This window comes from Lepisosteus platostomus, chromosome 17, assembly GCF_059453375.1.
Source record: "Lepisosteus platostomus isolate fLepPlt1 chromosome 17, fLepPlt1.hap1, whole genome shotgun sequence".
Lineage (NCBI taxonomy): Eukaryota > Metazoa > Chordata > Actinopteri > Semionotiformes > Lepisosteidae > Lepisosteus > Lepisosteus platostomus.
The window spans coordinates 259,057-331,145 of record NC_142627.1 but is presented as its reverse complement, the minus strand read 5'-3'; the positions used below and the strand labels follow the sequence as shown (position 1 = coordinate 331,145).

The 72,089-nt window shown below is 39.2% G+C and overlaps 2 protein-coding genes and 3 long non-coding RNA genes across 7 annotated transcripts; 3 read left to right on the top strand and 2 right to left on the bottom strand.

Moving 5' to 3' along the window:
- The first annotated feature begins 16,192 nt into the window (after positions 1–16,192).
- Positions 16,193–21,444, top strand: LOC148645913 (galactose-specific lectin nattectin-like). The gene is made up of 6 exons (XM_088609982.1): positions 16,193–16,332; positions 18,250–18,319; positions 18,940–19,040; positions 19,724–19,858; positions 20,428–20,536; positions 21,329–21,444. Exons 2-6 carry the CDS (start codon positions 18,262–18,264, stop codon positions 21,406–21,408), a joined length of 483 nt encoding a protein of 160 aa, XP_088466108.1. The 5' UTR covers positions 16,193–16,332; positions 18,250–18,261; the 3' UTR covers positions 21,409–21,444.
- A 6,219-nt stretch (positions 21,445–27,663) lies between these two features.
- Positions 27,664–34,473, bottom strand: LOC148645912 (uncharacterized). Its single transcript, XR_015927904.1, has 3 exons — positions 34,357–34,473; positions 33,337–33,380; positions 27,664–28,811 (listed from the first exon to the last, which is right to left on the bottom strand). It is a non-coding gene; the product is annotated as an uncharacterized LOC148645912 (long non-coding RNA).
- Positions 33,818–41,167, top strand: LOC148645911 (uncharacterized). Of its 2 annotated transcripts, none has more exons than XR_015927902.1 (4): positions 33,818–34,471; positions 36,050–36,223; positions 36,460–36,492; positions 37,523–41,167. It is a non-coding gene; the product is annotated as an uncharacterized LOC148645911 (long non-coding RNA). The 2 variants fall into 2 exon arrangements; XR_015927903.1 differs by having other exon boundaries at positions 36,050–36,308.
- Positions 41,168–41,293: 126 nt separating this feature from the next.
- Positions 41,294–59,740, bottom strand: LOC148645910 (tripartite motif-containing protein 5-like). Of its 2 annotated transcripts, XR_015927901.1 has the most exons (5): positions 59,294–59,740; positions 49,921–50,016; positions 49,590–49,727; positions 48,307–48,545; positions 41,294–42,032 (listed from the first exon to the last, which is right to left on the bottom strand). XR_015927901.1 is itself a non-coding variant. In XM_088609846.1 (4 exons), exons 1-4 carry the CDS (start codon positions 59,738–59,740, stop codon positions 41,958–41,960), a joined length of 756 nt encoding a protein of 251 aa, XP_088465972.1. In that variant the 3' UTR covers positions 41,294–41,957. The 2 variants fall into 2 exon arrangements, 1 of the variants encoding a protein (XP_088465972.1); XM_088609846.1 differs by lacking the exon at positions 48,307–48,545.
- On the top strand, positions 45,457–60,136 carry LOC148645909 (uncharacterized). Its single transcript, XR_015927905.1, has 2 exons — positions 45,457–47,225; positions 59,280–60,136. It is a non-coding gene; the product is annotated as an uncharacterized LOC148645909 (long non-coding RNA).
- The last annotated feature ends 11,953 nt before the right edge of the window (positions 60,137–72,089 follow it).

Here is a 72,089-nt window from a genome sequence, read left to right as displayed (position 1 = left end):
TGTAAATCCTCTCTAAAGTCTCTGAGAGGTATTTAGATCCGGAGGTAACAGACGCCCTTGGCTGAATGAGTGCAGGAATGCACAGGTTTTTCAAGTGAAAGCATCCCCTTACTGTATGAGCTGTTACCTCACACACGGCAAAAGTAAAAGAGACTGAACATGTGTGCTAACTGATGGTTTGAGAAAGTGGTGGAAGGGTCCGTTTATATATCGGAAAAGTGTAAGTTGACGGAAAAGAAGGAGAAAAATATGGAAAAAGCTGAGTTTGTCAGAGGGAATTTGGGGCGAAGACGCCTGTAAAGAAAGCATATGAGTATTGATTGGCAAAAGCACAAGCATGTAGCTCCCACCCTGGTGCACGGCCGGCACCAGTGGTGGCAGATACATGAGAAAAAAAAAAAAGAAATTGGGATGTGATTTAAAAGTGTGTTTACGGGGAAAACAAAAACCCGGAAGAAAAGATACTTTACTCGCTACGAAAGAGTATAGAAAAAAAAGCTAAAAGAGGCAGTACAGGAGAATGAGAAACTAAAGAAGGAATTAACTCCTGGTCACGCTGCACTGGTTAATGTGCTACAGCCGGCGACTAAGTTATATCCTGCTCTCCCACAGGGAACAAACAGGCAGGAAACGAAAATAAAGGGATCAATTCCCACAGTGGCCATATGGAGAAGGGGGGTCTGATTGGGATAACACTTGGTATGAGTGTGATAAAGACAGATCAGGGTCTCCCCTGTTAGAGGGAGGGCGCCCGCAGATCTGTACTCTCACTCGAAGTGGGAAAGGACTTGATGTAGCAGGGGCTGGTGCCGTTGATGACAGCGCCACTCTAACACTGTCTCGCACCCCGTCGAGGGGGTCTGCACTCGCACCTACCTTCCCTGATTCCCCCATACGATCAAATCCAAAACCGTAAGATATTGGCTAAAGTACCGCACCCGAAATTAGAAATGCAGCGAACCTGGAATGCGCTTCAGGAATTAAAAGGATTCATGTAGAAGTAAAACAAGAATACAGCACATTGTATTACGAAGAGAAAAATATATTCTCGATGTGTATGTGTGTTTTATGAATTTGTTTGCCGGCATGTATGTGTGTAACTGTGAGTTTTGGTATACTAAATGACGGTGTGAGTGTGTTTAGCCAGCGGGACTGGCTAGAGACATAACTAAAGAGACTTGACGAAAATCAATTTAAGGAGATTGGAAAATATAAGAGCGTCTGAAACGTATAAGTACAGTACAGGTGGACGTAAAAGTAGTTAAACAGTTTTTGTATTTTTATACAATTAGTTGCAATAATGGAAACAATTTGGTTTTATTCGAATGTCTCGAAACCAGACATGCTGAAACGCTGTAGGTTTAGAATCGAGACTGGGGAGAATAACGTCTTGTGAGAAAATCTGTTTACCTAACGATTAGATCCTGTAAATCCCTTGTAGCCTCCCTAAGTCCGTCCCAGTCCAGTGGTTAAAAATGTACTGTTAATGGAGTGTTGGTTTCTCTGTTAGGGGATACTGGAGCACTACTGTCATGCTTGTTTCACTCCTCTGTTCGACAGTGTGCTATAGATTAATGTATATGGGAAGACGGCAGGAGGCCACAGGAGTATTGGGACAGCAAGTTTTACTTACCGAGTACCAGATTTTAATGGGTGGTTTTATTCCAGATCTATTGGGTTGGAATATTATGCATTACAAAGAATGACTATCCAGAACAGGGTATCACGTGGCTTCAACTGGCTGTGATCACTCAGTATGTTGATGGTTTTCTGAGTGCTTCCCCTGACGAGGAAACCCACAAGTCTGAGTTGCTTCAGCTTTAGAGTGTCTAATAGAAGCAGTTATGATAAGGCCCTTTTGTGTCTAGCATTGTGAAATTTTAACAGGGCCTGGGTGCAATGTTTTTACAGGGTGAGCACAACTCTTAACAGATCTGCTTAAGGGGGGAGTGCAGTACAAGGACAAGATTGCCTTGGTTCCCGCAGCAAAAGCCGCCTGTAATAATTTGAAACAAGCTCTCTTACAGGTGCTGAGACTGGGGTTTCCTTAGATGGATCAACCATTCCTTTGTATTATTGCAAGTTGCTGACAGAGGCCACCCAAGGAGCCCGCGAGCAGGTCCTGGAGGCGTGGGGACCACCACCTGAAGGAGGGCACAACTTCATCCCAGGAGAGTGGGTGTGGATCAGGAAATTTCCTTCACAGGTTCTCCAGCCCAGGTGGGACGGACCCTACCAGATCCTGTTGACAACCAAGTCTGCGGTTCGAGTGGAAGGAAAAGATCGCTGGATCCACGCGCCACACTGCCGACGAGCCTCATCCCCATTTACAGACAGAATGAAATCATTTCTGTCAATAACGATAATTGTTGCTGTAGGACTATGTTCCGCAGGGATTAATGATCATCTCTCCCACAAAGGAGAACATGGAATTAATTCCTTTTTAGGCCTCTCCTATCTGACAGCTAAGAAAACCAACCAAAGTGCCTGCTGGGTGTGTGCCGCAAATATGTACAGGAAGGACTTCCTATGGGGGCCATTCCTTGGCGTCTCGAGGAAGTCATAGGCATGATCATTTGGAGGGATAATTTAGGAGATTTTAATATGACAAACTATGGGGGTTGCCATAACACGACTTTAATCTGCACAACATTACAATATCTACAGGAGCGAGGCTTAGAGCCCACGAGTTTCACAGGCTCTTACGCTCCTAAATATAACAGAAGCCATACACCACCATACCTGACTCTAAATAAGGAACGTGAGGGAAACATATGTTTTCAGCACACTAATGGTCTGCACTTGGTTGGATGGAGTCGTTGCAACCTTACCATCGATGCAAATATATCCACCTCTACCTTCCAAATTCCAGGATGGGATCGGCACACCCCACAATTCGGTATAAGCTTCCTATTTTCAGAGGCATGGGGAGCGCCAAACGGAACATATTTCATTTGTGGAAAACGAGCCTACCCATGGTTGCCAGCCCAGTGGTCTGGCTCATGTTATTTAGGATATGTGGTTCCTCATATCCGTGTTCAAATCCACAGCCCCTTCGGACCTAACCACAGACCACAAAGAAAATTGGCTGATTGAGAATATTATTTAGGTATAATATTTCCACAAGCCGGCATGAACTTTCTGAGTCGAGAGTTAATTCAAATGGCCTCGACTTTAGAAGAATTAGCAAATTCTACCTCATCTAGTCTGAAGGCTGTTAATGATGAGATGGTAGCCCTCAGAACAGTGGCCATGCAGAACCGACTAGCTTTAGATTATGTACTGGCGGCCCAAGGAGGAACTTGTGCAGTAATTGGCACTGAATGCTGCACATATATTCCTGATAATTCTGAGCACATCTCAGATCTGGCCCAACACATTTACAATGAGGGACAGAAATATCAGGACTATTATAATGAAAATTGGGGAACTGGGTCTTGGGTAAAGTCTGTGTTTGGGGCCTGGGGTGTAACCTTTTTATAGTGTTTATCTGTAGGAATAGTATTGTTTATATGTATAATTGTAATCATCACGTTCACGTTGCTATAACCGTGGAACGTACAATGTCATGGCAATACATACCTGTTTGCCAAGAAAGGAAATATCTGCCCTGACATTGTATGTATAAAAATAGGCTACACTGACGTATGCCATATTTTATAAGGGGGGAATGAAGAAAGATGTGAAGACGGGGTTTTGAATTTAATCCTTTCTGTAGGGGGTTTAGACTTCTAAGTCACAAGCTGGGGTTTATGGCAGGAAAGGGGGTTAACTGATAAGGATTGCAGATGCAAGCTAGGAACCCCCCTGGGTGTAATGTTAAACTGACCATTTGTCCAGAACATCGTAAACTGGCCAAATACCATGAACCCCCCTCTTTACCATCAGACCGAGTGACGTCAGAAACGGAGAAGAAAACACTATATAACCCAAAAGTTTGTAACAGTACGTTGAACAATACTTCGGTTTTGTTGTTTCTTGCGGGAAACAAGACTTCGGCTTTATTGTTCCTTGCATGCAATAAACTCATCTGTTTTACTTCATCTCAGGATCAAGAACCTTATTTCTTCTGTTACAACAATATGTTATAACAAAAGGCTTCTTACCAAAATGCCTGTGTCATGAGCCTCTGTACCATACCCTGCTTTACCCATTAGGATTAAGTTCTGCATCTGCAAAATCGCCTTTTGCAGAGACTTCAGGGTGATAACCCTCATGAAAACTAAGGTTTTACTGTACATTAGCTTGCATTTATGTGGCTTTTAAGAATTAACCTTTAATGAGCTGCCTTATCAGACACCTTCTGAAAATCAAAATGTCATGTGCTTTAGTGTTGTTTAATGTCTGTTGCTTCTTCAAAGTATTCTAGTTAGATAAGACCTTCCCTTTCAAAGTTATGTGTTCTTCTAACTTAGCTCTTTCATTTCCATGACTTTGCCAAAAATAGAAGAAAGAGTTACAGGTCTGTCGTTACCTGGTTAATTTCTTCCCTCCATTTGGTAGTTAAGTTTGTGATTTTCCAATCTGTATTGTAATGGTGTGCCTGCTTATCTCAAAGCCAGTTTTTGCACCTTTCTTTTGGTGGCCTGTGGCTGGGTTTCTTTCTATGGCCCTGTTGCTACACAGCTCTGGGGACTTTACATTGAGTCTGTAACCCTGTCCCAGAGCATGCATTTTCCAGGACAAGTTACCCAGCCTTCTGAAACCTTAGATTTAACCTTATCTTCGTTAGCTATTCACACATTTCCCAGTCTTTCTACGATAATCTGGCTTGAGTATAAACAGGACTAGGACTGTGGAAACACCCAGTGGTTTCTTTATAACAGTACTTGACCCTCTAAAGCCTTGGTATCAACCATCCTTTTTCTGAACTGCTTTATCTGCTACAGAGTTGCAAGGGAGCCTAATCCAGAAAGCAGCTGGCATGAGGGGGGATACACCCTGGAAGGGGTGCCAGTCATCCCCAGGTTACACAGGCTTACACAGGCTTACATGCAAAAGCAGGGAGAACATGCAAACTTCATGCAGTCAACGCCCCAGCACCGTGAAGTAGTAATGCCAACCACTGTGCCACCTCAGTATGAGTTATTTTCAAATTGATAAGAACTTGCCACTCTTCTTTAACAGCAGCTGTGGCATAGCCCTGGGTGTGCAAAGTTGATCGAGGCTTAACTAGAAAGACTCAAAGCTGTATTTGCAGTCAAAGGTGCTTGCACAAGCTACTGACTGAGGGGCAGAATACTTGTGCAATAATCATATTAGTTTTTAGTTTTTCTTTGAATATTATGTTTGTTATGACCCCAGTTGTCTAGGAGGAAAGGGATGTAACATTTAGGATGGGTTTGGATGCAGGTGGGATTCCGGTGAGGGACTTAGGAAGCGTGACAACAAGTTTGGTACAAAAGTGATTTATTTTAAAGAAAGTGAATAAGTGAATAAGTGACTGTTAGTTTGGCACCGCTCAAGTTCCTTTTCCCTGTGATACAGGACATAGTATCACATGGAAAAGGAACTTGAGCGGTGCCAAAGGAAAGAAAATAACAAACTCAAATGGATCTAGCTAATACAGTGAGGTCTATCCTAACTAACATAAACAAAAATCAAAAGGGTCTTCTGCGCCCTAACTTCCCTACACTGAACTAACCAGGACGAAAACATAAGAGTGGCACACTTCCCTAACCTAGTGTGTCTAGACAGAAAACAACCCTATGAGTGCACAGTGTAACCCAGCCACCTTACCTATACCTTTCCCCTGGTGTACAACAAGTTCATAGTTCACAATAACACGACACAAGTGAACCAATTGCACGATTATGGGAAAACAGGTAATACACAAGCAAGGAATAAGGTAACAAATGAGCACAAGCAAGGTAAAAAGGAAAGTAACAAGGCGAGTTAATAACAAAACATGGGTAATCAAAACCAACTGAAGAAAGATGTGAAGACGGGGGTTTGAATTTAATCTTTTCTGTAGGGGGTTTAGACTTCCAAGTCACAAGCAGGGGTTTATGGCAGGAAAGGGGGTTAACTGATAAGGATTGCAGATGCCAGCTAGGAACCCCCCTGGGTGTAATGTTAAACTGACCATTTGCCCAGAACATCATAAACTGGCCAAATACCATGAACCCCCCTCTTTACCATCAGACCGAGTGACGTCAGAAACGGAGAAGAAAACTGTATATAACCCAAAAGTTTGTAACAATACGGGGAACAATACTTCGGTTTTGTTGTTTCTTGCGGGAAACAAGACTTCGGCTTTATTGTTCCTTGCATGCAATAAACTCATCTGTTTCACTTCATCTCGGGATCAAGAACCTTATTTCTTCTGTTACAACAAATTTGGCGTAGTCGGCGGATGCTCCAGAAGGCGCTGAACTTCCCATCGGCAGGAGAGACGGTCAGCGCTCACATTACAAAGAGGTAAGGACTCCTCTTTTTAAAAAAAAAGTCCCGACTCTCTCTGACCGATTGGGAAATCTCTGCTCCCTGCGAGAATCGCCCGAGATGACGGAGTAAACGTGAGTTTCTGAATTCCTCTGGCCCGGGGAAGGCACCGGTGTATGTAATGGGTTGTTTGCTGTAAGCCCAGAATTTGGTCTGGCAGGGGTTCCGCGGTATTGTGTACAGGCGTTCGAAGCTGGTGTATGCCTTAATTGCGCGTGGAGTTTTGAACGGGTTTTGGACCCTTACCGTGAAGTCAGGACTGGTGTGGGTCTTAATTGCACCCGGAGTTCTGAAGGTCAGAACTGGTTTGGGTCTTAATTGCACCCGGAGTTCTGAGGCTCTGAATCGGTGTGGGCCTTAATTGCGCCCGGGGTTCTAGAGCAAGTGGTGCATTAAATGCACGTAGTTCAGGACTGGTGTGGGTCTTAGTTGCACCCGGAGTTCTGAAGGTCAGAACTGGTGTGGGTCTTAATTGCACCCGGAGTTCTGTGGCTCGGGATCGGTGTGGGCCTTAATTGCGCCCGGGGTTCTGGAGCTGAGTGGTGCATTAAATGCACGTATAATCCAGGATTGGTGTGGGCTTTAATTACGCCCGGGGTCCTGAGATTAGCTACGCCTTGATCGTGCACAGATTGGCGTGGCGTGGTTTTTTTTTGTTTTAAAGGAAGCAGGAGTGGTGGTTTCTCTGTTAGGGGATACTGGAGCACTACTGTCATGCTTGTTTCACTCCTCTGTTCAACAGTGTACTATATAGCAATGTATAGGGGAAGATGGCAGGAGGCCACAGGAGTATTGGGACAGCAAGTTTTACTTGCCGAGTACCAGATTTTAATGGGTGGTTTGATCCCAGATCTATTGGGTTGAAATATTATGCATTACAAAGAATGACTATGCAGAACAGGGTATCACGTGGCTTCAACTGGCTGTGATCACTCAGTATGTTGATGGTATTCTGAGTGCTTCCCCTGACGAGGAAACCCACAAGTCTGAGTTGCTTCAGCTTTAGAGTGTCTAATAGAAGCAGTTATGATAAGGCCCTTTTGTGTCTAGCATTGTGGAATTTTAACAGGGCCTGGGTAATATGTTTTTTGCAGGGTGAGCACAACTCTTAACAGATCTGCTTAAGGGGGGAGTGCAGTACAAGGACAAGATTGCCTTGGTTCCTGCAGCAAAAGCCGCCTTTAATAATTTGAAACAAGTTCTCTTACAGGTGCTGAGACTGGGGTTTCCTCAGAGGGATCAACCATTCCTTTGTATTAATGCAAGTAGCTGACAGAGGCCACCCAAGGAGCCCGCGAGCAGGTCCTGGAGGCGTGGGGACCACCACCTGAAGGAGGGCACGACCTCATCCCAGGAGAGTGGGTGTGGATCAGGAAATTTCCTTCACAGGTTCTCCAGCCCAGGTGGGACGGACCCTACCAGATCCTGTTGACAACCGAGTCTGCGGTTCGAGTGGAAGGAAAAGATCGCTGGATCCACGCGCCACACTGCCGACGAGCCTCATCCCCATTTACAGACCCAGAATGAAATCATTTCTGTCAATAATGATAATTGTTGCTGTAGAACTATGTTCCACAGGGATTAATGATCATCTCTCCCACAAAGGAGAACATGGAATTAATTCCTTTTTAGGCCTCTCCTATCTGACAGCTAAGAAAACCAACCAAAGTGCCTGCTGGGTGTGTGCCGCATTACCCAAATATGTACAGGGAGGACTTCCTATGGGGACCATTCCTTGGCGTCTCGAGGAAGTCATAGGCATGATCATTTGGAGGGATAATTTAGGAGATTTTAATATGACAAACTATGGGGGTTGCCATAACACGACTTTAACCTGCACAACATTACAATATCTACAGGAGCGAGGCTTAGAGCCCACGAGTTTCACAGGCTCTTACGCTCCTAAATATAACAGAAGCCATACACCACCATACCTGACTCTAAATAAGGAACGTGAGGGAAACATATGTTTTCAGCACACTAATGGTCTGCACTTGGTTGGATGGAGTCGTTGCAACCTTACCATCGCTGCAAATATATCCACCTCTACCTTCCAAATTCCAGGATGGGATCGGCACACCCCACAATTCGGTATAAGTTTCTTATTTTCAGAGGCATGGGGAGCGCCAAATGGAACATATTTCATTTGTGGAAAACGAGCCTACCCATGGTTGCCAGCCCAGTGGTCTGGCTCATGTTATTTAGGATATGTGGTTCCTCATATCCGTGTTCAAACCCACAGCCCCTTCGGACCTAACCACAGACCACAAAGAAAATTGGCTGATTGGGAATATTATTTAGGTATAATATTTCCACAAGCCGGCATGAACTTTCTGAGTCGAGAGTTAATTCAAATGGCTTCGACTTTAGAAGAATTAGCAAATTCTACCTCATCTAGTCTGAAGGCTGTTAATGATGAGATGGTAGCCCTCAGAACAGTGGCCATGCAGAACCGACTAGCTTTAGATTATGTACTGGCGGCCCAAGGAGGAACTTGTGCAGTAATTGGCACTGAATGCTGCACATATATCCCTGATAATTCTGAGCACATCTCAGATCTGGCCCAACACATTTACAATGAGGGACAGAAATATCAGGACTATTATACTGAAAATTGGGGAATTGGATCTTGGGTAAAGTCTGTGTTTGGGGCCTGGGGCGGAACTTTTTTACAGTGTTTATTTGTAGGAATAGTATTGTTTATATGTATAATTGTAATCATCACGTGCACAAAAACATGTATCACATCTTGCCATAACCGTGGAACGAACAATGTCATGGCAATACATACCTGTTCGCCAAGAAAGGAAAGATCTGCCCTGACATTGTATGTATAAAAATAGGCTACACTGACGTATGCCATATTTTATAAGGGGGGAATGAAGAAAGATGTGAAGACGGGGGTTTGAATTTAATCTTTTCTGTAGGGGGTTTAGACTTCCAAGTCACAAGCAGGGGTTTATGGCAGGAAAGGGGGTTAACTGATAAGGATTGCAGATGCCAGCTAGGAACCCCCCTGGGTGTAATGTTAAACTGACCATTTGCCCAGAACATCATAAACTGGCCAAATACCATGAACCCCCCTCTTTACCATCAGACCGAGTGACGTCAGAAACGGAGAAGAAAACTGTATATAACCCAAAAGTTTGTAACAATACGGGGAACAATACTTCGGTTTTGTTGTTTCTTGCGGGAAACAAGACTTCGGCTTTATTGTTCCTTGCATGCAATAAACTCATCTGTTTCACTTCATCTCGGGATCAAGAACCTTATTTCTTCTGTTACAACACAACCAACCAACCATCAAACAAGCTAAGCCGAAGCTAACAACGAACAAATACGAACACTAGCGAGCAAATGCGAACATGATCCAAAGCAAACCAAAGTTTAGCCGAAAGCTCTCGAGGTCAGAGCTTCTTTGGTATTAAACTGTAGATCTAGATGCTGATTGGTCAGGAGTTGACTGATGATGTCACAGCTGCAATGATAGTGTACTTACAGGTTACAGGAAGTACTTTGGATGGATCACTGCTAGGCAGGTGAATCCAGAAGAAGGCAAACCAGGGCTTCAGGGTTCCTGGCAGACTCCGTGGCAAGGGTTTGGAATTCTGCCACATAATCTTGCAGTGGTCTGTCGCCCTGGTGAAGCAAGGACAGCTGAAGGTGAGTCAGGTCCGGCTTGGTTTGAGAAAAACGCACCTGGAGTTGGTCCGCAAAAAGTTGAAAATAGGAGAACTGCGAATCTCCTCTAGCCAGCAACACTGCTGCCCAGTCCAGTGCTTTGCCTGTGAGCAAAGAAAAGGCAAGTCCGATCTGCTCCTGGGGAGTAGGAAAATGCTCAGGCTGCAGCTGGAAAGCATTGAGCAATAAAGCCCCTGCAGCCTGCAGGATAGACCCTGAAGCAGGTGTCCAATCCCAGACGTTCGTAGTTCATAGCGACGTTCGTAGTCAAAAGGCGAGAGGTAGTTCGAAAGCCGAGAGGCACTGAAACAGGCGTCCAATCCAAAATGTAAAGCAAGTCTGTGGTCGAAAGGCAAAAGGAAGTTTAAAAGCCAAAAGAGATATTGCTAGAGGGTTTCCTCTCTAAGAGAGGAAACAATACCAAGCAGCAAGAAGCAGGTTTTGATGGTTTAAATAGCGCTGCATCCTATTATTAACCCACTGCTGGCACTAGTTAGCTCTTTTGTGTGTTGATCTCAGTTGGCTGGCGGTCATGACAAGTTGTAGCCTCAAACCTTCCCTGCAAATCAACTCTTTTTCAGGAGGCTTGCTATTCGGTTTCTCCGTAACAGAGGCTCCCTTTTTTTTCTGACCATTGAGCTGTGCAGCAGCTTTTAACCTCAGGCCTGCACCCCCTCTATGCTCAGCAGTTTTCACCTTGAAGCCTTCCTTGCAAACTTGTTTGGTCCGCTTTCTCAGGAGGCTCACTTTATGGTTTCTCCCTTACCTGAGGCTGAGTTGCTGACTGTTTGGTTTACCGGCAGCAATTTTGGTTTCAAGACAGCACTTTGCTTTTTAGGAGGCTCCTCATTTGGTTTCTCTGTAACTAAGCCTCCCTTTTCTGACCCAAGGACTATGTGGAGCAGCCTCAACTTCTTGTCTGCACGCCACCCTGCACTCCAATTTGCATGCCGGTTACTGACTTCTTGCCTGGAACCCTGGACTCTTCCTGCTGGCCTCCTTTCTTGCAGTTCCATTCTGGTCCTGGAGGCAGCTTCTCTTGCATCAGGGCTTTTCCCTTTACGTTTTGGGCACCTTTCTCTTTTTCACTTTTTGCTTTTTGGTCTGTCTGGGTCAGTTATTCTTCACTGTTTTGTTCCTTTGTTTGGCACGTCAACCCTCCGGCTTCCCAACCTGCACCCCTGGCACTCCTCAGGGCTGCTCTTCTCTACCCATTTGCCATTATGTTTCTTTCTGTACCCAGGACTCTCCTTTTCTGACCAATATGCATCTTTTCACCAGGGATGCAGTTAGGATTCTAGGATCTTAGGATCCTAAGATTGACGTACTTCCTCATTTCTTTTCTACTGACTAGCCTGGGCTGTCTAAGGCCTGCCAGCTAGTAATCAATTATTTCATTATCACCTTCTTTCACTTTTCACTCTCCCCCTGTGCCAGAGCGTTTACATCCCTATCAGTCAGGCCTTTTTGGGCGATCCGCCACTCTCTGGTCTCTTGCACTTGGGTTCTGACAAATCTATAGCCGGGACATAACAACCATATAAAAAGAGGCATTGAAGCACATGTAGTGGGAAATGAAAATGGCTGACAACAAAACAATAGGGTTCCTTTGCATATTGACTGACTACCTATGGAATAGCTGACATAATAGCTAGAAGTAGTCACCGTTCGGTGAATTCTGACCATTCCAAGTCTTCGGGGAGGATCTTAGTTGTCCCTTTGTTTTTTTTATTTCTGCCCATCAATGAAGTGAAGATCATATAGCATCTTATTCCACTTCTGGTGTCCCTAAAAACACATTTTCTCCATAAACATCATAAAGAGCCTTTCTAGATCTGCCAGTAGTCAATGCAATATTAAAAATAATAAATTAATGTTTTCATTACTGATGGAGCCTGCTAGCAGAATCTGTGTGTTACTCTTTACCCATATAGTGGTAGCAGCTGTGAACTTCTGCTGAATTCACATGCTGAACTCTGACCATCACGCTTGTTTAAGCACAGATGCTTCCCCCCCCGTACTAAAGCCCAAATAGGGAATGTTTACACTAAACTCCTGATGAGAAAGGATGTTTAAGTGCTTTCCCAGAGTCCGGAGTGTCGTGAGAAAGTTACCTCAAAGACAGGAGGGGGAGGGTGTAGAGAAACGTATATATATGCTGTGTAGAGCCATATCCACCTTGAGCTACGATAGATACTAAAACTATTATGGTCCTTATTGTGGTTCCTTGTATGCATGTATACATGAATCTCTTGGTTTCTACAATTACTTACTGTATTATTTATTTTACATTTTTGGAAGGCAAAGAACACCATTCCAGATCCTGGCTTTATATGCAGGCTTTTTAAAATATATTTGTTCAATCACTCTAAAATTTGTATTCAAAAATAGACATATTAGAGAAGACCTGAAAAGAGAAATGTATGTCTTGGTGTGCTACAACTTGAGAACTTGACTTTTGAACAAAGAATATAATGAACAATGAACATAAAATGTATGTGTTGTTTTTTTCCTGTTTTTTTTTCAGGTTATTTATTTCTTATGTGTGTGCTGAATTATACATATAAACAATCAGAAGGTTCTGACTGGATGTCCAAGGACCTTCCAACATAATTCAGGTTTATTACAAGATTAGTAAAGGCTTCAACCATTCCAGGGGGACATTGACTTTGGGTTCCATGTGAGGGATGGGTTAAAAAGGTTTGCCTCATCATCTGATACAACAGTGTCCCTAGTCACCATACTTTAATACTGGTTTTGGAAACGGTGCTGAGTCAATTCTGCCATCTACTGGAAGACCAAACCTGGTTTAGACATTTCCTATTCCAAGCTTGACGAGACCCAGAATTGTTAACCACTGAAATCTAACATGACCGGGTTACAATGTATCTGTACTGCTGTTGATATTCTGCTGAATCTGAGGTTGAGAGCCATTAGTAGAGTTGTTATTGTTTTTAGAAAATAACCATCTACCATCTGAATGAAGATTGATTTTATAATGTATACATTGAATATCTTTTATTAATTTATTTAACTAACAAATTTAATAAATGGCAGCTATCAGCAGTTAGCATTAGGTTTCAGTAAAGTTGGACAACAACTATGGAGGATGCTGGGACTCCTTTCCTTACTGCCTGCATAGTCTGAAGGCTCACAGAATTAATAACCTTGTTATTACAGATGATGAAGAAGGTCTGTGTGTTTTAATCCAATTTACTTACAGTTTAAATATTCTCTATTACTATAAATAAGAATGATTAACCAAACTTGGCGAACACCTTATGATGAAGTCATTTCTCTCGCTAGAGCATTGCACAAGGTTCTTTTTAAAAAAATGAACAAATAAGAAGAGTTGTCAGATTATAAGATTCTGTAAGATGAAATATCATCTTCAACTAATTTTCTAAAAGAAAGGGAAAGATCTTTGGCCAAAAAGAAAAATCTTCTGGGTATCCTCTATTGCCTATTTTATGAACTGTAGCTCATAAGTGGAAAATGGACCTTCCTAAGTCATTGGCCCTTGCTGCATTGTTGCCATTTCTGTTCTGTCTTGAAATGTTCTCTAGACTGACGTTATTAATACACAATTTGGTTATTATCTAATAGATCTACTATATAAGCCACTGTCAGTGGACAGAGTTTTGAAATTATTTGAGCCTTTAAAAAATGAATAGAAAACATACTATTGGAAATCTGAAATATTTGAATAAAAATTATCCTAGATTGAGGAAATCCATTCTTTTCGTGGCTTAGTTCTGGGATGTGATATAGAGAGATATTGTGTGATCTTCAAAAAACACTGGTGCCAGTCACTGGATTTTTTTTTGACAATTTTACACATCTGTCCCATTATAGGAAGCAGTGTGATTTCCTACAAACATGAAGCAAGACTCTGGATTTCCCCATGTACCAGCCTGGCACATGTTGCAATTAGATATACCCACTCAATACAGCAACCCAGTACAGACGTACTCTATATGTTTGAAGAGAGAGACAGGAAATAAGCAAACACAGATGACAGGATTTGAGGTCATACTGAGAGTCACTGTCTGGGCTGAAATTGATAATTTCTTCAGTGCTGCTCACTTTGAGACACAGCTGGAATTACATTACATTTCAGATTATATATCTAAGAATGATAAATATTTCTCCTGATATACATCCCCACTAATTCTGAAGGGTTCTGAAATTAAGATGTTTACACATTTGTTTTTTCTAATGTACATTAACTATGTGTTAAAAATAAGAACATAATAAAGCAAATGAGAGAAGGGTATTTAGCACTTTTAGCTTGTGTGACTATTAACAGATAATTGATCCTCAATTAGAGTAAAGATATTTTTAGCTTTTGTGAGTTCCTTTAAGGTATTTAACTATCGCACAACCCAAATGTATTTAAGCCCACGGTTATTTAGTAAGACATAACACAGAAGAATAAGTAAATCAGTACAGACATGGGCTGACTGCTTGTTACAGGGTCATTCATGGCAGAGTTGCAAAGAAAAATCCTCTTCTTATGGGATGACCCGAATAATTAATTTAAATTTTCCAAACTGCATTTCTATTATAAATATAACTACCCATGGAATGATGGAATGAAGCATTAACGTTTGCAATACCAGCATGAGTATTTCCATAAAACAGTTGTTACAAAACTTGTAACAAAAACAAAAACACAATTTTCTACTAACTGGCCCTCGAGGTGAGTGTGCATGTAGAGTATGTGTCTGTATATGTAACATGCAGTAGACTGGCATCCCATTCAGCGCGTACCTTGCCTTACTTTCTTTGTTTGCTGGGATAGGCTCTGGCTGCCCTGCAACACTGAATTGGAAGAAGCAGTTAGAAAATGGATATTTTCCTCTATGGTCCAGCATTCCAAATATTTTTCAGTGTTGCTGAAATGGAAATTCCAGGATGACAGTTACGGAAAGCAAATATCCAAATCAACAAATAAATACTTAATTGCACAATTCATTTTCTCAACTGGTCATCGAATCTTCTCTAAGAAGTGACAGGCCCGCATAGGATAGACTACAAAAGGCATCCTGTCAGTGTAAGTCCTGCCTGAAGAGTGTTTGTATAATACTAACTACAGGAGTGTGAATGAATGTGATCCTTGTATTTTCTTTAATTCAATTAATTATGTATAACCAACATTACTTTACAAGACTTTTTTTGCAATTCTGTGAAGATTCTGTGAAGATCACAGGATGAAAAGTAAGATACTTATCCTATCTGTTTTCTGTTCCCATTTCATCAGATTGAAAGAACACTGTAGCTGTGTTAAGCCCAGAGCAGATCCTTCTCCAAGCAAAGCCTGTTTCTACATCCTGTCATAATTCATGGAGGCCTTTGCCTCACATTGTGTAAACCAGGAGCCTGAGCCCAAACCAGAAACAGATAACACCACTACGATTGCGTGACAGGCTGCTGTGCCAAATGTTTGCCATGAGAAAACAATTACAAAATGATTTAGTTTTTTTTTTCATTGGGCGAGTTATATTTCAACCCGAGTATAACATTTAGAATCTGAAACAGCAGAAATAAATCTGTACATGTGGTCATGTATTACTATATATTAATAATAATAACATTAACAGGTCGCTGGGAGCAAAAACTGAACTTTCTCCCACATCTGTGTTTTTTTTCCAATTATATAGAAGCAGCTCCAATATTTTCCAGATACCCATATTCATGGAAGTCAGCAACATTTCTAACTTTTAACTGTTTTTAATTTATATAAAGGCAACTTAATACTTGTGTATACCATTCTATATAAGTGTGTGTAATTTTTAGTTTGTTTTACTTACCATTGCTGTAGTTATTTTTTAAATATTTGCATATATATGCATTCATCACACAAAATGTAGTCATCTGTTCTATAAAAATATTATTGCTATCTTGAATATTAACATGTTAAATAACAAAGTTGTTTACAGCAGGGAAGATAAACTCTGGGTTATTGACAGCATGAGACATTGCAACATTCTAAAAATTCAACTCTAAAGCATCTGAAGGTTAACCTCAGTGTGTAGAAATTTCTAACACAATCCATTTCAAAACAAATAAAAAATGGTATGACTGAGCACAGCCCCTAATATAAAAGTCCTAGGTATTCAGCCCCACATACACAGACAGACTGCTTTACTGCACACAGCTCATTTCTACACAGGGAAAGAAACTGGTTGGCTGTGCTGTCCACAGGTAGGACTCTCCTTTTTTAAAAAAAAACAGGTGAATTAGGATTTAGTTTGTTTATTTAGACATTTATTATTTAACTGATAATTGAAAAGGAACTAAGCCACAGTTATTTGAATTAGACAGGAAACTGGTTCTAGTAAGTTAATACAGTGCCTTGCAAAATTATTCAGAGCCTGCACAGTTTTCACATTTTGATGCTTTAATGTTCAGCAGCCATAACACTTTGGAGTTCATTTTAATATTTGTTTAACCTCATCCACACATTTAAAACAAAAAAAGAAAAGGAAGAAACAGCTAATGTGAAAGAAAAAATGTAAATATTATGATTGCATAAGAATTCAAATCCTATGCCGTGGAAGACCTAAATTAAATTAGGTGTACAAAAATACCTTAATGAGCCACAAAGTTAGCCTCCACCTGTGTGGCCTCTGATTTTAAAATAAATACACCAACCTCTATATGGTCCCTTAGACAGTTATTGAATTTCAAGGAAAGATGCAACCATGAAGAATAAGGATCTTTCAAAACAACTCAGATATTAAGTTATATAAAGGCACAAATAAGGAGAAAGGTAAAACATTTCAAACATCATTAGTATGTCTTTGAGCATGGTGAAGTTCATCATAAAGAAGTGGAGGGCACCCAGACAGTCCTTAGATCAGGCAGTCTCTCTAAACTGGGCAAGGAGCAAACTGGTTAGGGAAGCCATTGTCAATAGTGACTTTGTGTTCAGAATTAAATGGCCTAGATGGAGAAAATGTCCATGAGTCACCAAAATCCCAGTCACTTCACAAAGCTAGTGAAACTCATCTAAATTTCAACAAAGAGATTCCAGCAATGTATATAAGTGGTACTGCAAACCATGCTGTCAAACATGGCATTGGCAACATAATGCGATACAGCAGCAAGGAGTGGACAGCTGTCATGATGGGAACACATCCATCCATTTTCTAACCACTTCATCCAACTCGGGGTCATAGAGGAGGCAGGGACTACTCACAGCAAGCAATGGACATGTCCAACACAGGGCAGAGATATAGACACAAACACACACACACTCACACCAGGGCCAATCTGCCTTGAAGCCAATTAGCTTACCACTACGTCCTTGGACTGTGGGAGGAAACCAGAGCATCTGGAGGGAGTACATGAACACGGGGAGAACATACAAACTCCACACAGAAAGCTCCTTACAGTATGTCTGGAATTGGAACCAGGGCTGACGACTGCGACATCATAGTTTCATGATGGGAATACAGATGAAGAAAAATACTGGGAAATCTTTGAGGCAGGCCTGCCACTTCATCTAAGTTTCTTGCCCTTCACAATTATTGCTCTGTGAAATATGTGTCTTAGTCTCTCTTCAGTTTTATTGTGTAATGAAAAGTTGTTTTACAGTGTGAGGACATATCCACTATGGCCTTTTATTCTAATGTATTTAAAAATGTATCCAATAGCAAAGTTAGAGACAAAAGTAAACTTATTTTTCATTCAAGTTATAGGTTTATTTTCGAACCCTATCCTGCTTTAAGGTTGGAAACCTTAAAGTAGGATAGGGATCGAAAATACATTAACAAAACACAATGAAGTAGCACGGTCAAAGTCCTAGCTTAAATTGTATTGAGAATGGCACCAAGGCAGTGTGATAAACAAGGTAGAGAACTACTCAAAAATACTTGCATTGTAATTGCTTCCAAAGGTACTTCAAGGATAGAGTGTGTTCATGAGTCTGAATACTTCAAAACAAATAAATTCAACACATTTTAATTCAGGCCCTTCAATGACATTATGTGACTGAGACTCTCTCTCGGTTACCTAACACTAATAACATTCAGCCCCCTGCACACCAACATCATACTACACTTCCCCTCCATTCAGCCCTGTTCACACTAACCTCACACTCCACTCTTGTTCTTCTAGAAAACTGGCAACATGAAGTGTTTGTTATCTGCTCTGCTGTGCACTTTACTCACTCTCAGTGTGGTGACAGGTAAGGCATTCCCTTCACTGACACTCGTTATAAACTCTCACCTGAGTAAAAAAGTAATTTAGAACAAATTTCTTCCATCCAAGTCTTGCCCTTCACAATTATTGCTCTGTGAAATATGTGTCTCAGTCTCTCTTCAGTTTTATTGGGTAATGAAAAGTTGTTTTACAGTGTGAGGACATATCCACTATGGCCTTTTATTCTAATGTATTTAAAAATGTATCCAATAGCAAAGTTAGAGACAAAGTAAACTTATTTTCCAGTCAAGTTATAGGTTTATTCCATGCTGAAAAGAGAAGGGAGAAAACACAACATTTCGGCAGCCAAGGCTTCACAGCTGAAACGTTGTTTTCTTTCTTCTATTTTCAGCATGGAATAAACCTATTACTTGTTCTTTTGCAGCTTACGCATGCTGACACAACTACCCACCTGAACTATTTATTTTTAATTCAGCTTGATTGGTAGGATAGGTACTTTACTCCAGTTTCTGTATGGCATGGCTATCTCATACATTTTTACAAGCAATAAACTGTGCAATATGATTACATCCACACAGAAATTGGTCTTGTTGGTTGGATGCTTCACCTGAAAGATGATATCAGCTGACATGTCTCCCGTTTCAGGAACCTATGACTGCCAGTGCACGTGTCCAACAGGCTGGATGAAGTTTAATGACCTCTGCTACAAGTTCTTTACAGAAAGAATGACATGGGCTGATGCAACAGTAAATATTGTCCAAGTTCCAGGCTGTTTCTGATTTTGTTTTTGTTTACTGTGATTATTCAAGTAGACTACTGAGAGGTGTCTAGAGCTAATTTGTAATGGAGTCAATCCCAGTGATCTGCGAAAAGACGATAACGCTACTGTACAGATTACCTGCTGGGGCTGAAACGTTATGGGTGCATTACAGGTTATTAGAACTGAGTTGTGAATTAAAGAAACATATAAAATAAAGGATTATCTGAGACGTCTTAATTTAGAAAAATGTCTTAATTCACATCCCCTAAACAAATGTGTTGTTAAAAATGTTTAGACTTATTTGAAGAAGATATTCAGTAGGTATACAGTCAGTTCATACTGTAGGCCTAGCTCTATTCACAGGCACTGATGCGCAGATAACATTAGCAAGTTAAAGATCAGAGTTCGGTTTAGTAATAACCACCAACAGCAGTTATGGTCAGGCGGCCATTATTAAACATATGCCAGCCAGACAACTCATTGTCTCACAGCAGTCCTTGCAAAAACAGTAAATAAAAGTCTGGCCATATAATTTGTTATACTGTGTGTGGATATGTTAGTGTGTCATAGGAAACTTCAAGCTATACTAAACACAAAATAAGTGTCTTATGTTTATCCACTCTCAGTACTTCTGATGGTATAACTGTGTCTCTGTTTCTGTCCTCTAAGCACCACTGCCATCAGCTGAGGTCACTTCTGCCCTCAGTGCCTGATAAGCATGTTAACAACTTCCTGTTGACCCTGATCAGAAGTGAGGATGACAGGGAGCACTCAGTCTGGCTGGGAGGCACGGACTGCAGAAAGGTACAGAAGTACTCAAGGTTATCTTTCAGGCCCAGTGTTTTTCCTGGTTTAAGTACATTGTCTGGATTCTGTTATAGGAAATATAATAGATCCATCCAATATGCAAACACATTGTGGATTTGGCAGGCATGAAAAATAAAATGTAACGTTGTCAAGTGTAAAGTGATATCTATGGGTTTAGGTTCAACCCAGGACACTCTTTCTCACTGTGTAGCAAAAACAGGACACAGGGTCATAGTTTGGATAGAAAAAAGGAAACATTCTTTAATGCAAATAACTGTAGTTATCTGGAACAGAAAAGTGGATGAGGTTCAAACTCACTAGTATGAAAAGACTGGATGAAATTTACTGCGATACCTTTAAATGAGCAAGATCTATCAATCCATCCATCCATTCATTGAACCTTGAAAAAGTATTCACCTTTATTTTATAGTGTATCTATATATTGTTAATATGAATATTTTTTATTGAAACTTGAATGCTTAAAGAACAAGTCAAGTGTCAGCAAATGACATTAAAGTCAGTTAAAAGTCAACAGTTTTAATTGTGTCTCACATCTTGTTCAATAGGAAGGGACGTGGACCTGGGCTGATGGGACCCCATGGAACTATACACTCTGGGCCACTGGAGAGCCCAATAACTACCAACAGGAACACTGCCTGCAACTCAACTGGAAAGGTAACAAACCAGCATGTAATATTTTACATTGTTTTTTGTTAGATACATATTTAGCTTGTTTCTCTTTCAATTACAAATAAATATTTCAAACTATAATCAAAGATTCCTGCAGGGTGTCGGTAGCTACAAAGCACAATTTTTTGGGCAACTTACTTTTGTCCTGCAGTTAAGATATAGGATTCTTGAAGGATATCCATAGACAGAAAACCAGAACCTTAACCCTCAGTTTTCTAGACAGATATTTCAGACAATGAAGAGAAGCATTCATTTCACATTATTGTGTGTGTAATACAGAGAACAGTTGATAACTGAGGGAATCTGCTGAAACAATATTAAAAATACACCTTCAAGTAATGGTGATCAAATTGCCTTTTCATTTAGTCTGTGTATGATTGTTGAACTAAAATGCTGGTAAAAACTCTGTGATGCTGTAACCAGAAAACCACTGATCATTGATTTTTGTGAATACTTTCTCAAATGCTTCACTGAGCAAAACTTTATTTCACATATTCTGAATTATATATATATGCATTATGTACTGAATGAGTACTGAATTGGCTATAATTACATTTCTATATATAATGTTCTGTATGTCCAAAAAAGTTGTCATTGACTTCACTATAAATTGAACTATAAAAAGCACCAGAATGTTTTAAGTAGCTGATTTGCACAATGGCAGTATGTGTTAATGACATTGGATATGTTATTTCAGAAAAAGAAGACATGTGAATTCCCATACAATGCAATATTTTTCTTTGTGAGAAATTAAAAACATTTTTTTCTTTTTTCTAGGTAGCAGTCTTTGGAATGACTTTCCATGTACATATAAGCTTCCATTTATCTGTGCTAGGAGGGTGCTGTGGAGTAACTAACTTTGGCATTTTAATAAAAAATGAATTATATTTAAATTATTTTTAGCATGTTTTCAATAAATCAAACATCTATTAGTGGATGATCTATATCATATCTGGAGAAGCAGGAGTCAGTTGTCTCCTTCTGTCTTACTCTCATCAGTATTGCATCTGATGAATAGCTCTTAGCACTAAAGAGCCCTTCAAACCCAAACATCAAAGGAGTAAACATCCCTTACAACCTCAGTTCCACCTTCTCACCCTGTAGTGCCATCAGAACACAAGGAAGGTCACAAACAAGAGGGTCGTTGGCCCCATTGGTTGCTAGTTTCAAATTAATCCAAGGATCTCATCCACAGCCCACAACACTTTGGGTAAACAAGTGTCTCCTGTGCTTTGTGTTAAATGCACTTCCACATAATTTCCACTTGTGCAATACACTCATATCCCGGTATCCAAACCTAATTCGTTCCTGAAAATCTGTTCAGATGGCAGTAGATCGAAAATCGAAAATAAAAATTCCATTATTTCTTACGGGAAAAATTATACCCCATTCTGAACCGAAGAGATTTTCACTCAAAAACAACCCTAAACATATTGTAACGCTTACGGCCGACAAGCACTGTGTGTAAGAGCCGGCGTACCAGAGCGGGTGACGTCACCGCCCTTCCCTGTGATAGCAGGACCACAGCGAGCCCCCAGAGTGTAACGCTTGCGGCCGACAGGCACTGTGTAAGAGCCGGCGTACCAGAGCGGGTGACGTCACCGCCCTTCCCTGTGATAGCAGGACCACAGCTACTGGGCTGTGGAGAGATCTCTCTTTAGCTCACGGGGCTAGGTCGCTGCAGAGAGACGCGGAAGTCCCGGGTTCGAGCCACCTATACTTTGGGCCGACCAGATGCGGCAAGGGTGCCCGCCTGAGCCCCCGTCCATAATAGTTGATGTGTGGTGAGCATTCTGGTGCACTACGGCTGCCGTCGCATCATCCAGGTGGGGCTGCACATTGGTGGTGCTGGAGGGGATCCCCATTACCTGTACAGCGTGGGGATATCCCCAACTTGAGCCCTGCACAGGGTCTTTATTTTTTTAGCGTAATGATTGCTAACATAATGGAAGTATTCCAAGAAATATCATTCCAAACTTTAGAAAGCAATTCTGCTTGTGACTTATTTTCCCATTTGGAAATAGATTTATTTTCTCCTACTTTTAATTCATCTCCTAACAAATGACTTCATTGACCTAACACATGCTTAATGTTTTATTTATCAGACAGCTACAGCTTTAGGTGACTAAAACAGGTCTCTTAGAGTTTAGATAAAGTTTGTGATACCTGGCACACACTTCTAGTTTCGAAGCAGAGAAGATGTTCGCTGCGTCCCCCGGCCCTGCACTAGCACACACTGGCAATCCCCGTCTGTAAGGGGTGTATTCTTCCTAATCTTTAATTATCTTGGAATATATACAGATGCAGCCATTCAAAACAAGCAGGCGATACTGCATTATTTTGCGGTGCGCTTGACGCAGTCTACCGCGAGTTACCGTAAATTATCATATCATAATACCACGTGGTACCGCAAGTAAAATAATAGTATCCAGAATTTCCGCAAGGTGGAGCTAATAAAGCTCAACCTCTCATGTTTGAGCTGTCGCCATCAAAGTCTTTAACGAAGATATTACTAATAGTATTAATAATGAATCACCTTGGACAAGTTGTAAACTCAAAGTATTGCCCTGGTCCACATTCTTTTTTTCATTGACCGTCTTTGTAAAAGTAACACCACAGCATTTCGCAATCAGGCATTTGTTTCCAATCATGCAAAGTACAGTAATTTTTGAGAATCTCCGATTTACCATGCCTTTCACATGCTTATAAAAGATATTGATTTAGGAACATAACCTTATTACTGTATGCAAACTGTACTGTATACAGTATGTATATGTATATTTAATGTCTTTACTGTGCCCGTTTAAGTATTGAATATTTATATAGAATTTTACCACTGAAGGGAAATCTTAGTAGCTGAGCATAAAAAGAATAGGAGCATACTGTAACGCGTGTGAAGGCCATAAACGATATTAATTTTGGAACATAAACATACAGTATATGGCTGGTCTACACATCAGTATTCCATTTCTCCCTAAACATTTTAAACATCGAAGTCTTTAACTAACGTGATACCCGAGTCAACAAGCATACTTTTAGTATTTGATTAAAAGGGAATATAATATGGAATCGCGTATCTAAAGAAATTAATAACGATATAATTATATTCATGTACTGCAACACAAGAATAGTACAAGCTGTACAATGTCTGTTGATACTGTTTCTGTAGGGCTTTTTCAACACTCCTCATGTGACCTTGCCAGTGGCACTGTGGGTTAGGTTCCTGACTTATACATCACATGTTGGGTGTTCAAATACAGCTAGAGCCATGACTTCTTTTTTTTAACAAACATTTCTTTGAAAAAATAAAATAGGGTTAGTGTTAGGGTTACTGTCAAACTTTAAATCAACAATTGATTTAAGGAAAATGTGTCTGATGCATTAGCAAGTTAAAAAAAATGGTGTCGAAAACCCGGGCGTAACAATTGTTTCCTTTTTCTGATCACTCGCTCTCTGGATACTCGTCTCACCTGCCCTATTCTTGGTTTTCTTATTTATTTGCTGATTATGCCTGCTCTGATCCACTCCTGCCCTCACACCTAAAGAAGACTATTTTAAATTTCTTTGTGTGGTCCATAGTGCAATTAACCCTTGCTACTACATTTGCGCTCTTTTCAAAGAATGTGCTGTCCTTTGACAAAACAAGGCTCACCAGATAATGTGAATCAAAACCTGTTTTTCTAGCTTTTAAAGTTCTGTGATGTGTAAGCAGGAACACATCATTATATCGTACATATGAAAAATACATAATATAGCTCCCAAACAAACGCAAACGTGTTTTTAATAAAATGCTTTTATTCACTCATAATCTGACAATTTCAGGAAGACTAAGGAAGGACTAGGGAAGTTGTCATCTGTTGTTGAAGCTCGGTGAGCTCAGTGACTTTGAGACCACTTGTTATCCCAAGTTGTTTGAATCGCCACAATTCAAATAGAGAAAAAGAGCTGACTGACAAGATTTAAGATGTGGCTGTCAATGTTGGATTAAAAAAAACACATTGCCCGTCGTTAGTTGCATTGCTTGAAAAATAATTTTATTTCAAGAGACTGGATAAGTAATTCAAGTGTTTTTTTAACTTCCTGAAAAACAAGTAATAATTTAACAATATGTGCAAATGTTTTATGATATGTGCTGTTGCTGTGCTCCTTCTGCACCCCTGGGTGTTTCTCTCTCTCTTGCACTGTTGGTGGGCAGGGGCTGTCTGTCTCTGGTCGGGGGCACAGGAGAGCCGGGCTGGCAGGTGGTGAAGGAGAAGAAAAATAAAGGCTTTATTTTGCTTTAACTCCGCAAGTCTGAGTTCTTGTGTCCGTCCTATCTGAACCCGAAAGTACTACAATATGTATCTATATAGCAGGTGGTGTACAGTGTTTTAGTATAGATTACACTTTTCTAAAATGTATTTAAAAAATAAAAACACACACACACACACGATAGAAGCAGGAAGCAGAAGCAGGGACAGTTGTCAGAAGGAAAGAAGGTGACTATTCGTTGTTATTAAAAATGACTTTAATTCGATCATGTTGTGATATTTAGAAATAAAAAAAGTCAATTAATTGTCCATAATATCGCTATTCTATTTTTTCAAAGAAATGTTTGTTAAAAGAACAGTCACAGCACTGGCTGGATTTGAACACAGAACCTGTGAGTTACTAGTGCAGCACGTAGACCAGTGGGCTACTGGGGAAGTCACAAGAAGAGAGGCGAAACAGCCCTACACAGCCCTGTCGCAGTACACAAATATAATTATATCATTATTAATTTCTTTAGATACGCGATTCCATGTTATATTAGCAGAAAAGCTTAAAATTACCACCATATACAGATGCAGCCATTCAAAATGGGTGGGGTATTTCGTGGCATACCCCGGTGGGCGTGTCGCGGAATCACACAGTATCACACAGTTAATCGCGTCATTTGACGTCATGCTGAAAAGTATCCAGTATTTGAGCTTTTAAATCTGAACTGTGTATTACAGCATGTTAATCATCAGTCATTAAAATGTTGGTATATTTTATGAAAGCAAGATTGCTCAGTTGGACAAAAGTACACAACCTACCTTTATAAGAAATATTTATGCATCAAAGCCTTTACCGAAGATATTACTAATAGTATTAATAATGAATGACTTTGGACAAGCTGTATACTCAAATTATAATTTCTTTAGCACATTTGTACAAGCACTTGGAATCTGTCCAAGCCATACTTTGTCAGGCATTTTCTTTTACTTCAACGGGCATAAAAACTCCCTTGCTTTTAACAGAGCGTTTCATAATTTCTAACTACGAAAATGATTTAAAATGTGACACTTATCATTCAACTAGAGCTCAAAATATCACAAGGATCCTCAAGAGCACAGCAAAGACTGTATTAAAAGATACTTGTATCAGATACATGAGAATCCAGGCTTTTTTAGCAACGCTTTCTTTTCCGTATACCAGACATTATGGAACCACTTCAGAAGGGTGTCAGCCAGTCAGATTCCAGGAATCAGTACTTTAAAGGAAAAATACAAACCAGTATTCCATTTTTCCCTAAGCATTTTAAGCATCGAAGTATTTAACTAACATGTGAAATAGCGTGTGAAAAAGTGGTAGTTTTAAGCTTTTCTGCTAATATAATATGGATTTGCGTATCTAAAGAAAGTAATAACGATATGATTATATTCGTGTACTGCGACAGGTCTGTGTAGGGCTGTTTCGCCTCTCTCCTCACGCAACTTCCCTTGTAGCCCACTGGTCTACGTGCCTGATTACCAACTCCCAGGTTGTGTGTTCAAATCCAGCTGGTGCTGGACTTTTCTTTTAACAAACATTTCTTTGAAAAAATAGAATAGCAATATTATGGACAATCAATTGACTTTTATATTTCAAAATATCACAACATGATAGATTCTAAGTCATTTTTGATAACAATGAATAGTCACCTTCTTCCCTTCTGACAACGGTCCCTGCTTCTGCTTCCTGCTTCTATTGTGTGTGTGTGTGGGGGGGATCCCTTCAGCTCCCCCTTCAGATTTAAAAGGTTATTAATCATATCTTCGGTGTCGCATCTTACCAGTGCAGCTGATCTTTTGCTGCCTGGGTGGGTCAGCTATCACAAAGCTTTAGAGAACCTAACATTTCTATTATCAACAAATTGCAAATTTGTAATAGAGTAAATTTTTATAGAGAAATGGAGGCTGGACAGCATGCGTTACAATATAAACATTTATATTGATTTAAATCGTGTTTTGATTTAAATCGCAAACGCGTGTTTAATTATATGTGTTTTTTTAATCATAATCAGACTAATGCATAAATTGATACTGTATCTTTGTCTTCTAAGTATCTTAATAAACTTTCAGCATAGCTTTCTACCCGTTTAGATTTATTTTTCTTGGGATTTTGGGATCAAACGTGGAAGGATTAGATTGTAATCGTTTTTATTTTTCAAATACGTTTTAGAAAAGTGTAATCTATACCTGCCCAGACTGTACGCCTTCCTAAACCCCGCCTTTCACTCCTGTCCTGCTCTTCCCCGCGCACCCCAGCCGGGCGCTCTTCGGCCTCTGCCCGGGACGAATGTATATTTTGATATTTACACCCGGCGTGGCACCGAGGGAGCGTCTGCATTTATAACTTAGTTTTTAAAATTAGTCAAGCAATATGAAGCATCTCCTTTTACTTTTAAGTCCCTTAAATACATTGAGCACAGCTTTCTCACCATTTAAGATTACTTTTTGATACCATCCTTACACAAAGCAGAAACTTTCTGATGACATACAGTACAAGTGGAAAGATTACAGATTGTAATCGTCTTTAATTTTGTTACGTTATACGTTTTAGGAACATTTCATCTATACAAACACCACAAAACTATTCTCGATTGTATTTCTGAATGTTATGTTACACCTACAGTAGTTCACTGCTTTAAATACATAGAATTAAGAAAGTTAGGTGTAGCACTTTAGATCTTTTTTTTTGAACCAGGGAAAATCTGATCATGTTTCTCTATAACAATAATAAAAAAACTTTATTTTACATACCACCTTTAAAAGTGGCATCTCAAAGCAATACAGTAAATGGAAAAACAGTTAAAAGGGACCAAAGTAAATACCAGACAAACGCAAATGCATTTTTAATAAAATGCTTTTATTCATTCAGCAGAGAGAGAGGGAGACATCCAGCAGAGAGAGACACACACACAGGTTTTCATTGACAAAAAGTAATTGTTTTTTTTACATTTTTTTTATATGTTTTGTTTGTGGACAGACTGTCCACAAATGTGAGACTGTCTTTCTCAGACTCACATTCCCGAATGTCCCCCGCCCCGGTCAACAATCCTAGGAAGAACACGAAACAGTCTGTTAATAAAATTGTTACAATTTTGTTTGGTCAGTTCTTCCAGAATTTATAGATTGCATCGATCAGTTCCTGCTTTGTGACTGGCTTAGCAGTTTTCCGAACGTAGTCTTTCAACGAATGCCAAACCATCTCTATCGGATTTAGATCTGGGGATTCGGGTGGAGTTTTCACCCAGTTCACTCCTTCTGGTATAAGCCTCACCCTTGCTGCTGTGTGTTTCGGATCGTTGTCTTGAAAGAGACGGTGCCTTGATCCAAACTGCTCCCTGATATATGGGGCAGCATGCTGTGTGACCACGACTTCCTTGAAGAATTTAGGTCCATAATTCCTTCGAAAATAAGAAGTGGTCCCGGGCCTCTTCTAGATATACCCCCCCAGACGTGAACCTTCAGTGGATGTTTGGGCTTGTCCACATATCTCCCCTTTTTGCAAAATGCCTTTGTTGAAAACTGTTCCAGAGCCACTGTTGTTTCGTCGGTGAAAAGTACATCCTGAAATGCCTCCCTCTGTTCAATCCATTGGAGCGCTTGCTTGAGTCTTTCCTCTTTGTTTTTTAGCCTTATCATGGGGCATGTGTTGGTTTTTCTGTATCTCCATCCAAGCCTCCTGCGTACTCTTCTTATCGATGTCGGGCTAACGGTCGCACCGAGGTCAGCCCATAGCCGTCTTTGGAATTGCATCGCCAGTAGCTCATCATTTTCATCAGTCAGTTTGTCGACTTGCAAAAAAAGAGATCAACAGTTAGTTTTAAAAATAATGTGCGTAGTTGTATTTACATGCAAGAAAGGTATTTTTAGAAATTTATTTATCTTTGAATCGTCCTCGGTTTAGATTCTCTTTGCCTCCTCTCCTCTCTCTCACTGTGCTTTCAGAAACGAAGATGTCCATCGAAGCCAAATGCTGTACAATGTCCCGTCTTTGTAAACGAAAAGAGTTTATTTTAAAACTACCAAAACCAGCAATATACAGTACAGTACAGTTTACATACAGTAATATACAGTTTAATACAGTAATATGTTTATGTTCCTAAATTAATATCGTCTATGAGCATGTGAAAGGCATGGTGAATCGGAGATTCTCAAGAATTACTTTGTATGATTGGAAACGAATGCATGATCGGATCAACTAAATGCTGTGGTGTTACTTTTTGTCAATAAAAAAATAAACTAAGTAATCTAAGTGGTGAGAAAGCTGTGCTAAATGTATTTAAGGGAATTAAAAGTAAAAGGAGATATACATATTGCTTGACTGCTATACTATACATATTGCTATACTAGTTTGTCACTCTTCTCATCCCCTCTCTGCTAAATGGCTTTTGAATAGAGTCACATGAAGAGAGAGGTGAAACAGCCCTACACAGCCCTGTCGCAGTACACGGATATAATTATATCTTATTTCTTTAGATACACGATTCTTTTAATACAGTCTTTGCTGTGCTCTTGAGGGTCCTTGTGATATTTCGAGCTCTGGTTGAATGACAAGTGTCGCAGTTTAAAGTGTCGCAGTTTATTTATGGGTTGCAATTTAGAAAAAGTCAAAAACCGCACTCAAAATGCAATTTAGAGCTTTCTGGCAAGAGAAGACACCCAAATTAATAATGTAACATGCCACTATTTGTGCATGAACAAAGTTATACTGAGATTTCCTTAGATACGCTATTAAAAAAAAATAAAAAAAAATTTGAATCCCCGGCGGAACACATTCCATAAGAATCAGCGCTTTTACAGTATATATCGCCTTTAAAGGTGGCTTCTCAAAACGCTTTACAGGATAAAAACAACAAGAACAGAAACAACAACAATATTGTATTTCATTGCACTTTGAAAACCAAGTAATAACTTAACTATATGTGCAAACATTTCATATGTCGCTGTTGTGAATGCCTGTGGAGTGTATCTTATTTGCCTTACGTCCTGGTTATCTCGCTCGCCCTCCCCCCCTCTCTCCCTCAATTCAATTCAATTCAAGGTATTTAATTAGCATGACAGATGGGTACAATCAGTGTTGGGTATTTACTTTGTTTTGAGATTCCACTTTTAAAGGTGATATATAAAATGTTAACTAAAATAAATTGATATCTTTGTCTTCTAAGTATCTTAATAAACTTTCAGCATAGCTTTCTCCCCATTTAGATTTATTTTTCTTAACTAGTATACTTTAGATCTTTTTTTCTGAACCGGGGAAAATCTGATCATGTTTCTCTATAACAATAATAAAAAAACATTCTTTTACATATCACCTTTATGTGATATCACCCTAAGGACACACAAACAAGGGTTAATTGCACAATGGACCGCGCAAAGAAATTTAAAATAGTCTTCTTTAGGGGTGAGGGTAGGAGTGGATCGCAGCAGGCATAATCGGCAAATTAGGAAAACGAAGAACAGGACAGGCAAGACGTTTATCCAGAGAGCGAGTGATCAGAAAAAGGAACAGCTGTTACACCCAGGTTTTACCCTCTCTCTCTGCTGAATGAATGAAAGCATTTTATTAAAAACATGTTTGCATTTGTCTGGGTATTTACTTCGTAATCTGTGGTTTACATCTACTGTATTGTTTTGAGATGCCACTTTTAAAGGTGATATGTAAAATAAAGTTTATTATTCTTATAGAGAAACATGATCAGATTTTCCCTGGTTCAGAAAAAAGACGATTAAAATCTGTAATCTTTCCACTTGTATGTCATCGGAAAATACAAGAAGTTTCTGCTTTGTGTAAGGATGGTGTCAAAAAGTAATCTAAGTGGTGAGAAAGCTGTGCTCCTCAAAGCGCTTTACAGGATAAAAACAATAACAACAATAGTGGCTGGGCAAATGATTTTTTTTTATAGAAATACAAAATAAGATATAATGATGTGCATGAACAAAGTTATACTGCTATTTTCCTTAGATACGCGATTAAAAAAAATAAATTTTTTGAATCCCCGGCGGAACACATTCCATAAGAATCAGCACTTTTATATATCGCCTTTAAACACATATATTTAAACACGCGTTTACGATTTAAATCAAAACGCGATTCAAATCAATATAAATGTTTATTTTGTAACGCATAGGTGACTAGTCATTGTTATTAAAATGACTTAAATTTGATCATGTTGTGATATTTAGAAATATAAATTTGTTTGGTGCGAGTGAGGTTTTATTTAATCTCTGACCAAGGGAAATGTTTCATTTTTTCAAAGAAATGTTTGTTAAAAAAAAAGTCATAGTTCCAGTGGGATTTGATCACAGACTGTGTGACATGGGAGTCAGGAACCTAACCCACAGCGCCACCAGCAAGGTCACATACAGAGTGCTGAAAAAGCACTACAGAAACATTATCGACAGACAATATTCTTGTGTTGCGGTACATGAATATAATTACATTGTTATTAATTTCTTTAGATACGCGATTCCATATTATATTCCCTTTTAATCAAATTCTAAAAGTATGCTTGTTGACTCCGGTATCTCTTTAGTTAAAGACTTCGATGCTTAAAATGTTTAGGGAGAAATTGAATACTGGTGTGTATTTTTTCTTTAAAGTACCAAGACCAGCCATATACTGTATGTTTATGTTCCAAAATTAATATCGTTTATGGCCTTCACACGCGTTACAGTATGCTCCTATTCTTTTTATCCTCAGCTACTAAGATTTCCCTTCAGTGGTAAAATTCCATATGAATATTCAATACTACAACGGGCACAGTAAAGACGTTTACTGTAAATCTTTCTACGACAGACCAACGGACCACGACGCCGTAGCCAATTACCTCCGGTACGTCTGTACCGCGCACTTTGAATGGCTGCATCTGTACCAGCCATATACTGTAATGCTGTATGTTTATGATCCAAAATTAATATCGTTTATGGCCTTCACACAGTAGTTACAGTATGCTCCTATTCTTTTTATGCTCAGCTACTAAGATTTCCCTTCAGTGGTAAAATTCCACATAAATATTCAATACTAAAATGGTCACAGTAAAGACATTTAAATCTTTCTATGACCGACCAACACACCACGAGTGCCCCTGTCGGTAAACCAATCACGTACCGTGGTATTTTGCGTCATCACGCGTCACAATGCGCCGTAGCCAATTACCCCCGGTACGTGTCTGTGCCGCGCACTTTGAATGGCTGCATCTGTACCTAGTACAGGCCTAATTGGGGTACTGCATTTAAGAGACTGCTTTGTACTTCAAGTCTGAAACATCAGATTTGCTGTAAGTCTTATTCAGGATACACACTAAATTCAATTCAGTTTATTTTTATATAGCGCCTTTCACAACAAGGTTGCCACAAGGCGCTTAACAAAACAAGGGACCATACATGAGAACAGAGAACAGAAAAGACCAGAATACAGCAGAGGAGAGGAACCAAAAGCTCCGTAGTAAGGGGAAATTATACAATTAAAAAAAGGAATAAATTAATAAGGGTATTCCATGCAGGTCTCTGCACTGAAATGTCCAAAGCCAAACCCAGAAAAAAACACTGTTCATTTTCCATTCTATAAAAGACATTTTCTGGTAGTGGCACATTTAGGAACCCAGAATGTTGTTCCCAGTGTTTTCCCACTATGTCTACTGCTTTGGGTAAAAAAACTGCAACTGATAGGATCAAGACATCAAATTCTGCATGAGGTTGTATTTAGACACCCCCAAGGGTACCCAGACCTCTCCAAGCCTCTCCTAAATGTGAAAATGTGCAAATCTTTTTGGCCAGTTATACCTTGTATTATGAACACATTGTATGTGGAGTGTTACAATCTGCTATCTCAGATATTACACTTTGCCTAAATATCAAAATTTTTCATCCACTTTTTGTTTCCTTCATGGTACAAGTTTTCACCCAAAAGGTGCCACATTCTGGAGAGGTTAGGGGTTCCCAGAATGTGTTGCAAGACAAATACTCTCATTTAAAATGCCACAGCTGTCAGACACTTTTCTCACTCTTTCTGTAAACCAACTTGCCTTGTTATGCATTTCCATTTGTACAAGTGACAGACCTGACAAGGTTTTTTTACCTCTCAAAATTGATTTTTCTTAGCCTTTCTAAGCAATCTCCTGTTCCCATTATTCCATCCCTTCAACACAGCCATTCTCAGTTCTTTTGATCAGTATCAATCTAACCTCTCCTCCTTTTCTTTCACCTTTGAAATCTAGCAGGCACACCCAAACAATGTCCCACAGGCACTCAGAGGACTGGACTGATACTCGTCCTTCTTTAGCTAACGACCAAAGTCCCACAATCTGTGGTTACACTCACACCTTTAAAAAATAGCAGGCACACCCAGACAATGTCCCACAGGCACTCAAAAGATCCTTGCCTTGTTTGCATGTACACATAGCATTTTTTCAAGGACAATTACAACTACCTGTACATACAGCCATGATGTTACAAACAGTGAAAAGGGGGAAATCAACAAATCGCACAGTGCAAAAAGGCCATAAGGTTTCTTACCTACAGTATCAGCCTGCCACATGTGCCGCCTGGCAAAGCAGTTCCTGTCCACAATAAGGAATGATGCACTTCAATTCGATTCAACTTTATTGGTCATTTTGCTTACATGTGTGCATAGTACAGCGAAAAGTGTTTCTCATTAGTCTCTCAGGTGCAGTACATAAACAGAACAGAAGACAAGACAATAGACAGTAACACAATGACAATAACAGTGTAATCAAAAACTGTGCAAATACACAAACAGAGAAAAGTATACAACAGGACAAAAACAGTGCAAAAGTAATTTGGGGAACAGTGCAAAATTAATACGGTGATAAATAAATATTACAGCTAGTACAGTTTTAAGTGTTCAATTTCGGCTTACATTCAGTTGTCGTGTACTGTATGTAGTGGTGTTGGAGTACGGTCATTGTGGGTACAGGAAGAAGTGAGGAGAGGTCATAGTATGGTTTCTTAAAGACCCTACCTGAAAATTATGAGGAAAACTGATGAGACGATTATCACAGACCCACAGATAATCTGGCTTTCCAGACTGAAAACATTAATTTATTTTTGTCTCGAACTGACGAAGTCAGGATACAAATTACATTTGTATAATCACTGACCGGTCAGATACAACAGTCAAAACGCTTCACCTGGCTGGGACCGGTCTCTTAATTGGCTGCAGGTGAAATGGAACACGCTTGAATTTTAAAAGCCAGGAAAACGCTAGCTCTGATAAACCCGAAAAGAGTAAAACTAACTTGAAAAACTAATAAACGATTTATGCATCACAAAATAACAACAACAACAACATTATTATTATTATTATTATTATTATTATTATTATTTTAGTCAATATTAAGTTTTGAGTTTATAAAAATAATTTTACGTTTCAGATGTGAAAGGTCGTCGTTGTGACGACACAGATAGTATAAGACAGCTGCTAAGGAGAGAAGCGTTTAAGCGAGGTAGGGAGTTAAGGTAATCTATTTTTATGTAGCTGGTATTGTGCCGTGTACGACAAAGCCAACAATATACCTTCTCTCTGAGGGAAAAGATTATCCTGCCTCCGTCTTTTATTCTCCATTATAACGGCATCTGGTCGTGAGGAGGAGCCAGCGGTGGACAGTTGTTGCGCTACCGAAACGGCCTGGTGAGTGGCTATACCGCACCTGCCTACCCGAAAAAGATAGCACGCCACCCACGGCTATATATGCTTTGCAAGTTGGCCGCTTACAATAATAATGTCGAATCTTTCAGTAATAGTATACCTACAAATGGAAAAGTGGATCCAAGGCTGCCTCGGATATAGAATCAGGACTGTCCGGTGCAGCAAGCGCATAATCACTTTCGTCGCCTGAGGTCCTGCAAATCTCACCCGTAACTTCAGGGATAGTTAGTATTGTTACCTTTTTTAGGTCATTTAGAACCATTTTTTGAGTAATAAGTTTACTGAAAAATAGCTTTATTTTATACGAAGTGTTCTTTCTTTCGCTCTGCTGCGTAAAAACGCACCTGTTGTGCGTTTTGCACAAATCATTTGCTTATTGGACGGGGCTGCAATAAACCCTACAAATGGATCGCTATTGGTCAAACCTGTATGGACTGTAGGCAATGAAAACGTAGTTTCAAAGCAATGGTGGGGTGCTTATGGAAAATGCACTGCCTCTTTTGCAGTAAGAATGCTTTGTATTTAAGCTTAAACTTTCGAAATACTTGCCCTCTAAATAAGGCAAGCTCGAACCATATGTTCTGCCGGTCGTTCATTTATAAAGCGCAATATGAAGGGTTTATCTGTAAAGATCTCATTATTGCAAACTTGCGTGCACAGCCTGGGAGCAGAAATTGGGCCGTTTCCATGATATATGGTTTGCTGGGTTGAGTTTTGATTCGACCGGTAAAAACAAAGTGTCAGGAAGGACTGTTTTCGCCGTGTTGGTGCGCGTTCAGTTTTATTAATACATTCGTTTTTCGGAAGGTAGTTTCGGTGCTGTATAAACATATCGAAACGATAGATTTAGAGGATATTGGAGATTGCTTTCTTGCGTGGTATTGTGTGAAACGATAAAGAATGTGGTTTATCATAATGGAAAGTGTAACTAGGCGCAAATTTACGCGTGAAGTCGGATGGACAATGTAGCGCTAAAGGGCCTACAGAGACCAAATAAGAGAAGTTGCCTTTCTAAATGCAATAGAACCTGCTGTTAAATCAACCTCAACCCCGGATGCCACAAAATAAATGGGAGCCTATCCCTCTATTGTAAAAATGTACCCTAAGCAGGAAAGAAACTTCTAACCGAGGTGTATTTTACCCAGGAAACCCAGCTTCCTGAATAGCAAGCACTCTCTCTCTGATTTTTCTCAATGTTTGTAATCTCCCATTTGTAACAATACATTTTTGCTATAAACTGAATCAAAGGATGAAATTGATCAAATGTTCTTAATTTGCTGAGTCTTTGTAATAACTTCTAATTTGCAAATTAAAAGAACTGAGGCTTTGGGAGGCTAAATTGTTGTATAAATTTTCAAATTAATCTACCCCTTTATCTGTAACTAGGAATCGAATAAGTCCTCCATCTGCCAATAACCCTCTTCTCACTCTGCACTTCCTCTTGCAGTTGGGCAGGCAGGCCTTTTGAGTTTTTTTTTTTGAGTGCCCATGCGTTTTCCTGCCAAAAAAAAATATTTTTTTTAGGGAGGGAGGTTGATGGGCGTATGTCTTTTCCTGCAGGTGCTGACGGTCCCCTTTCGTTTGCAACTCTGTCGATGCAGCTGCTGCTAATGAGGTGATGCTGCCCCCCCTCCCCCCATGGCTGTGGTCATTGTCAGGCCATTTACAGAAGATCAGAGATCAGTGCCCCCACTGGGGCTGGCGGGCAGGAAAGCAGAGGAGGAGCGGAGTCAGGTGCGCCAGTTCCAGGGTCCAGGGGCATTGCCCTAGGCTGCAGTCCACCAGCGGAACGCCTGCACATCAGTCCAGCACCTTTATGGTTATTGCTTCTTGGCTTTATAATGATGATTAATCTTATGGCTTGATTGGCTGGGGAAACCACGCTTGTGGGCTTTGTTTGCCTTAGCAGGTCATTTGTTTTCAAGTTTTTCCTTTGACGTTTATTTTGGTGTCTCTTTTTCATGTTTTAGTTGGTGAAGAATTTTGGAAGAAGTTACAAGAAGGTAAGGATTCTGTTCCATAAAGAGGTTCAACATAAACTTTCTCGTTTGTGTGACTTTTGACTGTTCATGTTTGACCGTTTTGTGCCCGAATAGGATATTTTGTGTTTTATTTGCGATGTGGTATTTTGGGTTCTGGTGAGAAATTTAGATGGTTTTTGGACAAGGAGGTGACGTTACAGGGTCCGGCTTCCACCCGATGGCTTGGTGGTGCCACCCAGCTACCACCTTCACCCTTGGGGCAAGCAGGAATTTTGTTTTACCCTGGAGAACCGGTTGCATGTCGAGGGTATGGTCACAGTAGTTACCAGGCTGTGACATGTGCTGGGGGTATTTGGCAGTGGAGTGTGTGGCGAATATTTCCTGCAACATGTCTGGAGCCAACTTGCACTTGTTCAAGTTGATTAAGACCTGAAGCTTTTCTGGATGTGGTGTTGGATCTGGACCTGCGGGGAACATTGGGTGTTTCAAGTGATGGTTTGGTGACTCACCCTGGGCCTGTTGGCCTGTGGGTGTTGCCACAGAACTATCTTCAGGGGGTGGACTCTTCACTACTGCAAAGGATCTTGATGCTGGAGAAAGGACATCGGGTTCTTCAGACGTGGCTGTGGTCATGATCTTCCACAGTGGAGGAGTCGAGACTGTAGGGCTCGGAGGGCCGGGCACTGGAGGAAGCCTTGGCCGTGTCACCTTTGAGCTCTAAGGATGAGGAGTTGCCCTCTTCTGAGTTGGGGGGGGGGAGACAGACAATGGGCAATGCTGGACTGGTCATTGTCAGAGGTGAGAAGGCAGAAATGAATGGGGGTGTCAGATGTTGGAGCTTCACATCCCACTTTAACACCCACTAGTGGGGGGGTGGGGAGACCAATTTGCTGTTGTGGGATACATTTCAGGCTTTGGGTGTGGGGACAGAGGAAGATGTGGTTGCAATACCTTTGGGGACCTCTGGGGGGGGTTTCCCTTCAAACCTTTATATTGAGGGAGGCAGGTTGGTAGGTGTGTCCTGAAAGCTGTTTCTTCCCTCTTCCTGCAGGTGCTGATGGTCTGCTTTCGCTTGCAACTCCGTCGGTGCAGCTGCTGCTTGTAGGCCAGGCCTAAGATAAGGTGGTTATCGGGCCTTTGACAGATCAAAGGTCAGGGCATCCTCCCATTCCTGGAACTGGCAGGCAGGCGGGAAGGGGAGCAGAGTCCAGGCAGCTGCACCTTCCCGTCTCCAGAGGCATCGGTCTACTTGGCTGTGCACCAGTGGGATGCCTGCGCGTTGGTCCAGCACCTTTATGGACATCGCTTCTCAGCATTTTGGCTGAAAGGCCTAATGAGATGATGGCGTTGGATAACAGGCGTTAGATTGTTTTTTTTTTTCAGGATTAAGTTTCTGCAGAGAAGATCGCTGTGATTTGGCGGTGTGTGTTCTTGGAGTTTTTGTTCCTGGATTTTCTTTTTGTGGACCTGAACGATTTTTTTTTTTTTTTGGCAGTTCTTGAGATTGGAAGGACATTTGCTTTGTGGTCAGGCCTGTACCGATCATTCCTGGGTGTGAACGCCGGGCAGGTTTTGCTGTTGCAAGTTTTGGAATGGTTTCTGCATAGAGATGGAAGCTAGGAATTGGCAGCATCAGCCAGCATCTGGGTCTGGACTGAAAAATACCGTGCAGTTCAAGTGGCTTGGAGGTCTTGGAATTATGCCAGTGAGGGAGGATTTTTCTTGTTCTGTTGGGTCTGTATTTACTGGAGGTAACCGTCTGGAAAGCTCTGGATTTTTGCAGGTAGTCAATGTTGATCAGCAAAGTATTGGGAAGTGCTCCAGATTTGTGAGAATGAAGTAAACTCCTGGATTGTTGAAGGACATTGAAGAGCTCTGATTTTGGGCTCATGAAGATAGTCCTCACAGTCCATATGTATAATCCTTTGTTCCCGAGATGGACATTTATGCTTTTCTTGTATCACTACATGGAGATCTTGAAGCTCAAAGTGTGTGATGACTTGGGGAAAGTGGATTGGTCGTTGCCAGAAAACTAAGTCTATCGTGCCCTGATGAGTCAGGTGTAGATGGTTTTAAGCATCCTCGGGCAAATATTTTCTAGGATCAAATCTAGATTGTTTTCTGTGTGGTTCAACCAAGATTGTGTAGGCGCTGTAACAGTAGGAGTCATCTGACTGCCAAATGTTGGCGGTGTGGGAAAGAGGAACATGAGGTGAAGGAGTACAGTGAAAGACTGAGGTGTTCTTTGTGTAACAAGGTGGTCATCTTTTCAAGGATTGTTTCAACCGTCAGCCTGTGAGTGTGGTAGTCCTCCATGGTAGTTTGAAGGACCAGTTTCCGGGGGATGATGGGGCATGTTGTGGTGCAGTTGATGGGGAGGTAGTTCTGTGGCTGGTCATGGAGCAAGATGTTACTGCTGAGGTGGCTCAGGGTGTTGAGGGAGTTGGGGATTTAGTGGTGAGCAGACTTTTAGGGATGGAGGAGGTTGGTTTGAGAACCGGACTTGGTAAACAGAGTTTTCTACTTTTTTTTTTACTCCATTTCCTGTTTTCTAGTATATACAAATTGAATCATGTTTAGCAAACTCCTGTTCTGTCCCAGTCCTCCTTATTAAATTTTTATCTTTAATCCTTAATACAGTTGCCTTTTTCACTTTGTTTCCTTAACCTAACCTATCATAATATGTTTGTTTAGTAAAAACAAGTTCATTTGTAATATCTGGTATTAGGAGGTCTATTTTTCTTGTGGTCTCTTTTTTTCACTTTTGTAAAATGAACTAATTGTGGTGTCTTTATCTATTCATGTTTTTTCTATCTAATCTGTCAATTTAAAAGATTGAATATTATAGAATGTCACCATTAAAAATGACTTTAAAGCTGCCCTTAAAGCAGAAACCTCTCCATTATCATTTATATCCAAATATTGCTCCAAAGTTGTTGGTTTTTTTTTTAAGTCCAAGTCCTGTAAGAGCATATTATTCATCCTCCAAATGTTTACCCTCTTATCTAGTCCTAAATCAACTGTAACATAGACCATATACTGTAAGTGCTTGGTCTAAAATTCTGTCTTATTTCACATTTTCTAATTTTTATGTTTAAAAATCTATAATTCTTATGAAATACAGGGTAATATGTATAATCCTTCTCTGTTGGATATAAACTCCTCCACGCATCAGTTAAGCCAATCTATTTTTGAATTAATAAGGTTGAGGTCTCTTCCCATTATCATTAAACCCTTACCCCCTGAAACCATTAGTTGGAATATTATTAACGTTAAATCCAGGACCTTGTCTGGTGGGTTATATACAGTATTTAATGTTACTTCAATGTTTTCTGTCTTTCCAGTAACTAAAATATCTCTTTTTCAAAAGCTGAAAAGAAGATTTTTTTTTTTAATGGAAAAATAACCACCCCTCTCCTTATGGAACGATGCAAGAAAAAAAAAACCTCATTTAAAGCTAATGGCCCTGACTTTTTTTTTTTCCACTACTTCCCCTGGGTACTAGTCTTGGTTTTAGATGCTGATCTCATCACATGGATCTTGGGATCCTTTAATGAGTTTTGATCCCTTCTCTGGAGTGATTATGAGATTAATTTTTATACCCACCCTTTCTCCTTAATTCAAAACAATTTTAAAATTAAATGAGGGTTAAACTTGATTTATGTAACTAGTTTTAAATTTTATACCTCTGCTTTTATTCTTGTCACTAATCTTAAATTTCAGCAAACAAAAATAAACATCGTTATGCATTAAAACTGTTATTTGGATCATTGTCCAAATCGGTAAAACAGCCGTTATTTAAAACACAGAGGATGCCCATGTGTTTTTATAAACAAGAATCTACCAATTTGTGTGCAATTTTCACAATTTCTAACTCGGACCTTCATAGCAATGTCTCTGGATTATTTCAGTTGTCTCCGACCTTCTATCTTCATCACCGCAGATGTGCATTGTTGCTCTCCCTGCGGGTGCTGGACACTCTGGAGGTCTACTAATTTTTTTTTCTCCATGGTGATCTTGGTACTTTGATCCTGAGTGCCTCTCTTGCACCGCACTTAAGTTAGCCCAAACTTGAGTATTCATTTTGAAACATCAATAGCGTTTTCCTGAGACCTCTTGGATACCAAACTACCTGCATTGTTTCCAGTGATTTGTTAATGTTTTTACAGCCTTCACTTTGTCATTTTTATGCAACTTTTTTCAGACACGAATGTTCTCATGTCAGTACCTTCGCAAGGGAAACTCCTAAAGCCTTCAAGCCGAAGGTATTTTAAAAGGCTGCAATCTGGGAGAATTTTTACAAACTAATGAAAGCTAATCAATTGGCTAATGGTCTTCTTATAAATCTTTGCTTTTTGGTTGACGCACAATTACGCACCAACAGGATTACTGTGGAACTGCTGTGTACTTAAGTTAACTATGCAAGAAATACTGCTCAATAGGTGTTTCAATAGTCTCCAGTTGCTCCCTGTAAGGTTTGGGTTCAAACTTTGATTTCTGACACCCACTCCTCTTCTGTATATAACAGCCCTATACCCAGGGTGTCTCCTTGCCAAATATGAGTTGAGGAAAAAGGCTGCTACACTGTGTAATCTTATATACTTTCCACTTGTACTGGGAAGTTGTACAGTTACTCTTAACTGCATGTATATTTGCAGTATATTGGTTTTATTCAATAAAGCTGATCTGTATGTAATCCAAGACTATGGCTTTCTCTTCAAATTACTACCATTATTCCTTACTGTCAACATGTAATATTGTACAGTGGGTGAAAAATCACTATTTAGCAGTATGATGATACAAGATCAAAGCTACATGGGAGTGACTTAAGAAAATGGTAATCTTTAATTAGCATTGGAAATTTAAAATTACATTTGATGTAAATAAGGATGCATAATTTTGTAACTTCACAATATGACACTATGGGAAGGGCATTTCGCAAGGCAGTATGTGTGCCAGTGTGAAGTCTGTTTGGGTCCTGTTTCTATATTTAGACAAAAATTGTGGCAGTACATGGCAAGCTAGGAAAGACATTGTTCACTGGGAAGAGTTTGTTGCCTGTGCTAACTTTTAAAATAAAAAAATATAAGGATAGTTAGTTGTAGCAATGTATAGGGGAAAGAGCACTTAAGATGCCATTGATGACAGCATAGAAACATTTTAAGACACAGGGACTAATATGTTTAGGGAAGAGAAAGAGAAATGGGTCGGCAGAAACTGTGTAAATTTCAGGCTCTTCATTTCAGAAATACATTCTTTAGAAAATGAGCCTCTGGTTCAGATGAGAATTTCAGTACTATATTGTACTGGATGATTCTGATTGTGCACAATGATTAACTGCAATGTGCTGTACTGTGTGTCTATATTGTACTGTGGACCTGAGCTTTGAGTGCATCTGTACTGCACATAAATGTCCATAATGAGAAGGTAGTTGACAACTGGAAATCCAAGCTAGGACTACATTCTTCTTTCTTGGCTCATCCAGGTCATCTCATGCCAGAGGCAGCGGCAGCCTCACAATTCAGCTCACTCAGAACAGCAAAACCTGTGTCGCTCCACCACTGGGGGAAAATGGGGAAAAATAAGATAATCATTTTATATAGATTATAAAACTTTGTCATAAACAAGACGGAAGTTCAAAACTACTGCACCCCTCCTTTGGCACCATGGATTACAATGGTAGAGAGATCCACAGAAATTATTTCAAGACAGAAGAAAATCCAGTGATATTGGTCAGAGCAATGCAGACACATCCATTGTGGCACAAAGATCTATTCTATAAGTAGTGAAACCAAATCAGTTTGCTGTGTTGAGAGTTCCAGATCTGAATTATGGTTTCAAATAAATACTCAGGGAGTAAGGAATATCCTTGCTTAATATAGAAAAGCAGAAAATGACTGTTACACTAACATTTACAGGGGGCTAAATAGTCTGTAAGGAAAATTAAACTAAGAATTTTATGGTTACCATTTTTGGAAGTCTGATTCTTTGTTTATCTATATCTTTCATTTCTTATACCAAATTATGAAAGCTTGTATGTAAGTTCTAATGGAAAAAAATGGTAAGCTAGCATTTACTGCTATGGCATAGAAATGAAAAAGGAACACAGAATATCAGCATATACAGTGCCTTCCTTATGAAAAGAGAAGAGTCAGAAAATTGATTTTCATTATTTACCAAGATTTACTATAATAATCATTATAGAAAAAAACATGAGTTTTTAACTAATGAATAAGGATAAAAGGCCAAAAGAAATCAAACATAATCAAAAGAAATCAAACATACTGTTAAGGAAATACAGTATATTCACAGATTAATTCTGAAAAAAGGGAAAACTCAATTATAACCTAAACAGCAATTAGGCCTAACAAATTCAACAATCTTCAGTGTACTAAAGAAGGATGCAAACACGGGTTACCAAGCAGGCAAGATTTGGTCTGCCAAGGAAAATATTTGCAATTCATGCCAGAAAAAATATTACAGTCAAGGAAAACCATAAAATATGCTTGTGACATTTCCAGAATATTAGTCAAATATTTTATACTAATGAATTAAGGAAACCAATATCTTGCCCCTGAAATCCAAAAGGATATCTATTGCGCACAAACACCTTTTTACTATAGATGGATAACATACAGATGCAGCCACTCAGAATGCACAGTAATTTTTCTAATTACCTCAAACGTAACATGGTACGATGCATTATGTAATCCACTGGACAAAGATGATCGATAGGTGGCACTTGTGGTGCATTAGACCTTGTGCTGTCTGCTGTGCATGTTTAAGTCCAGTTAATATGGAATTTTACAACTAAAGGGAAATTTTGGTGGCGGAAAATAAAAACAAGTTTAATGTAATATATGGTTTATTCCATGCTGAAAAGAGAAGAAAGAAAACAGAACCTTTCAGCTGTGGATCCTTCTTCGGATGTGACACACCCGAAGGTGAGAAGAAGGCTCCACAGCCGAAACGTTCTGTTTTCTTTCTTCTCTTTTCATCCTGGAATAAACCTATTACTTGTTCCTTTGCAGCCTATGCATGCTGACGCCGCTACCCACCTGAACTAATGTAATATATACCTAAATTACATGCAGTAGATGGTAGTGGTAGCTACTGTAAATATAAAAAATACACAACAGTATTCTGTTTTCTTCACAAACATTTTATCCAACAAAGTCTTAAACTCAGTAACTTACAATGGGTATTTTGGAAAAGTTGTAATGTGCTTGTTCTAAATATGAAAAGTTGATATACTCTACCTCATTGAAAGATATTATGTTTTATCCTTTTCTAAGAAGACCTAATTAGACTGTACCTGATATTATTATAACAAAATAAGTTGTACTGATTGAATACCACTTTATAGGGAATATTAATATGGAATTGTGTAACTAAAGAAATTTTGGCAGCTAAAACTATCACTATGACATTTGTTTTTAAAAACATATATTATCCTTACAGTGGTAGTAGACAATGAAATGCTCATAGACTGTGGGGCTCTGTGCCCAAGCAGCAGTTTAGCACAGGGGTTAAGACAGCTCCCTCCTACTCTGAGGTACACTGTTCAAATCTTATTCGGAGCATTCCTTTTGGTTTGTTTTTTACATAGCCAGATGTACATAAATTAGTTTATTATTTAGCTTGTTGGGAACGTCTCTTGCCTCTTTCAGGCTTACATCCACATTGAAAAAAATTATATTTTGTCAATGCAAATTTCAGCCGTGAGTAATCAGAAAACAATTTAACTTTAAATTTTGATTATAAAATATATTTAACACTTACTGTAGTGGCTTTAAAATCATGCTGCATTTGCTGTGTATACCATATATTTATATACCGATTATATCATACTACAGTTGGTTACTGCACAGTATCATACAGTATATTGTAAGCAAGTTAAACAAATAGGGAAGAAGGGTTATTTTTTCAATTGCCGGGGACTAAAGAACACAACCAACATGTTGAAACCATACTATGACAGTGAAGACAACATGTTATACCTTCAAGTGAGCCAGTTACTGTCTGTTGTTTACTGATGTACTCTGTGGAGATGCTCACAGTCTTGTTACTGCATGTGAAATATTTTAGACCAAAGTGCTCAAGATCCTGACTGATTTTACTTTCTATTTGCCTCATTTAACTGAAATGGACAAAGAAGACGTCATTTAATTTATTGAAAGGTCCTCTGTTTTATTATTGGACACACCGACTCAAACTTGTATCGTACAGCTATATGGATGTAGGCAATGCCCCCCCAATTAAACAATGTACTTATCGCTAAACTAGAACTGTTGCGGAAGGCGATGCACTTTACATTATTTGCCAGAGCACAGTTTAGATCAAGCAAGCAAGTCCGTGAAGTTCCCCTTGTTTATTGGTACCAAATCATGAGGGGATGTCATGGTTCTGTACAAATTTCAGAAAAGTGAACACTGAAACTCCACCAGAAATCGTATTTCTACTGTATAACTAATGAAGGACTGATGGCTGTTCCCTTATGTTACAGGGTTATTCCCTGGGAAAAGAGTTATGGAGGAGACAAGTTGTATCTCGTCTCTTTTCCCTTTAGATTGGAATTAACCTTTACATATTCTATTGCAGCCCCACATTCAAATGTCTTTAAGAAATATTTTGTTTGTTACAAAGGAGGGGGGTGTTACATCCCACTGTGGAATGTGGAATAAACTGTTTTGCTTGGGGGACGGGGATGAATTTTCAGTCTCCTGCTCTCTTCCTCATTGTTTATCATATTTTAATATAAAGAAATTGCCAATCAATTGGCCTGTTTTATAAAAACACTAGTTTTTCCTTAGTGCATGTACTACTTTTGTGTCACATGCGCAAATGGTATGAAATCATATTCAAGATATGCCTAACAATAGCGTACAATTAACTAAGGGTATAAGGGTAAATATACTGTACAGTTAATACAGAATGATGCCTTATGGTTGTAAAGCCACTGCAATATATTCATTTGTACTGCACCATAGTGGACCTTGGTCACAGCGGCCTATTTTACAAACTAGAACACACAGGCCTCCACCCCCAGCAGAGCACATGCCATCTCTGTGTACACAGGCTCAGGACACGCCATCCCGGCCTCTCTGCTCGCCACTGTCCAGAAACTGGGCGATGCTGTTCCCGGTTGTCTCTCTCTCCTCAGGAAGCACCATCTACCTGGACAGCACAGCAGAATGCACAGATGCCAGTGCCACGTACGTTTGTCCCAGATAACTCCACATCTTGCACATCAGTGAAGAGAAGGAGGAGAAATTGTATTTGCGGTGCATTGGCATAAATGGGAGAGCAAGAGCCGGCTCTTATCCCGCTCTCTGTTTCAGAACTTAGTGACTTTTAAAACTTTCCAGGGGTGGACCACATCTGTAAATTTCGATTGGTCCAGAGGCAAAAGGGCCTTATCTCGTATTCTCCAGGAAAGCATTCATAAAGCTTACATTATCTGAATGAAAAAGAGTATGTGACTAGATAAACTAAATGCTTTGAACAAAGAGGTGCTCGTTTCCTCTGTTTTATTAATCTGTGCAGCAATCAAATGATTTGATTAAACAAGGAAGCTTGACGTTATATATGCCCCGGGCACCTAGCACATTACAGCTGTTCAAGAAGGCCACTAATTTTTCAACAACAACAATAATATAATCAAATTCTTATACTCCTTCACTTGTAGTACATTTTGACAAGGTTGTTTTAACTACAGTACATTTTGCTGTCAATTCTGTTGCAATAGACTATGAAACGCACATAGTTTACAATGTAGGGCACTGTGACCATGGTACAGAAATAAATATATTTCACAGGTACTGTACTGTAGTGGCTTTAAAACCATATGGTATCATTCTGTATTTACTATACATATAGCATATTTATATAGGATACCCTCAGTTAATTATACGCTATCAATTCAGCGTGAGGGATGATTAGATTTTCCAGATTGGGACCCTCAACTGATGTGGATGGATCAGAATAATCCATTTTCAGTAATGCCTGTTGCAGTCAGAAGTATGACTGTTTGATCTGTTTTATTTTAAATTGCTCTTTAATTTAAGACCAAGCAAGTGATATCTACGGACATCCCTTGTTTCTTGAAGTTTAATGCAGTTGATTATGTTTTCTGTTCAGTATAACCATGTGATTTCTTCATTTAATGTTTGTAGAATGGCAAAACGTGTTCATGGTAAGCAGGATATATAGGAACCATTTGAAGGATATATAGGAACAAATTTATGGTATTCTTGCTCAGTTTCTTGAAACTGCAGCTTACAAAAGTCCTTCCTTGTATTCCTTGCTAAGTAGTGGCCCCAAATTTATGGGTGTTGGTACTGTAAATGCCATGTCTGTGCAATTCTTATCTCTCCCTAAGACAGTGGTTCAAAGTTCTTGTAGACTTTGTAGAGCCACAAGGAATAACAAATTCCACATTATTCAGATATGCAGGCATGGAGACTTATCTGTTACCAAGAACTGAGTACAAACACACCCTAACATCAAATAGTATGACTTAAAGTTTCAACATATAGATAAACTGTTCATTAGTTACAGGTAATTATAAAATAACCCTTTTTAAATTAAAGAATTCTGTGAAGAATTCAATGATCATGAAACCATCACCTATAAGAAATCATGCAGATACACTCCAATTAAAAAAAAAAGTTTAAATTCTGTTTTTGGACTGCACAGTTTTGTACAACCAGCAGGCAGTGCAGTGAATGGATAACCTGGCATATGGAAGCCCAGTAAGTCTTTGGACTCCTCACTACTGTACAGTATGTTATATGGTATTGTGCAGTAATCAACTGCAGTATGATATAATCTGTATGTGTGAAATATTTTTCATTATCAAAATTTAAAGTTAAATTGTTTGCTGTTTACTTGTTGCTGAAATTTGCATTAAGACCAAATATAAATTATCTCAATGCAGATGTAAACCTGAAAGAAGCACAAGCTATAGTGTAAAAAAACATTTTTTATATGTCCAAGTGAGTAATTGTGTTTTTATCAAATAGCCATACTTTCTTTTTTAAAATTAATATGTAAAATAATGTAATACACAGTTTTAAATGAATAAAAGTCTAGTAGACAACTTAAATTCTATAATTGGAAAAATATTGTCTCAAGGGGCTCAGCATTGACCAGGATTTGAAACCAGGCATTTTCTGGCAACAGTCCAAATGCATCTTTATGCCATGTTAAGCTTTCATTGCTTCACCTGCTAGTTGTACAAAAAGCGCATTGTGGTTTGTTGCACTGAGGTGTCTGCACTGCAAATTGCTGCATTATCCAGCACACATTCTAAATGGCTGGATCTGTACAGTACATTAAGTATACAACAGAATGGAGACGCACTGTCAGTAAAGAGCCAGAAAAAATTCATTTCAGGGACAAGAAAATACTATTTTTTAAAGCTACCTTCTAGAATATGAACCCAGTTATCAGTTTAAAGTGAAAGTGAAAGAGGAATGACATCTAAGTAGATTATGATTATGGAAAATCAGAGCATAGGCATGCACTGATTTTGTGCAATGAAATGAAAGATTTGGAGTCTTTCCATTAAATGCCTTGTTACAAAAACAGCCTAGAATATCTAAGAGCAGTAAATTAGATCTTTAAGAATAAAACCAGATTTTCTTCATGTTGACACATATGCATAAATCTCAGGATTAAGCCGGGTAGCCAGTGATTTCAAAAGAATGCAGTGAATTCAAATTAAATTAAAATATATGTAAGATAAATGAACATAAAAGTACTGCAAAATAGATTTGGCCATTTTGCCCAACTTGTTTGTTCCCTTTCAACCACCATTTGATCATTTTTGACCTCAACTTGTAGAACAGACTGGCGACTTGTTCCACTTGTTCCGGGCAGCTCTGTGGCTAAGGATCTGTGCCTGTGGTTGGATGGTTGCCGGTGCCAGCAGAGGAATCCTACTCTGTTGGGCTCCTGAGCAAGGTCCTTAACCCCAGCTGCACCAGGAGTGCTGTATAAATGGCTGACCCTGTGCTCGAACCCCAAGCTTCTCTCCCTCTCTGTGTGTCTTGTGGAGAGTAAGCTGGGGTCTGCGAAAAGAAATTCCTAATATAAGAAATTGTATATGGACAATCACGTGACCTTAATACCTTTATCTCTCTTTACTTGTTTCACAATTGTGTCCTTATTTCAGAACTAAGTGAAGGGTTGCTTGCCATTTGAGCTACCATGGCTCCAACATACTGTACAAGACATTACATTAGCTCTTTCTAAGACTACTGTCTAGCTCCTGACCGGAAAGTCCTGGGTTCAATCCCAGGAAGATACATCACTTGCCCTAATTCCTTCCAGACTCTTTTGTAACAATAACAAACATTAGTTTGATGTATTGCCCTTGTCCTTGCTTTTCAGATATTTCTAGCAAGTTAAACAAGATCTTCATGTCTTCAGCTAGCACTTGGTTTATTCTTCACTCACTATGGGGGCCTACTTTTCTCATCCTATGGCCAGAAGGTTGGCTGATAGCCAATGTGGGTTAAGCCAAATTTCATTGTACCTAAGTCCAATAAACCTTAAATGCTGTGATTCTGGTGGGCCAGTAGAAGGCATTATTTAATCTCTATGAGAAATTCCAAGGTGATACCTCAGTATGATGACTTCTGACTGTACTTTAAGAGCTCCCGTCTTTTGGCTGAGGAATTGATCCAAGGTCCTAACTGCTATGTATTATTTCAGATCCTGGGGCACTTTTTATAACAACAGACTTATTAAATGTATTGCATAATCTGGCCTTCCTTGAAGTTATCCATTAACTCAGTTTCTCACTTTTTTACCTGATCTGCTGTATGAAAAAATGAAACCCAAAAATAAAAACTGAAATTCTGTTATTTAACCTCATTAACCCTATTTGACCTCTTTGGCAGTAATATTTATAGCTGAAATACATAATTTCATCAGTAGACAACATAGATGACAAATTTCACTTTCGTTTCACTACTAATGCTTTTCACTGTAGTTTTACAGGTAAATAATGTTTAAAGTTGACAAATCAGAAATAGTACATACAGCTTGCAATAGGAAATTACTTGTACAAAACACTCTGAGTGTCCCATTAAGGGTCTGTCTCTGAGTACCTGCAAAAAGGACCGCGGTTCACTGATCTCCATCCCAGTCAGCAGGGTCTTCACTCTGACTCTCTGCTCCTCTAGTTCCTTCTTCATCATCCTGAGGGTCTTTCTTTCATCTTCCAGTATTCTTCTGCAGTTCCATATCTAGTATATATATAGACCATTATTGCAGACAATGAATTGTACTGTACTGTCTAGTACAGACCTGACCTCTTCTGCAATGCATTCAAATACCTGGAGAACAGATAAGCTAATAATGATACTAGAACAGAACATGAGTGGTGTAGTGTATGACAGGAGGATCAGCACTGTTTGAAGAAAATTAAACCATACTCACTCTCAGATTGTTGCATATAGCTTCCTGTTCTTCACATCTCTTCTCCATGACTTTGGTAGTGTCCATCACGATGTCCAGTGAACTGTGCACTTCCACCTTTTTCAGGCAACACAAGATTACAAGGAGTAATGATGGAAATACATAGGGAGCTAATTTGAATCAAGCATGTTAGACCTGACCCAGAAAATGTATTGTTCATTTAACTTACAGATGCAGCCATTCACAGACACGTACCACGGGTAATTGGCTTCGTCATCGTGCGTCATACCGCAGTACGTGATTGGTTGACTGACAGGGGCACTCGTGGTGCGTTGGTCGGTCGTAGAAAGATTGAAATGTCTTTACTGTGCCCGTTTTAGTATTGAATATTTATATGGAATTTTACTACTGAAGGGAAATCTTAGTAGCTGAGCATAAAAAGAATAGGAGCATAACGTGTGTTAAGGCCATAAATTATTTTAATTTTGTAACATAAACATACAGTATTACAGTCTCGGTACTTTAAAGAAAGAATACACACCAGTATTCCATTTCTCCCTAAATATTTTAAGCATCAATGTCTTTAACATGTGAAATATCGTGTAAAAAAGTGGTAGTTTTAAGCTTTTCTGCAAATATAATTTGGAATCGCGTATGTAAAGAAATTAATAATGATATAATTATATTCATGTAGTACAACACAATAGTACATGCTGTACAATGTCTGTTGATACTGTTTGTGTAGGGCTGTTTCACTATGCCTCCCGCGACCTTGCAGGTGGTACTGAGGTATACGTTCCTGACTTCTGAACCACAGGTTGGGTGTTCAAATCCAGCCTGCGCCATGACTTTTCTTTTAACAAACATTTCTTAAAAAAAATAAAATAGCAATATTATGGACAATTAATTTACTTTTTATATTTCTAAATATCACAACATGTTGAATTTAAGTCATTTTTAATAACCTTCTGACAACGGTCCCTGCTTCTGCTTCCTGCTTCTATCGTGTGGGGGGGGGGGATCCCTTCAGATTTAAAAGGTTATTAATCATATCTTCAGTGTCGCATCTTCCCAGTGTAGCTGATCTTTTGCTGCCTGGGTAAACTATCACAAAGCTTTAGATAACTTAACATTTCTATTATCAACAAATTGTAAATACGACATTTACATTGGCATTATTAATTTTTCACATGAGTGTATGGAGGATTGTCAGCTGTCACTGAGAGCAGACCCCCCCCTCTTAGGCTGCGCCAATGATCTTTTAAATTTTTATAGCAAAATGGAGGCTGTACAGTATGCGTTACAATATAAACATTTATATTGATTTAAATCGCATTTTGATTTAAATAGCAAATGCGTGTTTAATTAAATGTATTTTTTGATTCACAATCAGAAAAATGCAACATAAATTGTTATTTTTGTCTTCTAAGTATCTTAATAAACTTTCAGCATAGCTTTCTTCCCGTTTAGCTTTATTTTTCTTGGGATTTTGGGATCAAACGTGGAAAGATTAGATTGTAATCATTTTTATTTTTTAAATACATTTTAGAAAAGTGTAATCTATACTAAAAATCTGTATTTATTTAATAGCACTCGATACTTATATTAATGGAGTTTAGTTGATACTGTTTAAACTTTTATTTTAAATTGTATTACAGCATTGTACACATGCTTAAAAGAGAAGAGAGAAAACGCAAGCCTTCTTCAGGTGTGAGGGTTTCTGCTCAGAATGAAACGCTAAAATGTAATGTAGGCTCTGAATGGGTTCAATTATGATTTGGGCTTGATTGATGTCGCTGCCTTTCATCTAAAATCCTGCTTGAATCCTTCTAAACTAAAAATGAGACACAAGAAGAGAAGAGGCTCTGGTGAAATTTCTCTTTTTTTAATTTCTTTTATTCTTGGAAAAACATCTTACCCGCTGCAATCCGGGCACAGAAGGATTAAAAAAAGTGAGACTGGCAGGGGGGAGGGTGAGTTCTAAATAAAGAGGTATCCAGGTAACAGTGAAATGGGTGGATAGTCTGGGGAGATCGCCCATTTTCCATGTAAATAGTTCCCTGGTTCCACACCCCCTTGGTGTTTCTCTCTCTCGAGCTGGCGGGCTTGTCTTCTCTCTCTCTCTCGTCTGGGCACGGGAGTGCTGCTGGAAGGTGTTGACGGAAACACCTGATCATCAGCTCGAAAGATTTCAGCGCTTTGTGTATATTCTAATGGCAGTGGGGGCAGGGTGTGTGGGAACAGGTTTGGTTGAAATTGCATTGGGGATCTATGTTCTTCACACCTGAAACATTTTCTCTGAAAGCATTTTCTTCCCAGTTTAGCCGATCTTGTTACAGCATGTTACAGTTTACTATTATTAACCTATTCATTTTAAGTGCTTAATGCCATTTTTTGACCATGCACAAATATTCTTATGTCCATATCTTCGCAAGGGAATCAGTGCGAATTGGAATACTGATTAAATGACCGCGGGCACTTTCCACCCCCTCTGACAGCAGGAACATTCCTATTCTTAGCACAGCAACTTATTACAATAAAGGGTGTTCAAACCGTGTTTTTTTACACAGTGACACGGCGTTGCGTTGTGAATCTGTTTTTCCGTATTTACAGAGAAAGTCAAATACAGTGTTACTACCTGCTATATAGATACATATTTTAAGATATTTAGACCCCTTAAATATATATCATTATTAATAATAATGATAATAATGATAATCGGCCAGTGAAAGCTCTGTTACATAACCCAGGATTTTACACTATATTCCCCATTATAAAACGGATAATTCCGATCCTGAAGTCTGATTGCCTGACATACATTCGAAGAAGTCTTATATTTTCTAATATAGGCACATCCCGTAATTTTGACTTCACTGTGTGATGAAGAAATTTTAAAGACTACTTCTTAACGTAGATAAAAAAGCTTGGATTCCCATGGACAGTATCTTATACACATATCTTTTTCTGTTGTCTTTGTTGATCTCTTTGAGGATCCTTGTGATATTTTGAGCTCTCGTTGAATGATAGAAGTGTCGCAGTTTAAATCATTTTCGTTGTTAGAAATTATGAAACGCTCTGTTAAAAGCAAGGGAGTTTTTATATCTGTTATTGTAAAAGAAAATGCCCGACGAACTAGTGATTGAATAGTTTTTCAGTGCTTGTACAATCGATGGAAATGTTCAAATAAATGTGCAAAAGAAATAAACAAAAAAGTAAGTTATTCCTTTTTCATATTGGCTAGTAATACTTTGAGTTTTACTGGTGGAGCTCATACGGTTGTGTCTGGATATCTTGGTCAAATATTCGGCTAGTGTGTATTGTCTGTTTAGGGTTCTGTAGCATTCCACATGGCTGGGCAGCTAATTCCCCCCTCCCGCCCCTCTCTGTGTACAGTAGAGCCTCCTGTCCTGGTAGGACACCTGGCTGGACAGGTGGCTCTACTGTACACAGAGAGGGGTAGGAGGGGGAAACATGCTGCCCAGCCGTGTGGTTGAAGCTGATACCCTGGATTCTCTCCAGACACAGGTGTATGAGCTCCACCAGTCAGGACAGGAGGCTCTACTGTAAATAGAGAGGGGCAGGAGGGGGGAACAAGCTGCCCAGCCGTGTGGAATGCTACAGAACCCTAAACAGACAATACACACTAGCCGAATATTTGACCAAGATATCCGGACACAGCTGGATGAGCTCCAACAGTCAGGACAGGCAAATAAGATACACTCTACAGACATTCACACCAGTGACATATCATAAAACATTTGCACATATTGTTAAATTATTACTTGTTTTTCAGGAAGTTAAAAAAACACTTGAATTAGTTATCCAGTCTCTCGATATAAAATTATTTTTCAAGCAATATAACTAACGTCAGGCAATGTTTTTTTTGGGATAACAAGTGGTCTCAAAGTCACCGAGCTCACAGAGCTTCAACAACAGATGACAACTTCCTTAGTCCTTCCTTAGTCTTCCTTCAATTGTTAGACGGGGTGGGGGGCACTCGGGAATGTGAGTTATGCGAGTTAGATTATGAATAAATAAAAACATTTTATTAAAAACACGTTTGCATTTGTTTGGGTTAAATATTATGTATTTTTCATTTATAAGATATAATGATGTGTTCCTGCTTACACATTGCAGCTTTTCAGCTAAATATACAGTATTATCGCATATGCCTGAAATTGGAGCTGCTCGCCGCGCGGTGAATAGCGACTAATAAGCTGTGAAAACATTTGTCTGTCTTTCTGTGGGGGGGAGGGAATCTGATCTGATCTGCAATCACTGGAAGACTCGCCCCCTTCTACTTTGAAAATACCTGTGAAACCGGTTTAATTCGTCACAGCCAGCACTCCCGCAGAGAGCGATGAAAACCGTGCTGCACCACTCCTATTTGGCATTTTAGTTATGGAGGCGGAAAGACGCACCCCCCACCTCTGGGTGCCTGACTTGTCATTTAGTTTGACAGTAAATGTTTATATTGTAACGCATACTGTACAGCCTCCTTCTTCTTCTTCTTCTTCTTCTTCTTTTTCACAGCCTTAGTCCCAGACTGTCCTGGGGTCAGCTGCTTTGGTTGCTCTTCTCCATTTGTCTCTGTTGAGCACATCTTCCTCACTCACTTCACATACCTCCATATCTTTTCTCACACAATCTATCCATCTCTTTCTAGGCCTGCCTCTTCCTCTGTTACCTTCCACCTCAAATTCCATTACCCTCTTTGTTACTTCCTCAACGTCCCTCCTCATGATATGTCCATACCACCGTAACCTCGCCTCTCGCATCTTCTCAACCACATCCACCACCCTACATCGTCTACGGATTTCTTCATTTCTGATCTTATCCTTCATTGAAATCTGCAGAATCCATCTCAACATCCTCATTTCAGTTCTTCTCATCAAGTTCTCTTCCCTCTTTCCAACTGCCAAGCATTCAGCTCCATATAGTAGTACAGGTCTAATCACAGTCTTGTACATTTTGCACTTTAACTTTCTGGGAATTTTCCTGTCACAGATTATTCCAGTTATTTCTCTCCACTTGTTCCATACAGCTTTCACTCTTTGTTTTACTGCCTCCAGTGTTTCTCCTCCCTTTACCAGTTTTGATCCAAGGTATTTAAAGTCATCAACTTGTTTCAGTTTTCCTCCATTTGTCTCCTCAACATTGGTCATAGTATCTCCTCTTCTCTCCATTACCATTATTTCAGATTTTTCTGCATTCATTTTCAGTCCACCCTTTTCCAGACTCCTCTGCCATTTGAACACTTTCTCCTGTAGTTCTACTTCTGAGTCTGCCATCAGTGCCACATCATCAGCAAAGATGAGTTCCCAAGGCACTTCTGTTCTTACCTCCTCTGTCAGTGTGTCAATAATGTTTATGAAAAGGAAAGGACTTAGTGCTGATCCTTGGTGTACTCCAACTCTGATTTCAAACTCTTTTGTCTCTCCCTGTTGTGTTATCATCTTCGTAGTTGCATCTCTATAGGTTGCTTGAACATGCTTAATGGTACTCCTTTCTTCCTCAAGCACCAATACACCACCTCTCTGGGCACACGGTCATATGCCTTCTCCAAGTCCAGAAAGGCCACATACAGCTTTTTCCCTTTCTCTAGTGTCTTCTCCTGTAGCTGTCTCATCACAAAAATGGCATCTGTTGTGCTTTTCCCCGCTGAGAATCCAAATTGTGAGTTGTGGATCCTGATTATCTTCCTGAGTCTCTTGTCCAGAATTTTTTCCAGGATTTTCAATCCATGTTCCAGAAGTTTTATTCCTCTATAGTTTTTACACTCCATTGGGTCTCCTTTCTCCTTGTAGATGGTAACCATACTGCTTTTTGTCCATTCTTCTGGAATTCTCTCTTCCTTTGCAATATTGTTTAGCAATCTCGTCAGCCACTGAATCCCCTCTTCATCGAGGTTCTTAAAGTGTTCTGCTGCTATTCCTGATGGTCCAGTTGCTTTGCCCACTTTCATCTCTTTGATAGCTTCTGTCACTTCCCTCCATTTCTCTATAAAAATCTAAAAGATTGTTTGCGCAGCCTAAGAGGGGGGGTCTGCTCTCAGGACAACTGACAATCCTCCATACACTCAAGTGAAAAATTAATAACGCCAATGTAAACGTCGTATTTACAATTTACAACTATTCATTGTTATTAAAAAATGACTTAAATTCAAACATGTTGTGATATTTAGACATATAAAAAGTCAATTAATTGTCCATAATATTGCTATTTTATTTTTTCAAAGAAATGTTTGTTAAAAGAAAAGTCAGGCACCCGCTGGATTTGAACACACAATCTCTGGTTTACAAGCCGGGCACCTAGACCACAGTACCACCCACAAGGTCACATGAGGAGTGGTGAAACAGCCCTACACAAACAGTATCAACAGACATTATACAGCGTGTACTATTCTTGTGTTGTGGTACATTAATATAATTATATAGTTATTAATTTCATTAGATACGCAATTCCATATTATATTCCCTATTAATCAAATTCTAAAAGTATGCTTGTTGACGGTATCGAGCATATTCGCAGAAAAGCTTAAAACTACCACTTTTTATACACGTTATTTCACGTTAGTTAAAGACTTAGATGCTTAAAATGTTTAGGGAGAAATGGAATATTGGTGTGTATTTTTTCTTTAAAGTATTGAGACCAGCCATACTGTATAGAGTTTACATACTGTAATACTGTATGTTTATGTTTCAAAATTAATATCGTTTATGGCCTTCACACGCGTTATGCTCCTATTCTTTTTATGCTCAGCTACTAAGATTTCCCTTCAGTGGTAAAATTCCATATAAATATTCAATACTAAAACTGGCACAGTAAAGACATTAAATATACATATACATACTATATACAGTACAGTTTGTATACAGTAATATGTTTATGTTCCTAAATCAATCTCTTTTATAAGCATGTGAAAGGCATGGTGAATTGGAGATTCTCAAAAATTACTGTACTCTGCATGATTGGAAACAAATGCCTGATTGGATCAACGAAATGTTGTGGTGTTACTTTTACAAAGACGGTCAATGAAAAAAAGAATGTGGACCAGGGTAATACTTTGAGTTTACAGCTTGTCCGAGGTCATTCATTATTAATACTATTAGTAATATCTTCGGTAAAGAATTTGATGGCGACAGCTCAAACATGAGAGGTTGAGCTTTATAATCTTTACCTTGCGATATTATGCGGTTCTATGCGAGAATTTACGGTAGACCGCGTCAAGCGCACCGCAAAATAATGCGGTATCCCCTGCTTGTTTTGAATGGCTGCATCTGTATGTCACATATCTCAGCATCGTAGTATTCCAGAATTCATGAGATAGCCACAAGTCTATAATTCAATTATGTAATTGTCTGGTATTGTAGACAATCAGAAATGTTATACGTAGAATATTAGACATTGGATCAATAAATAGAATAATGACCATTAGGAATACATTCAGCAAACAGCATTCACCCAGATAGAACACAGAGATTAAATGTATTAAATATATTCAAATAATAAAAATAAAATTGTCTGAACATAATAATAAAATGTAACAAAGACATAAGACATATAAGTCAAACTGTTGTTATGTAAGTAATTAATCAATCAGCCAGTGATAAGACTCCTGCTTTTTCCCATTCTCTACTGATAAGAAGATACCTATAACATAACACCATGCTTGATAGTCTGGGTGGTGTTAACTAAGATGCACTTGTTGGGTTGGGTTTGTGCTGGATGCAATGCTTTTCATGTAGACCAAAAAGTCCAAAATCTTGTTTAGTCTGACCACAAAATATTTTCCTGCATGGCTGCTGTATCCCCTAAATGCTTCGTGGTTTTGTTCTCGTCATGTCTGCCTTCTTCCTTTGTGAATCAACAAAGATTCTTAATGCTCACTGTAGTCGAGCAGTATTGTATGCTCGTTTGAAAAGCAATATGAGTTGGGGTTTTAACCATGATAACGTATTGGTATACTATTTAAAGTTTATGGAATATATAACTATTAAAAGTTGCTTGGTCTTTGAAAAAACATGCTAATTGGATTTTAATAATTTTTGTTTTTCATAGTGGTGATTGTCATACTTTTTATTGCTCTATCATCTTTTTTTTCTGAACTATAGACTCTAAATACTGTAGCACTTATAAATGTTGCTTTTTCATCAGGTCATAGCAGTTCTGCTCAAAATAATACTTAAAATGATTGTTAGGGAGAGAATCACCCTTCTTTTTTAAATTAGAATATAGCCACTAACCACAAGTTATTCACAACTAGCCTCATTAATAAACCATATCAGCCATGCCATGATGTGACAAAAGCTAGGGCCGGGGCAGTAGCTGGGGACTTATTAACTTTTAGTTTACATACTGTATAGTGGCCAGTGCTGTTGTCACCGTTGTTGTGTTGTCCTGCTTCTTTGTTTTTGTAGTTTCCGTTTAATTAAAGTTTTTTTTTAGCTCAAATAATAGGACAGGTGCCAATCAATAAAGATTAGCTGACACTACACGTAAGCATTGTTTCAACTGGCAACCTATATACGGTCTGTTCATTAATTAGCCTCCAGCTGATATATCTGCCTGCACCCTAGACATCACCAGGACACCCCGACTGTCTTTTTAGCTCTGGAGCTCTGACCAGGAAAGGGCAAAAATAAGGCCTTCCAGGAGAACCGAGCATGAGAGGGTGAAAAACAAGACATTACGCCACTGGCAACAGGAGAGGGCTCGAACTGTAGAGGAGGACACTGCAGAGTAAAGATCTCTTAACTTAAACACGATGATGCATGTTAATATCATCCTTTTATACACCAGGGAAACCTGGGATTTTCACATGCCTCTACGGAGTTCTGGAGGCTTCTACTCCACAGAGTAGAGCTGTTTTTTTGGGGATTTAATTTAAAGGAAAATCTAGAGGTGTGAATAAATATGACTGTTGTGTTTTCTGGAATTCATTTAATTACTTACAGCGTAACAAATATGACTTTACTCTGGGCAGTTGCATTAAAATAACAGTACATCACCTTTAAAATTGTTAATCGAAACATCAACCCATTTCTCAATTTTATTATAGAATGTTTTTATTCCAGTTTCACTATGAGTATTAATATTGAAGGCCCTGTATATAGGTACACAGTGGTATGGAGTTGTATTTAACACATTATACATTCACCTGCACTCACTGAACCTCTATCTCAGTGTAATTTCACTGTCTTATTTTGTCTAAACAGTTAGTCAATGTGAATATACAGAACATATAAGACTCTCTCCACCTCAATCTCCCAATCTCTCTGTCAGTGCAGTGCTACTGCGTACATGTTACATTTGTATACCTAAGAAGTTACCTAAAGAATGCCTTCCTGTCTCTATTCTTCCTGGTGGGTGGTATTTAGGCCTTACCCCTTACCTTGTGCCTCTCTGCTGCATCTTCTACAACCTCTAAAGTGTGCCCCCGATGTTCCACTGCCTCCACACAGGACCAGCATGCCAACACAAGGTCAGTCTGGCAGAAGAGCTCCAGTATTTTCTGGTGCCCCTGGCACAGTGCCTCTCTCTGCTGCAATATTCCACGACACGAGTTCTCAGGTGCCCTCCTCCTCACCCTGCTCCCCATCCTCTCTTCTCTCACATTCTCTGACATGTCCCTGAGATGCTGGTCGGACCAGAGGTTCATCTCCGAGATGGGGGTCCTGCACACCGGGCAGAGGGGGTCAGGGATTGTGGCAGCCCTGTGACTTTCCATGCACTCCCGGCAGAAGGAATGACAACAGGACTGCAGTGTCACAGGGTCTGTGAAGATATCCAGACACACGGCGCACATGACGTTCTCCTCCGGGTTCGATCCTGAGGCCATTCTTTCTCAAGACAAACAGCGAGGCAGTGCAGTAGCTGGCAGTGAATTCTCCTCAGATGATGTTAAATATACAGTGCAGTACTTTTACATTTACTTCCTTTAGATTGCGTGCATTTCCAGTAAAGGCTTATCTGCAGACACATGAAATACCTGTCATCACTGCATATCAGGGAATTTCCAGATCACAAGATCACAAGATCACAACAGTAGCGATAGGGACCATAAAATATCAAAGTCTCTGAATATCCTAGTGAGTAAAATATACAGAATCATCAAAAAATGGAAGGCGCATCATATCACCAACACCCTGCCTAGATGAAGCTGTCCCTCCAGTCAGAGCAGCCGTAAGATCAGGAAGGACTGTGTATTTGCAATAAAATGAAAGAACTGAAGCTTTCTTCTGCATATTGTGTCCTCATTCATTTATTGTTTTGACAAGACAGTATTTAAAGTTGTTCACCTTTGCTCAGTGGTGGTAGGATTTCCTAGAAGACTGCTGATTTGGTCCATTTCTTCATCTCGTTGACAGTGTGTTTGAATTTTGTTTTTACTGATGGAACAACGTGAATGAATATGTATACCAATCTTATTTACATCTGCTGTATGTTCAGCCTCCCCTTGATTGTCGATCGATGAATAGATGGATGAAAAACAGCAACTGCTTTTGCTAAGAGGGGAATATAGTACAGGGGATATAATGAGGGGAAAAAATACAAAAGAACACCCGTACAAAAATAATCAGTTTTTAAAACTGTGACAGGTATTTTGGGCTATAAATAGCTGCCATAAAAAAACTTCAAGCTGCATAGTGATTATTTACTGTAAGGTGCTTATGGTTACTAAAATTATTTCCACACAGGAAACAACGCATCAAATGGGTGATCAGGAGTGCCTGAAAGACAATGTGCTGTAGGTACAAAATGTTTCCAGTGTTCTGAAATACTAAACAGTATCCAAAGAAAATCAATTCAGAGATTAACCAAAATATTCTACATTAGTGATATTCTATGAAAATGGTCTTTCAAAGAAAAATAACAGTGGTTTCAATTTAAAATCTATATATTATTATGTACCTGATCATACGATTTCAGCACATTCATTAAATGTTTGTCATCTACCTTTGTACTTGATCTTTTTTTAAATATTATAACAGCCCCCTTGGTGTGTTGTAATATTTTTCAGATACAAGGGTCCAGGACAAAAAAAAACAAACAAACAGCCAGAAGGATAAAAAACACCAGTGCAGTTTATTTACACTATGTGTGAAAAAAATGCACCTCCACAAACCAAAACAATACTCAAACAAAAGCCTAACACCTTTTTGAGGTCTCGACTGGGCAGCAGCTAGTTCCCCAGGGATTTCTGGGTAATGTGGTCCAGACACGAGTTTCGTTAACCGTGCCATTACAATATGCATATAGAAATGTTAAAGGGGAACTGCAATGTTTTTTTATATTTCGAGGTTAGAAAGAATTGGCATTGATGAATGCATTTGTACACAATGTACACATAAATTTAAACATTTAAACACATAAAACCATAAATGTCCATCACAAAATAGACTACATTTCCATCTATTGTATGCGCAGCACCATATTTCTGTCATTTTTTGCAATTCAGAACGAGGCAACAAAACGTCCAGTGACGTGAAGCTGCCCTATTAAATTCCCTTCAAGCAGGCTTGTGAATACATCTCTTTCAATCCCATACACGCTAAATATTGTTCTCTACTTCAAGACAGTTTTGCCAACAAATACAACTTGCTTGTTAATTCTGCATGCGGATCACTTTGGAACATTTCTACGGTGAAATGTCTGCTGCACAACCTGTACTTATTCGCTTGTACATCGCATTACATTAGTTATTACAGTGACTAGTGAGCAGGAAGGGCCGCATCACGTCGCATTTCTTGCCAGCTCTCGACAACATGGCGAGTATCCAGTACTTTAACAAAGCTCACAATAGTGTGCTTAAGTCAAAATTGGTCAAATTTTGCTATACCTTAATTAATGTATTTTGTAACAGAGATTTAATAACCAGTCTGAGAAATTCTGACTGTAGTTCCCTTTTAATGTTTATACAGTTAATGGAACATACCACCAAATGTGACAGTTTTTTAACTGGAAGAAATAGGTATTTATTAATATTGGTCACAAATCATTCATGGTTGGTACTGATGGATTAGAACATCAAAGAAAAATCTAAGAGATTTCCATTTTGGCCAATTAATAAATGCATAATTTCAATGGATAAGGTTTCAAGTTAACCATTATCATAAAAACAAAGGATTACAATGCACCTTAGTCAGGGAACGCTGAACAGAAGAATAGTCTGTGATCTTCAGTTATACTGTATTAGATCAGGAATATAAAACGTGACACCAACATTCGCAAGGCAAACTTTTAATTCATTTGGTAGATCACACATAGTATTGTTTTTGAGAATAATTAGATGCATATATAAGTTTTGTTATAGTACATTTTGTGAAGAAAAATCCACAGAGCCGTAAAAAACAAAATATCCTAAAGTAGTTCTGTGATGAAAAGGATTATAAAAGGAATAAATGAACCATGTCACTATCCTTATTTTTAATGAGGTACCATAATGTAATTGCTAACAAACCTGACTATTATCAGTACCACTATAATATTAGTAGACTGTTTTCTGTCCTCTTCCTCTGGCTAGAGACACTGTTAAATTGCATCATTGGTAACTCACTTAAAATACCATTGTTGATTTTCTTTGCATAAACAAGGCTGGCTGGTCAATTTCAGTTTCACTTTCACAAACAGTATTGCCACTATTTGAGTTCTAAGTATAATACCAAAGGCTTTGAGATTATTTCAAATCAGAGCAAAATAGAATATGTTCTGAGTAGGTACTCCCTGACTTGCATGTAGCCTCAGTCTTGTTCTACAGTACATTGTCTCTTGCCCACATCTTCATCTCTCTGTCCAGAATAATGTCTGTTGTGTGTTTGAAGTGTTACTTTTTTAGTGACAGCTGAAAAGCATTCTCGTGATAGTTTTAGGAAATGTATGTGAAGCAAACTTTGCATTGCTCTTTGCTTCAAATTTGTTAATAAACATCTGTAGTAGTTGTCCCTTTTTTTCTTAGAAAGTTTTTCCTTAGAAAGCGAGAGGAGAATTGAAATAAGAGCAACAGGATTGCAAGATCACAGGGATTAAGTACCGTTAATAATTACATGCCTGTTTCTGAGAGAGGCAGATAGAGAGAAAGAGCATAGCATAACTTAACACCCCATGTGTTAAAAGACAGGACTTGGTCTATCTCCCCTATCATATACAGATGCAGCCATTCAAAATGCACGGTACAAACCCGCGGTACGGTAAACTACCCACAAGCCACCGCAGGGCCTGCGGTAAGTGATTGGCTGGCCAAAATGACCGACAGGGGCACTTGTGGTGCATTGGTTGGTAGTGAAAAGATTTAATCATTTAATGTCTTTACTGTGCACATTTTAATCCGCTTAGTTTTGAATATTTATATGGAATTTTACCACTAAAGGGAAATTTTAGTAGCTGAGCATAAAAAGAAGAGGAGCATAACGCATCTGAAGGTCATAAATGATATTTATTTAGGAACATAAACATTACTGTATGTAAACTGTACTGTGTATGGCTGGTCTTGGTAGTTTAAAGAAAAAATACACACCAGTCTTCCATTTCTCCCTAAACATTTTAAGCATGAAAGTTTTATGAAACGGTACCCGAATATGCGATTGCTGTATAGAATTAATTTTAATTAAAAAAAATTTAACACAAACATTAAGCTGTTTACATCTTCCGCCTGAGAACAGTCACCCGTTGCTACCCAACGCAGAAACACAGCCACTAACTAGCAAAGAGAGGACATTACCTAGCCAATATGATAAAGAAATAAATGATTATTTTGTTTATTTCTTTTGCACATTTATTCGAACATTTCCATCGATTGTAAAAGCACTTGGAAACTGTCCAATCCCTAGTTCATCAGGCATTTTCTTTTACGCTGCGGGCATTCTCCCGGTCTGGCGCCGGTCTGTGTCTTCTAGGATATAATGTCAGCGATTTTTTGTTAAATTTGGGTTTCCAATAACGCCGCAGCAAACTCTTGTTTTTATATCCACTATAACAGACAATATCCTTTGCTTTTAACCGAGCGTTTCATAATTTCCTAAAATGAAAATGATTTACTTTATTTCCCTCACGGGATCAATAAAAGTATCATCTATCTAAACTATGGGACAGAATTTTGGGGTGTCCCTATACCAGAGATTACAGTACTGCTTCAGAATGGTGATTGGCTGACACCATCTGACACCCCTCTGATTGGGGAAAAAAGACCTGCTGGTTTGCTATACATACTGTACCAGGAGGAGGATTTCTTTCTATTCGAAACGTGTATTTTAAAAGTTTAATTAAGAAGTAAAAAACTTACATCGTTCACAGATTTCTAAACTGATCAGGAGGAAGAAAAATCACCCGTGTTTAGTGCATAAAAAGTGGTTATTAACTATCGAAACTATTTAGTTTATTTTTATTTAGATTAAGAGTTCCCGTCACCCCCATTCCCATTTAAATCACAAACCCATGTTTAATTAAATGTCTTTTAATGTAAATCGTTATCTTTGTCTTATGCATAATAATGTTCAGCACTCTGTCCAGCAAATTAATAATAAACTTTATTTTATATAGCGTTTTAAACGAATAAGAAATTAGATTGCTCATAAACCTAATCACTTATTCTACATAAACACAGCATAATTGCTCTCTGAAAATGCCTTTTCTTTTTTAGGCTCAGATTTCAACTATAGATCGTATTATTAATAACCATAATAACGACCAACCAACAAAAACAACCATATAAACATAATACCAACCAAAAACATAGATAACAACCACAATACAAAATCAAATATATCTAACCATTAAACTCTCTCAAATTCCTCCATTATCATAATCCCGCCCCTTATGCAAAACCAAACCCTCCTCCCATCCCAGTTTATCCTCTTTATTATAAACAAAATCCACCTCAATTTTCAACATAAAGCATTACACAAAATCAATACCTCAGCACTCCATACTCAACAACGATAATTCACAAACAGCCAGAACATGTAACTACACATTCCCAAACAGACCTCATTTCCATAGCCTCTGCCACCAATGTGCAGCCCCACCTGGATGATGCAATGGCAGCCATAGTGCGCCAGAACGCTCCCCACACACCAGCTATCAGTTGGGAGGAGAGCATAGTAATGAAGCCAATTCATAGATGAGGATTATTAGGAGGCCATGATTGGTAAGGGCCAATGGGAAATTTGGCCAGGACACCAGGGTTACACCACTACTCTTTTCAAGAAACGCCCTGGGATTTTTAATGACCACAGAGTCGGGACCTCGGTTTTACATCTCATCCAAAGGACGGCACCTGTTTACAGTACAGTGTCCCCGTCACTATACTGGGGCATTAAGACCCACACAGACCGCAGGGTGAGCGCCCCACTGCTGGCCCCACAAACACCACTTCCAGCAGCAACCTTAGTTTTTCCCAGGAGGTCTTCCTTCCAGGTACTGACCAGGCTGACACCTGCTTAGCTTCAGTGGGCTGCCACTTGTGAGTTGCAGGGTGATATGGCTGCTGAGCTAAATGACTGTCAGGTCTTCTGCTCAACTGATGTACTGCTTTTTGGACAGATACATTTGTCATTTATAAGGTGCAATGCTAAGCTGAAACCATTTTGTCTTGTGTAAGGAGAACTACCATCTTTGTTGGACTTTTTAAAAAAATAGTTATATTTTGTGTCATAATCTCAAATAATGAACTGAGAAGCTCATAAATTAACAATGCAAAGCATTGTAAAATGTGTGCTTAGATTTGCTTACGATTGGTTAAAGCAATTTGTGGAGGAACAGGCGTTTGTGTTATATCTGTAATAAAGTTATGATCTGATCAGTCTGTTTTATTTATGCCCTTTTAAGTCTTTTAAACAATACAGTGTAAAAAGATTAGTGTATGAAAAACTGTAAAAGGAGAGCAAATACACATTTTATTGCATGGGCTAACTTTCTACCAGAAGTGTTATATGTAGCACATCTAAGGTAGCGAGTACGTGGAGGGTCGATGTACATAAATCATAAGAAACAGGTAGAAGTTCATTTCGTGCTGAAAGCTGAAGAAAAGAAACACTAGTTTCGGATGTGGTGTCAGGTGTCGTGGCCTGAAGAGGGCTCCACATGCTGCCTACTTGTTCAGAAATCACATTCTCTCTAGTATACGGGAAGCAGCTGCTGAGATGAGGTTGGACCAACCCGATATGTAACCCTTCCAGCCCAAGTTTGGTCCCTAACTCAAGCATTAAAACATGAAGACTATAGTTCTACGACAATCTGACACAGCAACTGTCGATGGTACAGTTTCTCTGAAGTTTCCAAAATATAAGGATTGACTAACAGTCTGAGTCACCTCTGAGTTTTCTCACCAGATATATTACTGATCTACCTCCTACTAACTAAATTAGTAGGGAATGATATTTGTAGGTTTTAAAACTACTTGGCTTCATCAGATGTGTTAGAAAATGTTACGGAATACGAAAACAACAAAAATGCAGTTGTGATGCACACCTCCTTCAGCTGAACGTTTCTGGTGTAACACTGGAGGGAGTGTTTCGTGGTGTGAAACTGGGTGTGGGCTTTTATTTTCACTCTCCGTCGAAACGCATTCAAAATACTCACTGAGTCACTTTCCAATCCTCACGAACCCCACAGGATGACTTCCTGACAGCATCTACATCTCCTGGTGACTAATGCATCTTACCGTGAGGACATTACGGAACGTAACAAATTCATTCAAATGACAACTCAGAAATTGTTTTAATCTGGTCTTTTAAATACGATTTTAAAGTGACTGTCAAATATTTGTATAAATCTTGAACTCTCTAATGATGCCTTCAAATTAATACTTACACTACATTGACATTTTTACTAATGTTATATATCATAGTATGTTAAATATTCATAATCTTTTAAGCCCACATGGGGACGTTTCAGAGGTTGAACTGACGAAGGGAGACAATAACTTCAGCCCCATCCCACACCTCCAGAGAGAGAAAGGTATTGTATCCAGTCAAAAGGGTGCAGTGTCACAGAGCTCAGTGCATTTACAAGTTAATGTGAGGCTATGAACTGCAGCAGCATAAAAGAACAAGTAATAGGTTTATTCCTTGCTGAAAAGAGAAGAACAAAAACACAATGTTTCTGCCACGGAGCCTTCTTCAGGTGTGAGAAAGACAGAGCAGTCAGCAAAGGTAATGTAGCAGGAGAACAAGAGCTGGGAGAGAGGAGGAGCGAGAGGCAAGAGCAGGGGACAGAAAGAGAGGCCAATCTGGAGGTGTGAAGTCAGGACATGTGAAGAGAGGTGTGAAATGAAACCTACAATGTATAGAGAGAATTTAGAAGAACAGTAGTCTGTCGTTAAGAGAAGGGGGAAGGTGTGATCCTAGCTGCAGGATAATTTTAGTTTCTGAAGTCTTTCTGATGAGAATTTAAACTGTTTCCTGATTACTCATTGATGAATCTTAGCTCCGTGAAGTTGGCCCCCTCTAAAAATAACTCAAACAACGAAACCCACTGCATGTGTTAGTGCTGCGCTTGTGCTGCTTGCGTTTCCGAGATATAGCGCCTTCTTTTCCTGGGGAAAATCCCTACAACGCCGCAGGTGAACCACATAGGCCTTCGTGTCAGTTTGTGCCACTGAAAGTAGCTTCCCAGCGCTTTCGCTTTCATGCATGGCGACTTCGACCTCCAGTAACCCTGTCTGTTCAGTTCAAGCACTCCTTTACTGGTGTGAGGGTTAATATGTTTCTGTTTGCCTGGGGGGTGGGGGTCGGCGACGGTCGATTTTGTATTTAATACCAGAATCGTCTGTGCATTTGTGTGACCAGGAAAATTAAATTGGTCTCCAATAAAATATCCAAATCAGAAGAGTTGCAGGTTTAGCCTTAATAAGTGAACATTAGCAAACAACTGCATGTTCTTAAAAAAGGCTTTACCTAGCACGTATTTGTTTTTAAAATTTGTCCTTTTTTAAAATCTTAAGAAGTAATCAGTTTCTCATTGTGTCCTTCTTAAATAAACATGCAATTCAAGGGACGTTTAAAGTTTCAACCAGTCTTTCAAGCGAATTAGCAACTTCCTGTATTACAAGCCATTGATTTGATCTTTTTGATGCAAATGTAACCAGACGAAGAGGCGTGGGGCACAGGAGTCAGGAACAAGGCAGCGCGCAGGCTGGTAGTTAGACCCTTGATACCAGCCTGCTGACCGCCTGACTGGTACGTATCTCTGGAAACCCTCCTGTGGTTTTCTTCTAATTTTTTAGAAAACAAAAATTAAAAGAAAGGGAGTCCTGTGCGAGTTCCTCCTGTACGCACCGGTGACAGCACATGATCTACAGTGAAGCTGCCAGAACAAGGAGGGAGGTCACCACAGCCAGGCAGAACAGGGCCGTGACAGACGCCATGAGGAACTCGAACAGTGCATTATGGGAGCTGTAGTTCCTAAGCCAACGCTACGTCCGTGAGCAACTATAACCAGTTCTAAAACCTGTCTCCCCTTAAGAGAGGGTTACACAAAGCAAACTTGCAAACGTGAAAAAGAACTATTTTTTAAAAGGACAACATGTACTATTGTAGTTCATAACACATTTGCAAAACATTGGAAACTCCTCTAACAGAAATATTGGAAAATATTTTCCGATAAAATTACATATCTAAGGTCTTAAAAAAAGTCATTATCCATATCTTTGTATTACAGTGCTCTCATCTTTAAACATAGCATGATTAGATCAGTCTTTTTATTTCTAAGTTGATTTACTTGATTACAGTCTATATTTCAACTATAAACTAAACAGGTCTGAATATAAAATTAATAACAAAAGTGCTGTAACTAACTTGTTTAATTGAGTAAGCCTACTGACATCAACAGTAATTGCTTACACTTACCTGTATATAGCGCTTTTCTGGATACTCCACTCAAAGCTCTTTACAGGTAATGGGGATCCCTTCCACCACCAGTGTGCAGCCCCACCTGGATGATGTGCTGGCAGCCATAGTGCACCAGTACACTCACCACACTTCAGCTATCAGCGGGAAGGAGAGCAGAGGGATGAAGCCCTTTCAGATATGGGATTAGGAGGTCTATGGGAAATTTGACCAGAATGCCAAATCAAAATATATGATTTAAGGAAAAGGTTAAGTTAACCAGTGCTAAAGGACTCCCAGCAGCCCTGCACTTTGTCCCATCTACACTACACCCTTTCAGAGCAGTAAACAACAGACCCTGAGGTCATCTGAAACAAAACATTACTGTTTCTAGTTACCAAGTGTCAAAAATGTGTCCACCAACACCAGCACTGTGAATCACATGCAAGTCCAGAACCAGCACTGACTGGCTTAAAAGGAAATATCAAAACTCATTTAATTGGAAGGTGGTGGCTGGTTATTAGGTCAGCAACAAACATCACTGTCATGTGTACAACTGCGGGAAACAAGAATCTGTTACCGTCTAGTAAAAACAGCTCCAGTAGTCTAAATCTCTAGCTTGAAAATGTATGTCTACTGTTTGCTAGTTACATGGATCTGACAGACAAAACCAAATGAAAGAAATTATTATTATGTATTACAATAGACTGACTGGGCGTCCCTCTGAGATCACTTTCCCACTGTTTTCTGCGCTTCACAAACATTACATACTTGATTATGATTGGTCTTTTTTTTTACCAGACTTCCATTAAGATGATCCACAGCAGCAACAGGAAGAGCCACTACAGCGAATTTCTTGCTCAATTTGAATGTGCAGAACAAAAATACGTTGCAAATTGAGGGGTCCCCCTGGCCACGCAACCTATAAAAAGACTGGGGCAACAGGAGGCACAGAAATACGATAATTCTTACATTAATCGATGCCCCAAAAACAAAAACAGAAAGGATACCTAGTCACACTGTGAAAACAATGTGAGTTTAAGTGTGACCTCCCATATATAAAATGCTGGTAAGTGTAACAATGATTGTGGTTGCATCCCATCTCTTAATGTGCATTTCAAACTTACTGTAAAGATACTACACCTCTGTCGACCTCCTTGTCAAAGTAAAGAAGTAGCACATGTAAGGCCTACTGTGGACAACAGTGTGGCAAGTAGGCCGGTAATTCCACCTGAAGCCACAAGAGGGTGCCCATGTACTATCAACTCCATATAAGTCATGCTTTAAAGAATTTATCACATATATTAGAGCAGAATGACTCTTGTGGGTATTCTAACAACGCACAGCCAATCTCTGTTTTTTAAAGAAGGGACAGGTGTAGAGTGGAATCTCAGTTTGATTTCATGATTAGTAAAGCACATTGAGTTATATACAAAATAAAGTAATGGAAATTATGTTGTTTTGTTGTTTTATTGGAACCAAAGAACTAGAAATAACACTGAACAGTGTAACAGAACAATTTAACAACATGCAGATTTTTGTCAATCATTAAATGATTAAATCTTTTTTCACAAGGTACTGGAGGTTAATTTTGCTTAGCAAAATAATGTCAAATTCAAAATATGACAAGTGTGTGTCAGCTGTAACATTTTTGTCTTTAGAATGAGTAAAGGTGACATTCACAACCTTATGAAACACGTTTAGCATGTCTGATTGCCCTTGGCTATTTCATCTAAAACCTTCCTCTAAAACATTGCTGAGGCAAGACATTCTATACTGACTTTTAATTAAGAGTAATATCATGGTGAGGGCCAGTAATTTACCTTACAGTGTATAATTACTTACATCTTGCATGCTTGGATATTTCAGTTTCCTCTTCACCTGTCGACAAAAGTAGGAACAAATTATTTTACTGAAAAATTCTGATCATTTACAAGGTCATGGTGATAGACTCTAACCAGGCAGACAGAGGGCACTAGTGTTGCAGTGTCCTAAACAAAGATAAAAACTAATATTTTGTCTCAACAAAACACAAATTTAACGTTACTCACAATACATTTACACACAAGTAAGTTTTGAAAATTTCATAGATAAAAATAGTTTCTCATTTGAGATCATATAGAATCCAAATGCACATATCAATAAGACAGTAAACAATTTTATTATAAACACAGTGGACAAAGCAAGCACATCAAACAAACAGCAGATAGTCCGGTTGCCAGCTTTGGGCAAACAATCTACAGATATTTTTTTACAAAAACAGCACAAGTTCAAAACAGCTCTAGATTTGCTAAACTATAATGCAGGTCTATCGGCTATATTTGTAGAATGTAAACATTGTCGGAACCCAGTGCCTGTCCACTCCATGGACAGGACACCAGAGCACTGCAGAGGACAGACCACACATACTCACAGAGTGGACAATCTTGCCAGTCGCCAGTTTGCCATGACAATGTATTTGGACTGTAGGATGATAAGAGCTCAGAACCCACATGACGAACATGCAAAAACACACAGAAGCTTGCATGGGCCAGAGTCACACCCAGGACCCAAGAACATATTATACAGTGCTGCTTCCACAACAATTGTATTTCTAACTGCAAATGCTTCAAAGGTCTCACAGTGTTACTATGTGGATCTAACGATATCTGAGGTCTCTCTTGAAACCTGAGTTCTTTAACTAATGAATATGGACAATAAATTGAATCTTTGAACCCTACTGGAGGTGAACACCAATTTAAACTGGAAAAAATGTTCCAATTGACATGACTTGCCTGTACAGTATATGCAGACACCATAACTTCATAAATCTGCCAAATTTCTAGATGGTAGAAATTCATCCTCTTTGCTGTTTTTCTAAACTCATTTCTAAGTAAAAATAAAATAGAAATATATGCATATGACTAACATAAAATGACCAAACATTTCAAAGTAAGGAATCACAATCAATCAATCAAGGTTTATTTATCAACGCACGAACAGTACAGCACACAGTGGTGTTGTCGCCAATGAAATGCTTTATCCGCGAGCTCGTTAAGAGGGATAGAAGAGCAGAAGGACAGGAATTCATAGGAATTAGATTAACGAAAAGAGGAAAAAAAATGAGGATACAATAAATTACACAATTGCAATTTACAATACAATTTACAGAGTGTGCGAAAGTAACTCAAGGACAGGAGGTATTTAGCCCTTTTTGTATGTCCTGAGAGTGCAAGCGACAGGAGGGCGCCGGTGCACCTGTCAGTTCAAGGAGGTAACTGCAGGCATCTGCTGTGGTTGGCTGTTTCAACTAGCTACACTGTTTGCAGATGACCCGACAACAGGCCATTAAGCTCCTTCATGAATACATTTGCTACACTTCATGTT

Excerpts from the sequence above, each read along its gene's own strand:
- LOC148645913 (XM_088609982.1), top strand. The coding sequence starts at position 18,262 with ATGAAGTGTTTGTTATCTGCTCTGCTGTGCACTTTACTCACTCTCAGT. Across the intron at positions 18,320-18,939 it reads CACTCTCAGTGTGGTGACAG|GAACCTATGACTGCCAGTGC; the intron begins GTAAGGCATTCC and ends CTCCCGTTTCAG. Across the intron at positions 20,537-21,328 it reads CCTGCAACTCAACTGGAAAG|GTAGCAGTCTTTGGAATGAC; the intron begins GTAACAAACCAG and ends TCTTTTTTCTAG.
- LOC148645910 (XM_088609846.1), bottom strand. The coding sequence starts at position 59,740 with ATGGCCTCAGGATCGAACCCGGAGGAGAACGTCATGTGCGCCGTGTGT. Across the intron at positions 49,728-49,920 it reads CTATATGCAACAATCTGAGA|ATATGGAACTGCAGAAGAAT; the intron begins GTGAGTATGGTT and ends TATATATACTAG. Across the intron at positions 42,033-49,589 it reads AACCGCGGTCCTTTTTGCAG|TGGTGGAGCGACACAGGTTT; the intron begins GTACTCAGAGAC and ends ATTTTCCCCCAG.